The 59,394-nt window shown below is 44.0% G+C and overlaps 1 protein-coding gene across 4 annotated transcripts; it reads left to right on the top strand.

Annotated features, from left to right (window-relative positions):
• Positions 1–6,309: 6,309 nt before the first annotated feature.
• sh3gl2a (SH3 domain containing GRB2 like 2a, endophilin A1) lies at positions 6,310–38,016 on the top strand. Of its 4 annotated transcripts, none has more exons than XM_070976363.1 (10): positions 6,310–6,543; positions 29,424–29,492; positions 30,009–30,081; positions 30,832–30,975; positions 31,258–31,391; positions 31,496–31,654; positions 32,428–32,531; positions 32,633–32,748; positions 33,474–33,488; positions 33,652–35,200. In XM_070976363.1, exons 1-10 carry the CDS (start codon positions 6,499–6,501, stop codon positions 33,792–33,794), a joined length of 1,002 nt encoding a protein of 333 aa, XP_070832464.1. In that variant the 5' UTR covers positions 6,310–6,498; the 3' UTR covers positions 33,795–35,200. The 4 variants fall into 4 exon arrangements, with proteins under 4 accessions (XP_070832464.1, XP_070832473.1, XP_070832446.1 ...); XM_070976372.1 differs by having other exon boundaries at positions 6,315–6,543; positions 34,133–35,194; XM_070976345.1 differs by lacking the exon at positions 33,652–35,200 and adding an exon at positions 35,293–38,016 and having other exon boundaries at positions 6,316–6,543.
• The last annotated feature ends 21,378 nt before the right edge of the window (positions 38,017–59,394 follow it).

Below are 59,394 nucleotides of genomic sequence, written 5' to 3' on the forward strand. Positions count from 1 at the left end.
TAGCGTGTAATGCATAGTCAACATGTTTGCTCGCCGAGCCCCGGCCTCGGCTGACACCCTCGTGCTATTTCTGTGACATATTCAAATGGGGGCCCCCTCAGCTGGCGCTCCCTTGGGTTTAATTAACCTGGCCTTGCCTCTGACGCTCCCTCAGTGAAGACGTTAAAACGATCTTGAAAACACCCTTCAAACAGCGCCCCCCCCCCCCCCCACCCCCCACCCAAAACGCACTCCCATGTCTTCCACGCGGCGCTGTGTGTGATTCATCTCTTTATTTTCTGTGCAGGAATGGCGTGCCGTACCCTTCTTTTCTTCTCCTTCACTCCTCGTCTTCCTCTTCTCCTCAGCTCTCATTAAGAGACGTTTCCTGTGGGAATGACTTTGATCAGCAGTTCCAAATGCACAGTTTTCCTCCCTTCCCCTTTTATTCATTCCAACACAGTCAACTCCGTGTCATTTCTTCCCTCCGTCTTTATCTCCTTCTCTCATCCTGACTTCTTTTTAAATCCAACTTTCTTGTATTGTTTTTTCTCTCCGCAGATTCCTGCAGGAGATTGTTCCTGGAGGGGCAGAGGAGGTCAGGGTCACGGGTTGACTTTGGGGTCGATCGATGATTTGTGTGTGCGTGTTTGTCTTGCGTCTGTGTGTGTCCCAAGGCTTCTCTGTTGTACTTTTAAGTTCCCCGTGGTGTGAGTGTGTGCCACTTGGGTGGGAAGGCGGGTAGCCCACAGTACAAAGAAGAGTCAAAGCACAAACCGTGAATTTCTGCAGCCTCCAACTGATGCACAATTAGTCCTTGCAGATCTCGTCAAGCAGCTGCAGAGTGAATAGAAAACAGCCTCTGGTGGTTTCCCTCACTTCACTGACACAGTTTCACTCCCCGGCTATTGCTGCCAATATATCAGCCTGCTTTGATTTCACACACACAGACACTTGGCACTGTCTTGAATAACAAGGTGTTTGTGACATACAGCCAAATGTGCTTTTTGACAAATGTATAATGCAACATGTTTACACTTTTCATTGTGTCTTCCTTCATGTTTGAGCTGCAGGGAGAAGGTTCACAAACAAAAGGTAGATGCTGTTTACAGAGTGGATGACAGAAGTCTCACAGCGCTCCTCTTTACTCCTGACAGCGGTGTGAAATTCTGGTCAGGAGCCTAATGATAATTATTTTCTAAATCTTTAGATCACGGACGCGGCTCCTCAGTGCATCCATGTATAATTTCCTTTCACATTAGAGTGGATGCCACCTTAAAAAGGAAAAAAAGGAATCGCACTCTCCTGATGCACATATGCTATGTATACAACCTCATTGATCTTCACTTGAACAAGTCCCTTATCCTCCTCTACAGCGCTCCAGACATGAAACAGCAGCAGATTATGGGTGGATGCGGCCTGCCGTGGGAAGCTAGGGAGCAGATAAAAAGGCCAGCCACTCGGGGGACTAAAGCTATGTTTTGATGCTGTGTGATAAAGCAAAGACATAGTGCGAGAGGAAGGGGAAGGTTACAGGATCTATATATTTATTAATATCCTCTGCCTTCCCTTTTTGGATTTCTCTCACCTCTTTGTCTTGTCCATCGTAACCAAGCTGCTCCTGCACTTTTCTTGTTCTTTGACACTCACACTCCGTCCGTCCCCGTGGACCGTCCTAAGCCTTGCTCATGGCAGCCGTCTCTCTAAAGCCATGGCCTGAGCTCCTGGGCAGAAAAAAGGAGAGAGGATGGGAGAGGGGGGTTGATCTGGTCTCTAATCCACCTTCCCTCACAGCGTAGGAGGGAAGCTGCAGTCCTCAGCATCACCTCAGAGAGAAGCGACTCTTTGAATGCGACTGCCTGAACCCTCTGGTGTCCTTATGACTAATCTGGGATGTTGTCTCAAATGTTGTAGAAAATGTGGCTCCTAATATCACACGTCAGTCAAACTGTCATTCTTGGGTGCGGCGTATTGTTGGAGATCTCATGATTTCAAATGTGCCAGGCGTCTCGGTCTGAGGCTGCAGGTTCATCAGTTGGCGCACCGTCCACAGCGCCACGTTACCTGTGTTCAGAATCAACACCGACAGCTCAGACGGTCTTCATTGGTGGTTATACAAGAGGCAGCCATCCTTTGTTTTCTGCTCCGGCATATATAACAACGCCTCAGTCTGCAGTGTACAGCTCCTCAAAGCACCTCTCCACCTTGACTAACTTTTCCAAGCGCTCATTAGCGGACTGGCTGAAGTTTGGAGGGTATAAAGCGGGCTGGCAGATTACCCCCCGTAAAGTAGCACACCTCAGGTAATCACACTAATGAATTCAAGCACCCCCACTCACCCACCCCTTTTCCCTTTCTCCTTTTCCCTTTGCTTACTTTCTCCCTTTCTTCCACAGTGGCGGGTCGGTGCAAGAAGTGCCAAACAACAAAGAAGTGTTTGTTTGCATAATATTAGCACTGCACGCTCGCGCACAGTGGCGGGGGCCTGACTGCAGGACTGACTGGAGGCTTCCCATGAACACAGGTGGAGCAGGGTGAGCATCACTGGGACCAATTAGAGCAGAGCACAGGTACATTAGCATGTTTGAGTGGAGTGGGGTGGCGTGGGGATTGGTAGGCCTTACCAAACACACAAACGCATGACCACAGCCTGTTGTGCGTTAGCTGTTTGTCTCCGGTGGCACGGCTGACATATGTGTGACAAATGACTCCAGGTCTGCTGTCGCAGCCCGTCCTGCCGTCCATCTGCACCTAAACACACATTTCCCTCACAGGTATAAGTGCACCTTTCTGGAGACGCAGGTTCTTCAGGGCTTTCTTTCATGACAACACATAAACATGACCATTTGCCTAATGTTTTAAAGATTAACATAAAACAGAAAAGTCAGTTTCTTGTGAACTTTTGCCTCCGAGGTGAGCAGAAACAACATGTTTAGTTTACAGATGCAAACAATGAATGTAACGAACTGAGCGCAAGAGTGGGCACTCCTGAGCATTAACGGAGACCGTCTTAGTCAAGCTACCATGGTAAAGTAAAGAATCACAAGGTGCTCCCAAGCCATGGGTTCTGGGTCTCCTCCTGGTTGGATAAACCCAGAAAACAGAGAAGATTCCTGATCAGAACCACCTTTATTGGCTCCTCTTGGACATCTGAGCCTCACTACCTAGAGCTCATGATCATAGGTGAGGACTTCTGGTTGGCCTGGAAGAGTTTCTGGAAAACTGGGAGGTGACTCAGAGAGCGCAGGCCCTTATCCTGACTGCCAGTTTGGTGACTTCAGGACTGCATCTCAGTGTACTTCTGAGGGTTCTTCTCATCGGACTGTGACCTCAGCTGAGAGTCAAAGCCTCCACATTAGAGGCCGTGACGCTCAGGCAGAAAATCCATGGTTGTCTCCTCGGGTTGCTGCCCCCAGTGTCATGGTTTAAGTGTCTCTGGGGGCTTGTTCATTTTTGAGGTTAAACTAGAACGTGATTTTGACAGATAGCATCATGATATCCTTTAATGAGGGTCTGAAGGTGAGGAATATTTATCTGTATCTATCGATGCAGACAAAACCTACATAAGACAAAAACTGCCTGATATAGATAATAGTTTCATACATGGTCAAACTTGCCCTCCTCGCTCTGTAAAAGAATAGAAACATGTTGGAAACAGAAATTCCATCTGATCCAACTTCACAGTCAGAGCCGATGCCAGAGACGAGCGGTCAGTGTAATAAAGCGAATGGAAACAATCTCATATTTCACTTGAGCTCAGCCTCCCTCCATCTGCACCGTCCAGGTGAGATTTATCGTCTCGAGTTAAGACAAATGGGCACTCACCTCAGGCCACACGTGCACATACAGATCAGTGAGCCGTGGGACCGAGCACTTCATCAGAGCTGCCCGTCGAGGCCAGAAAGCAGGAAAACTGAGCAAAGAACTGCACTCAGGTCGCTGTCAGCCGGCTTGATGTATCACTCCCACTCTCTGTTAACCACTGAGAGCTGCTCAGACTAAACAAACGTTTGCCGTTCAGGATGTTCCTCTAGTTTGTCTGATACACACTCATACACGTGCTGCTTTCACTGCGGAGCTGGCCTCCTGTGTAGCTGAACTGATGCTGTAATTATATTTGAATGGCAGCTTTCACTCCTCTGCACGAACATGTATCATCGGTGCTGCATCATGTCTGACCAGCAGGTGGAAGCAAAACATCATGGATTGTGATTTATTGGACAGTGGACAGACATAATGCACATCTGTATTATGTATAAAAGCATTGTCATAGCTGCTCACATAAGATGTGATATAGACTTTAACACTGACATCCTCAATGATGCTTTTAACTTTTGACCTTTGAAATCCTGTAAGTTTGTGATATAGATGGACTTGGTACATGTGTAAATTATAAAAATCGTGATTTGATTTCCTGTTTAGTTGATTTTTAGGATTAGTTTCTGAAATATAATTGAACGTGCTGTTCTTTTTTGGTGTGCATGAGCAATGAACAGACCGACGGATCATTCCTCCCGCCTGTCTGAATGTGTGTTCAGAGAGTCTCCACACGATGGCGCCACTGACACAACAAATGTTCCTCTTCATTTTAAGTCGCACTGCCTTAAATAACCCTCTGCGGTGGAATTTAGTCATTACAGGAGTGCAGAAATAGACACAATTAAAAAAAAATAGAACAGCAAAACAGGATGATGCAGTACTGAAGCCACAGAGCAGACTGTGAGGAGTCTGAGGAACAAATGCGCGCTACACACATGAATAACAGCAGTTCATTACTATGCGCGCACGCTGTGTTTGACTTCGTCACCTAGAAATGATCATTAAGGAACGAGCTGTACTTTAAGGCCTTTGTCACACTCTGTCCTTCCAGGGCTGCAGCAGTGGCCATGTGGGGTGCGTCTCCGACGGTCTGCCAAAGTCGTCCTATCACAATCGCCCATCTGGCGTCGAGGGTCTGCGGCTGAGCTGACATGTGCGTGCAGGTGACTTCTTAGCTTCAATTCAGAGCCATCACTCGCTTTAGTCCCGAAGATTCGTGCACACATTTAATCGTATCAGCCACAGAATATGGTGATGATCGGATTGGGTTTGGGGCTGACATGTGTACAACAGCAGAAGTTAGGCGGGGCTCTGCTGCAGGTGGTGCCCAGAATAAAGCCCACGTTCACTGTTATCTCTAAATGAATGTCGACGCACTCATGTTTAATGTTGTTTGACAGAAACCAGGTTACTGCCAGTGTCAAAGCTGCTTTTTGTGCCATTACGCAACAGCAGGCGCTGATTGACAGCGGAAGTGTCAGATCCCTGACTTAAATAGAAGTATCAAGGCCACACTGAAAATACTCCCCTGCAAGTAAAAGGCCTGCATTCAAACACTGAAGTACAAATATGTAAGTAATATCAGCAAAATGTACTTTAAGTATCAAGAGTAAATGCAGCGGACTCAAACGGTCCCTGTCAGTGTGCGCTGTTATATATGATGCTTTTAGGTGAGTACTGCTGCATTAATGGACATGTTGCATTTTACAAATACCTCAAATTTGTATCTAAATACAGTACTTGAGTAAATGTACTTAGTTATATTCCATCACTGCCGATTGATGACACTAGTAGCAAGGTCATGATTTCACGGGTGATGTCTTCACTCACGCGTGTGATTTGGACAGTTAGAAACTTTAGTTATGGAGTTTTAAAACGTGCAAAGGTGTTTTTTGTCAAGCACAACAACAAAGCAGAGTCCGCGTTCTTTGTGTGCAGTAGAAATCTGAGTATCTGCAGTTTTATCTGCAGCTAAATGTCATCTTATCCGTGTTCGCTGCACTCGCTTAAATCTGCTTTGAGGCATGAGCTTCGTGACTGTTGTGTTCCTCTCAGATCTCTGAAAGTTTGTGCACGTCTTCAGGTCTCATGGCGTTTCCTTTATTAACAATAAAGGTGTGTGCAAATCGGCGTTTTTGCACTTTGGAGGAAAGTCCCTCAGGCTGGTCTCAGCGAAGTGAGCGCGTGCGTTAATGTGCGCTGTCCAGGGTGCTGGAGAGTCACCGCGTCTCATCAGAGGGAAAAGCACCAAAACTAATTACATCAACGAGTGTTTTTTCTTTCTTTCCAAAGGGACAGACGTGGTAGGAGAATGTCATTTCATCTTAATGTCAGATTAAAGCTTCAATGGAGACCTGTCCCCCACTTCGTCCTTGTCCTTCCACTAAACGAGCTTAGATTAGAAATACCTCAGCCTCCTTTTAGAGAGTCGAGCCCAGCCGTGATGAGGAGGCGGCCGCTTTAAAGGGAGCTGGCTCCGACGTCAGCGCCGTTTTAGACATGTGGGTTTGACATCCAATAGCCTGATCAGGGCTTTAGTCAGCCCCTTTCTCACAGGAGATCCCTCCGGTGAAGACCAGCGTAGACAGGACGTAGCGACGGCTGCAAGATCATCACCAGACACAGTTAGGACCGAGATTTCCTCCTCTCACGCCCGCAGCATCAGTTCATTCTCCCGGCTAGAACCACCGTTAGGCAACCATGTCTGTAGCGGGGCTGAAGAAGCAATTCCACAAAGCCACTCAGGTAAGAGGACCTGAACGCCGGATCCCACCACGCTGAAGGGTCACCCTGCTGGAGAGCAGTGGATGGCAGCCTCGGTGGTGGAGACTCGTGTTTAAAACCAGTGCTGCTCATGTGGAGCAGCCTGCAGAGGTTTCTCCATCGGCTCCCTCTGAGTCTCTCTGCTGTCCTGGTGCTGAAATGTGATCCACTGAAAGCCCGGCGTGCTGCAGCACTGCGCCAATCCAACACTTTATTACTCGTGTTTGCGCTGCAGCCTCCGCTGTGATTTATGACCGTTATTTGACACGTGAGGGGACGATGCTCGGTGATTATTCACTGTCATGTTTCTGTGTGGCCGTCATGGAGGCAGGTGTCACGACAACAGGATGACGGCGAAGCCAGGCACGTCAGTTCCTCTCAGTACCCTTCAGATGACTTTCCGCTCAGAACAAACAGCAGAGCTGCGGCTCATGGCTTCCGATCACACTTGCAATGCGCAAGTTGTTGCCCTAAATGAAGGATGCTCTTAATGAGTGCTTCCTTCAGCCGACCACAGAGGGAACTCCGACGCGCAGACGTTATGCAATCGTTAAGTGCGCTTTGGCGGAAATCCGCTCCAGCCAGCAGCGCACGGCATGACCCCCGCGCCCTCTAAACGCATTTATGGCCTATTGCGGGACACCAGTGATTAATTAAAAGATGTCTGTCCTGTCTTATTGTAGCACAGGGACGCTTGGACCCATGCGTGGGTATTAGCCAATCAGGTGAGAGCGCAAAGCTAATAAATAAGGGAAGAAGGTGGAGACCGCAGGCTGCCCCCCTACACACTGTGTCTGTCCATGTGTTTGAGACTATCCAGGACACTTGGGCTCTGGAAGAGCTCTGACTCCTCTTGTTGTAGAATAGATTTTCAGGCTCCGTCCTTTGCCCTGTGTGGTGTGCGGCTGGTGGTGGTCTCTGGTCGCGGGTGTGGTCAGGCTGCTGGCCGTTCACTCCCTTTTGATCGTGATATGGACGTGTGTTTAGGCTGATGTTACATGTCTCACAGCCAGATTACTCCCAGTGACTGTGGTGATGCAACGGTCTGTCCCAACTTCCTGTCTGTGCTTTTTCAGAATTTGACTAAATATTTGAATCAGTAGTCAGTTGTTGCAGATAATAATTTTTACTCCTGAGCTCAGACCATCAGTAACTTTGAAGGCTGTCAGAATGGGATCTGGACGGTCAGAGGTATGAACAGCTCTGTCGCTCCAGGCCTCTGAGTTTATTTCTGGTGTTCGCTGGGAGCTCCAGCTCATCTGGGGGGGGTATCCGTTCCTCGGGGTGAGTCGCAGTGATGCTGACAGTCAGCTTCAGGACTCCCGGATCCTGGCTGACTCACATGAACGTGCTCCTCCGTGCCTCCTCGTTCTCCAGTTCAACCAGTCTCCGAATGGCTTCAGTTACAGCCCCCAGTTTGCGTCATGCCTCAGCTTTATGAGCAGTGGTCCCAGAGATTAAAGGGAATAATGATTTAATTGTGACACTGATAGTAGTGTCTCTCCTGAAGGTCAGCGTGTGGAGATATTAAGCTCTCTTAATTGCATGCTGGAGCCGAATAATTGAGGACGAGGTGGCAGTTTGTGAGGACAGGAGTTAATTTAACAGCTGGGATCCAGGATGGTGACACACAATGGAGTCTAGTTTGTATTTTTAGTTAATCTGTGATGCCGTTGGTCATTTAGGTTATTGTTCATGTCACACTGACACTGAGAGGCTTGTGCAGGAATGCTGCACTTATGGATCCAACATGGAAGAGTTTCATCGTGTTCGCAGATTAAATAAAAAGAAAACATGGTTTTGCCGTTATTACACCTCTCAGTTTTAATCAGCGGCTCGTTGATCAGACTGGGAGCAGACAGCAGCCGCACAGGGATTAGACGGCTGCAGATTGTGTTAATTCTGTGTGATGAGTCTATTGTCACCCATTAGCTGAACCGTCGCTGCCTCCCTGCATACGTTAGCTACTCCACAGCCACAAATGCATCTCTGTGTGTGTGAGGCGAGGCTGCATAAGAGTGTCTGTATTTGTAAATATGCATACAGATGTGTGGCTCTGCGTGTGCGTGCGTAAAGAGGTGTGGGTGAGTGTGTAAACATGCAGTTGATGCGGCTGAAATTGTAGATTTTTGCACAGCTTCAGTTTTATTCCCAGTGTGTGACTCAGTCGGCTCTTGGAGTAGAGTTAGCCGTCTCTGTGGTCTCCCGCCGTCTGTTCCTCACCGTTACACCCCCCCATCCCCCAACACACACACACACACACACACACACACACACACACACAGTGTCTTCTTCTCCTGACTCACAGTGGCAAAAGGCTCCCTTTGCCCTCAGTGCTCCCATGCACAGCCCTGTAATCCAGACCCAGACTCACAGCAGTCTGGCCACAGACATGTCCACCAACCGGACCCCAGCACATGAGGAGGGGGGGTCACGGGGATTAAGGGATGGGACCTGGATTTAAAAGAGTCAGATTCAGAGTCAGGGGTTTGGCAAAATGAATATCAGCATTAATGGAATAGTTTGGGTTTTTGAGAAATGTGCTTATTCACAGAGGGTTAGATGAGAAGGTTGAGACCACCCTCATGTCTGCACAGCAAATATGGAGCCAGCAGCCAGTTATCTTAGCATAAAGACTGGAAACAGAGGCAAACAGCTAGCCTGGCTCCATTTAAAGGTAACAAAATCCATTCTGTGCCAGTGACTTCCTGGAGTGTCCTTCGGTTAAAACTGGTCCCAGCCAAGAAACAGTCCAGCACATAATCCTCCAAAAGCGGCAAAATATTGTTTTTACACTTGGATTTTTGTAAGGATTAAACAAATGAGATGTAACCTGTTAATAAAGGAGCTTTAGAAATGCTGGTAGATGGATGTTGATTACTGTTGGACAGAGCTATTAGCTATTAGCTATTAGCTATTTTCAGCTAATCCAACCAAATTAAATATACAACAAATCAAGGTTCTTAATCAAATTGATGCAAAATCATATGAAAATCCAGCACTGGCTGAAGGCAGTCCTGCTCGTTGGTTTGTAATCCCACCAGCAGCAGTATAAGCACATACTGAAGGAAGAGCTGTCCTGTCTGTAGCTATTGGACAGCAGAGGACGTCTTCTTAGGTCTGTGATGACATAAAATCTGAAGATAAAACATTTCAATAAAGAAAAGGAGCCACGATAACTGGTTTCTCTGCAGATCGGAGCAGATTGCACATCCTAAAATGCTGCATTGACCTTAGAGTGGAACCCTGTGCATCTCTAATTGCTAATTAGCTGTGCAGCTTTGTCTGAAGTTAAACGTGCAGCATCTGCTTCAGGAGAGGCAGAAAATCCTCCTGCCTGTGCTCGAGGGCTCGCAGCATTTCTCCAGCACAGACTTCATGCAGCCTACCAAGAGAAACGGCTCATAAAAGGCAGAATGCCATGAAGAGACTGGAGATTTATGATACACACACACACACACACACACACACACACACACACACACACACACACACACACACACACACACTCAGTTTCACCTTCTCACATACATCACAGAGTAATTTATGTCACAAAGCCTCAATCACACTTTTCACTCTCTCTCTCTCTCTCTCTGCCTCCCTCTCTCTCCCTCTCCCTCTCTCTCACCCAAGGACATGGAGGCTCAGAGTGGTGCATTAATAACAAGGGGCCATTTTAAAGAGAAGGGAAGCACAGGCCATGAAGGGCAGAGCCCAGCGTGCCCACCATAAATATGGACTATGTAATGAAGCGATGCGCTCCACATGCACTGCGACTCTTTGGGACAGTTTGTCTCAGAGAAGCAGCGTCAGCCTGCTGTAAAACTTACGCCACACGTTTCTCCTCTTGGTGTCTTCTCACTGCTGTGTTTTGACGATTGCTCGCCTTTTTTACGTCACGAGTCAACGCCACCTCAGAGTCAGATGAGTCATGCTCAGAGCAGCTGCTTCTTCCATGATGGCTCTGTTCCCACGGAGAGTCGTGTGTGTCAGGGGGTTGTACGGGTCTGCAGCTGATGGTGTGTGCATGCATGGGAACCTGCTAACATGATGCTTTTATTTGAGGCTGTTAGATCCACTGAACTCACGTCCAGTTGCCTCTGGAAAGCACGTTGAGGTACCGCGACATGGATGAATGAGAAGCGTCTGAACCAGTGTTTCCTCCTGGAGCCTCACTCTCCTGCTTGTTGTTAGATTTTAATCGAACCCCAGTTCGAACGCCGGTGTTTGTATTTATCTTAAGGCTGCAGATGTGTTATCTCAGTGGAGTGAGTGTGCGCTGCCAGCAGGAAGACGACATGCGTTGATGAAATAGAAACTGCAGGAGGAAGAGGGGAGAAGAAGAGGATGGCAAGCAGATTTAGAAAGTGTGCCAGAGTGAGCGAGGAGGAGGACAAGAAAACAAGGGTCTGTGAGGGGTTTGGTGTGGCTGCTTTTCCAATTAAAACGTTTGCTTTTCTTCTTGTGAATGTCAAAGAGAGACTGATAAGAGTTGCTGCTTTCACATCATGTATAAAAGAGTAAAGTTACTTGTTTTTACCTTTTGATATTTAGTGAGTTTGAATGTGAACAGGTTTGATTCTCTCGACCCTTTAGTCCACCTTTGAGCTGCAGCGTAAATACTGAAGGACTCATTGCTCTTCATCATGTCCAAATTGATCCACTTCTGCAAGACTTTACCAGATTTTAATGCTATGAGATGCTATTGTAGAGCGAGTACTGTGTGAAATATCAGCTGTATTCTCGGCTGCTTATATATATGGGACACACACAGTCCATTAATTATAATAAATACTAATACTAAATCTGATCTATCTCAAGACTTGTGTCAACACAGTGTTTAGAATCACAAATAAGACGTGGAAACTTGCTGGCAGCCTGTTCTCACTTTTAAACGGCAGCAGCAGAACACCTGCAGATTGGAGAGGCGTCACACGGTGAACTCCAGGTAGTAATGTCACCCATTGTGTTTTAGAAATGAATTCTTCGGCTGTTTCAACACGTCGCTGAGGGAAGCTGGAAAACAAAGCCAGGACGCCTTTGAGGAACAGCTGTACGAGCAGCGTGAAGTGTTGTGTGACTGAATTATCTGGCGAGATACAGCAGCTACGTTCACGAACCTGTGCTGGGATCCATGTCTGTCCGGGTGCTTTCGGTGCTGTAATCCCTTATTTTGTAGTCAGCCCGGGTTTGAGTAGAGGTTTCCCAGTGCGTGTGCTGAATACTAATATCAGCACTACACACTTCTTACCCTCGTCGTGTTGTGTGCAGCATTATGATTCATCAACTGATTTTAGCTTAAAGGCAAATGATTAAGTATCAGGGACCTTTTTGCTCGGTGCATTTAATTCTTTGTGTGTGTGTGCAGGTGCAGGCGTATCCAGCATTTCTCTCCTTAGAAAAGGGTCTGCGGTGTGCAGGCGTGCATGTGAGTGTGCAGAGACGCACATCCGTTCACGCCTGTGGACAGGAGCGCGGCCCGTGGATGTGGCTGACGCCTGCGGGGCTTTAGGGCAGCAGATTGCGAGTGGGTGACTCATCCAGCCTGGATCCTCAGTAGGCCTACTGCAGTGCAGCGTAAAACAGATCCAGCTGGGAGATAACAGATGGGCGGGAGGGACAAAGAGAGTGGAGCGAGATAAGAGAGGACGAGAAAGGAGGGGGAAGAGGAGTAGATGGAGAGCAGCCTTGAGCAGGTAGAGAGTGGCAGAGAGATAAAGGGAGAATTCAGCCAAGAGATGCTGAAGGCGAGAGCAGGAGGAGGGACTCAGGAGCGAGTGGAGAACCGTCCGTCTGCAGGGACGCACTCTCCTTCAGGTTTCAGGAGACATTTCTACCAACCTTATTAATTCTGGGTTCTGCTGCAATTCAGGGTTGTTTTCATTACCAGTTATGGTTTGAACTTTCTCAATTAATCAATCTGTCTACAACGCAAAACGTCCATCAGTATTTCCCAGAGCTCAATGTGGCATCTTCAAATTACTTTTGAACAAATCCCAAAAATATTCAGTTCGCTACAATGTTGCTGCCAACAGAAGCAGCAAATCAGCACAGCTGAGAAAACGTCTGGAACTTGGATTGAAAAATTACTGAAATGATGATTCGATGATAAAATGATTTGTTTGAACATTTTTTAATTATCGCTTTCTACAATATCCACACCTGACAGCCGCTGGTGGTGCAGAAATACTCTGTCAAAAGCAAAAGTCATGCATTTCAATTTATACTTAGATCAAAGTACCAAACTCACAATGCACAACGGCCCATTCACAATATTTTAAGTAGATGTTATTTTATTTTAGTAATTTATGCATTAATTGTACTTTAATGTTGCAGCTGGTGCAGGTGGAGGAGCAGATGGTGCTAATCTTTACTTTCTGTACTGCTGTGAAGTTTAATCTGTAACAATACAAAATAACTCATCTGTTGGTCATATTTTGTAGTAATAATCTGCAAAGAAACCAGTAACTGCAGCTTTAAAATGAATGTAGTGGAGTTAAAAGTGTGATATTTGCCTCTGGATTGAAGTAGAAGTGGACAGTTAGAAAAATGTAAAAATGTAGTGTGAAGTTAAAAAAGGCGATTACGGTTAATAAAAAGGTAAATGTTGAGGCAGGTAAAGGATGTAAACCCCTCCCCGACCTTTGCACCCCCACATTCTGCCTCACTGCACGTGTCCCACACTACCTCCGGCGTTGGCGCTGAACCTTGGCGTTGGACAGAAATCGTGACCGTCCGATGTGGACGTGGCTCCTCGGGGAGCCGGGCTGAGTATCAGGTGTGATGTGGTTCGTCCAGTCTGCTGTTTCCTCGTGAGTCAGAGGACAAAGACTCATTGTTGAAATGATCTCTGAGGAATCTGATGCAATTGTGCCGGCCAACCCAGTGCGCCCAGTTTTGGCCCAGTGCGGATCAGCAATGAGGCAGAAGCGATGCTGCACTGGATGGAGTCCAGCAGCACCTGCAGCAGCGTACCTCCGTCCTTTTACCTTCATTTTCTTCCCTCCCTCATGGCGCTCCTCCAGCTCTTCACCTTTGCTTGTCATTTTCCTTCCGGCTTAAAAGAAATCCGTTTTCACTCACCACAGTCAAGCTCTTTCTCTTGATTGCCGTCTCTCACTTGCCCTCAGACACGTTTTGCAATATATTCAGGCAGCAGCGAGTTTTTTTGACTAGCGTGAGTGGAAAATGTCACCTCCATCACCTCACCTCCCACAAACGTCCTCATTAATCTCCGTGACACTCCATAAATCCTTTGGAGAGCAGCACAACAATGACTTTTTGTCTGTGGACTCATGAGCATGTGATCAACATGACTCGCCATCTCCAGAGCTGCTGCTAAACGTTGTAATGAGGTGTGGCCCGAAACAACACGATAACAAGTCCGACGTGAACTGCATATCTCAACAAATCCCATAGATTTACTGCAGCTGTGATGCCAAGAAAGACAGGATGTTGTGTCAAACATGAAACAGAATGTGATGATCTGCTGACCCGTTTGACACAAACTGACCTGAAAACAGCACAAAGTCAATATATTTAGTGTCTGAGCTCATCGGCTTCACTGATTTCTGTAAATATCTGCTTATTGTGAATCTGATGCAGCAACACGTTTCACAGACTGGGAAAGATGTGGAACGCTCCAAAAACACCTGTTTGGATCATTCCACAGGTAAACAGGCTCAGTGGTAACAGGTGAGAGGATCATGACTGGGTATGAAAGGGGCATCCTGGAAAGGCTCAGTCGTTCACCACTTTGTGAACACATGATTAGATGAAGGAGATGAACACATGGACTCAGAGAGACTTTGCTAACACAGTTTGTTTGGAAATGACTGCATTCGGTTTTATTATGCATCCCAGCTCTTTGAGTGGGGTTGTGAGGGTGTTGAATAGGAGAGTGAACTTCAGCAGAAACCTTGAATGAACCGTCGGCGGCGTCACGTTCGACCGGAGGCTTGAGAGCTGGACTGTGGAGCTCAGTGCGCTGACGTCAGCTTTGCTCTGGAGGTTAATGACAGACGGACCAGAACTATTCTTAGCTGGTCCTGTGGTTAAAGGCTGTCGGCATATTTTGAATGAGAACGAGGTAAACTCATTCACATGTCCTCGTCCAGGGGACGGGGGACATGTGAACGAGCGGTGCTGAGTCGACTTCAGCGCCGTTCGCTTGAGCTTTTCGGTTTCTGGATAGAAAGTGAGCTGTGTTCGTCGCCCTGCGCTTCCTCTTTTCCACTGCTTTTCTTCTCATCCTCCGTCTCTCCCAGCATCAGTATTCAGGCCATGATTTGATGTTTTATTCAGGACTGCTATATTATATATTCTGGGCATCAACCACTGCAGGAGAGACAGCCGATGGCTCGAGGCTGGAAAAGGGAAATTCTCAGGACCCGTTTTAAGGCTTTTCTTACCAAACATAACAAATTTGCTAATTTTGTTGTCATTTTCATCTCCATGACTGTTTTTAAAGATATTTATCACCGATATGCTGAAAATTAGTAAATCACACAACAAAACAACACCATTAGGTTTTAGACAGAACATTCTTGCAGGGAGTGAAGCAGTTTACTTTCATGCATGTAAATGATAAGACTGAATGAATCTGCCTCCATACTCACACTCACACACCCACACACACACACACACACACACACACACACACACACACACACACACACACACACACACACACATCTACTGCAGGGACATTCAGGTCACATCCTTATCACCCTAATCCATAACCCTGAAGCCTGCAGAACACTCTCCTTGAAACCCATTCACCATGTTGTTTATTGGCCTTTGTTAGTGCCGTGGACGTATTGGAGTAATGAAGGGCCATGCAGCGGATATTTCCAGATATGGATGTTTTTAAATCCCCAGAGACCTTGTGAAGATGTCATGTGTAGTGCATCTGCTCAGGGGTTAAAGGTCAAGGTCCAAACAGAGGTCACAAAGGCTGAGATTTGAGACAGAAATGTAGGATTTTACTTTGATAAATTCGCATAATGCTAAAAAATAACACCGAACAAGAAGAGCAGAAAAACAGGTCGACAGCCGAGGTCCAAATTTAGTGTTTGGCAGCAGTTTAATGTAATAATTGGCCTGAGGGTGGAGTCAGAGCAAAGGGCTTAGGCTGCCTGTGTCAGTCTGTTCATCATGTCGTGAGCATGAACATGTTCGGACACGCATGAAGCAGCGTTACATGTTTTATCTGTGTGATGATGTGTAAGCAGAGGGATTATCATTATCATCCCTCTTATTAGATGTTGTGATGTTACACTGTGTGGTGTTTGCTGAGCAGAGATGTCAAAAATGAGCTCGAGGGGTGGAGAAAATGCATATTTATGTGGAGCCGTAACCAGCAACTGCCTCAGGACACTGTCCAACAGTTTTCAAGACATTTAACTAAAAGAGAGAGATTTCGACCTGCCGGTTCGTCCTCTTGGGACCATGAATGTGTGCACAGTATTTCACGACAGTCCGTCCAGTGGTTGTTCAGATATTTGGACCAAAGTGAGCTGATGCTGCTAGTGAGGCTAAAAACACAAACAGGCCAAACAGAGTGACAGCAAGAGATGTACTTTAGATTACAGCAGATGCATTTATTCCTTCACTGGAAATGAATTAGAAAGGACATTTGTGTGTGAGACGGAAACGGAGACAGTGAGAGAAAGGATGATGGAGAGAGGAGAGCAAGAAGAGATGAGAGGAGGAAGTAATGGAGAGGAGAGGAGGATGTGGGGAACAGAAGAGGAGAGGAAGCTTTGCTCTCAGGCAGCTGTGGCATCACGTCCTCCGTCTAAGGCCTAATTTGACTCATGAGGGGACAGTAATGAGGGGTGGGAGGGAGCTGAACGTCTTTTACTGTGTTTACATGTCTGCTGAAGCGGCTGTCCAGCAGGGTTTGGAGGACTTTACGTATCTTTGAGTGAGGATGCTTCACTCTTTAAAAGGAAAAGGCCGTGTTCGCCGACGTAGCCGCGGCCGTGCAGTAAACTCACCCACCCTGTGCTCACACGGCGTCCATCACCAGCTGCAGGCCTGAGACTGAATGGCTTGTCAGGGATTATGCTCAGATTAATCAGAGCACAGTGACTTTGCATCGTATTGCAGCTGTGTGCGGCTGCAGCTGTAATCTGGGAAACGTGCCGCATGTGCCGGACCAGACCGCCAAACGTACCATGTGACGGCTCAGACTCCCCCTTGCTTTTGTTTTTGCCAGAGTATTATTTTTGGCTTATTTCTTCAGGGGATGTTAGTGCTGATGTTTGATTCTCACATTCAGCCACAAACTGCTGCTGAAGTCCCAGCTTCCCTTTGCTTTAGATTGTTTTATCCTCATGTTAAAGGACGATCACGCAGAGGCAGAAACAGCTCAAAGGTTAAACATCACTGAAGTCTTTTTATGTATAACAATGATGTTACTAAATGTTTTTGTGCCATGCAGTCGAGAAATGACTTATTTAATCACGCTGGTGCTTTGTACAAACAAGCCTCATTTTCTACACTTGTAAAAAGTGCCAAAGGCTCACGAGTAAATAAGTTATTTTTCTGCTGTTCGTGCTGAATGTGACAAACACCGCCCACAGACCGAGCTGTGGATGGAGCATATCTGCTCATTAAGGTGGGCGTAGACAGTCTTTATGTAGGTGTGTGTATTTGCAGCCATGTAAGCAGGCGTTAAGTAGATAAACTGGTTTGAGTTAAAGAAGTGAGTTAAGGAAGTGTGACAAGAGTCCATATATACATTTAACTGATGAGATTTTTGTTTTGGGAGAGATTTACATCAGTAAAGTTAAAATGTCCCTGCAACTGTAAACTGCAAACTGTAATGTACTATTTGCTGGCAGTCCTTTAAAAATCTCCTGAAGTAGAGGCAGAAAAGTAGACTTAAGCCTCCACACAGTGAACGTAAAGCCTGACAGATAATCTATTATCTGTGCTTTAATATTGAATTCTCAGATCTGTAGTTTTTGTGTTTCTCCTTTAGCTCTTCAGGGTGTTTGAAGCTACAGCTAGCCATTATTTAAAATATCCATTTATCTCTAATTTGTTGACAAAATGCTGAAAGAGGAAATATGAAATATGATTATGTGTTGATTAGGTGACGTGTTTTTTTGTCCAGATGTTCGGTTCACTGTCAAACATGACAAAGAAAAGCTTCACATCTGGGACCGGTCAGTGTTCAGCATCAGTACTCTGGTTTGTCTGTCCCCTCCTGTCGTGACCGTCTTCATGGACTGGAAGTCTAATCAAATCAGAGCCGTGTTGAAAAGCAGATAGTCGATATCAGATATACAGGACGCTGTCCATTCGCTCCTCTTTCAGCCTCTCAGTCTTATTGTTTGTTTTGGGAGGGATCTGTGCTGCGTGATTGAAAGTCTGTTTTGAGGGTGAAGGATTTTTTTTGCTGCTTTATTGATCGTTTCTTCCTGGATCGTCGGTCTGCTGTTGCTGCAGGATGGTTGAGCTTGAAGTTGGAAATAAAAGTCATTTATCTTCATCGGCAGCGATAATGAACCGTCCTTCGTGCCAGGCAGCGTTTGTTCTACTCGGGTCAAGCTGGCGTGAAGCGGCGTGTTGAGTTGAGGGACGTTGGTGTGTTCGGTGTCTCCAGAGGTGCAGTCTGTACACCGTCTGCACACCGTCTGCACACTGCTGGTGAATTCTGACCGCATGCTGTTTCCACTAATGGTGCAGACACGGTTTATCTGAGGTTCCCTCCAGATGCTTTATTTACTTATATGTGATGTACAGACATTTTTATTACATTTATCTTATATGAACCCTTGATGTTCACAAACGAAAGAGCAAACGAAACTTTTTAAAGTTTCACTTTTTCTCTGCATTATAATTATCAATGATTTATTTTGTTATTGAATTTTGCAAATATAAACCGTATCATAAAATTGCTTTCCAAAGCCCTTTGGAGCAGTAGTTTGATTCAATCATCTCAACTCAAGGTCCACTTAATTACCTTCTTCCAGATCTTTCAGCCACATGCTACATGTTCATGCTAAGAAAAGCCATGATGTGTCCTTGAACCCGCCAACAAAAGCTCGTAAATGTTCTGTGAGTGAAGATTATTTCTTCAAATGATTCGCCGTAGTTTTGCTTCTTTGATAAAAGATTAAAAGGAGCTAATGAAGGTTGTAATTCCTTCGCTCAGTGTGGATTTCACATGTTTTGTTATTGATTAATGGTCATGTGCTCTGCGGGAGGCTCGATGTCGACAGATGGAGTGCAGGTTTGTGTTTGCTGAGTTTTCAGCAGAAGCATCGGACGGCGGCTCAAGCATTGCTGCTCTCGGTGCATCTGTGATTGTGGGTGTGAGAAGAAAAAGGTCAAACACGTCACGAGGAGGAAAAGCCTGCGAGGGTCTTTCTGCTGGGAGACGACTTTCCTGCACGGCTTCTCGTGACGCTGTTCATGTTGATTTAACTTCTGAATATTTGAATCTCAATTCTCTGTTTACAAAGTCTTCATGTCGAGCTCCTGTGTGGATTTTTAGCATCATTATATTCTATATATCAACAGCCCACCTGCTTTCAAAGAGCAATAACCCATCCCCAGAAACATTGTTGATCACAGACTGGATCTAATTCAAAAACGACGATATGAGGAGCATTCGAACATAAAACCGATAAAAATGGCTCTCTTATGACTGATATGCTGACTGAAAGCACTGAACTACAGTTTAACAGGCAGCTGGGCTGTAATTTAAAGATAAATGATGTGGTCATGAATGTGTGGAGTGCACACACACACACACACACACACACACACACACACACACACACACACAGAGTGCAGACAGCAGCAGCTTTAATAACTATCATCAGTACTGATTTTCATAGACAACAGCATCATCACGCCCACGCAGCTTTAGCTCACGACACTGGTGGGTGCACATTAAAACAGTATTACCCTGAACGTGGTGGAAAAGTAGAACATGCTTCCCTTTTCGGTCGTGTGCTGGAGACAGTCAAGTCCTCTACAGGCCTCAAAGCGCCATCATTAGCTCTTCTGAGAGACGTGCTCGCCTTTGAAATGGAAATTGCGCAGTGGCAATCAAGTACAGAGAGAGAGGAAAGCGAGAGTGTTGTTTACTGCGTGTGTGTGTGTGTGTGTGTGTGTGTGTGTGTGTGTGTGTGTGTGTGTGTGTGTGTGTGTGTGTGTGTGTGTGTGTGTGTGTGTGTGTGTTAGAAAATCATTGTTTCAGGGTCTTTTCTTCTCAGGCAGCGATGAAAGAAAATGAGACTTTTGTTTCAGCCAATAATGATGCTGAAAGACGTCTTTAAGCTAAATGTGCTAATAGCTGATATTTTGTGCAAATGCTCGTCATCTTTTAATGGTTTCACTGACGCTCTGCAGCTCAGCCCCTCCTCCAGGATCTTTAGAGTAAAAGCTGCTTTTTTAGCTCTAATTTTGTTAGCTTTGATTCACAGAGCACATACGCTCTTATTCAGCAGCATAAAAAACTGCTCCATAGCGCTGCTAGAGGCCAGAACTCCTCAGGGCGCCTTTAATCTTTCAGTATTAACTTAAACGTTTATCACCAGGATGAAATGCAGTGTTTCTGGTTGCGTGATTTGAATGATGATGCACTTCTATCAGCCTGTATTACAGCAAACCTGTAACGCTGTGTGTTGTTGAGGCGGACGGACAGGACAGGATGTCAACAGAGAAAAGACAAAGTCTGAAGAAAAAGGCAAAAGAAGAAACAGGTGAGGTTAGCAAACAAGCAAGAAGTGAGTGAGTAAGTGGTTCAGAAATGATTTGACTTGAGCTCGGTGAGTCTTTCGCACCGTCTCCAGGTCGCTGGGCAGACGTGCCGGTGGTCTGTAGGTGGTCTGGCAGAGTGATACTGAGAGTGTGACTGTCCTAAAAATACTGGTAATGAGCAGACAGCAGAGATACAGCTGATGGATGAAGGCTTGTTTAGCTGTTCCTGTTTAGCTGGACTCTGATAACAGCAGTGAATGAGCTCATGTAAAAAAATAGATATAAAACACACGTGATGAGTGCATCTTCATGTGAGTGTACAGTAAACACAGTCACTCATATTTGTCAGCTGCACACTCAGTCCAATTGTGCAGCTCAGCAAAAGCTTCATCCTTCATGTTGTGTGTCCGTCGTTACTCATCCTCCATCTTTGTCTCATCATCGAGTATCCCAGAGCTCACAAGCTCTGGCATGCCTTCCTCACACACACACACACACACACACACACACACACACACACACACACACACACACACACACACACACACACACACACACACACACACACACACAGTGCCAGCTGTTTCTCTCCCCTTCCTCACCCATTTACCGAGCGGTACATGGAAGGACGAGTGTGCGCACATCTCCCCAGCTGCAGATTCATCCCTGCTGTTACGTAAGAGCCGTGCAAAGGCTTACAAATCAGATTAGAATAGCCACAGGCCTCACACTCACAGAGGATAGAGGTCAGTGAAGCAACATGGCCAACCATGAATCTGGACAGGGGAGACGCTGGTGCCCCGTCCTGTCCGGGAGCTCGTCCAATCAGCCTGACGCCTACCTGTCCTGCAGGTTTTGAATTGTCTGAACCGGCTTTTGTCATTGGCGCTGCTTGTTTCGCAGCCAGGCCTCCCGTTGAGTTTTGTCCCTCTCACGCCGCCTCGGGCCTTGGTGTTCTGCTGGATTAGCATCATCCCAAAACAGCTGTAATTGGAGCAGGAACCGGCCACCCCCACGTCGGCACCGAGCACCAGGATTTAAAATGACAAATGGATCTTGCTCGATTCCACGAGAGCACAGGTCAACTCTCAGTACAGTTATAGGTCTGCGTCTAAATAAAGTGTTAAAGTCTGTTCTAAGTTTGGTCCTTCAGGCGCTGCAGTGCGTCATCAGCTTGGAGTCAAGATTTTACCGTGGCAGCGTTGACTCCAGCTATGGTGAATGCAGTCAGACATATTGTTGAGACACAGCCGTGAATATACTGTTTGAGCGCCGCGACTCCTCGAGGGTATTTGGAGGTGAGAAGAGGGAAAAGAGATAAAGACAGAAGTGGACGGGAAGGGAGGAGGAAACCAAGAGAGGCAGTCTGAAAACAGAACAAAAGAAGATGAGACAGAGATCTTTCAGGCGTTGTTGTGCGATTGTTTTTGATTTGGCAGTTCACGGTCATTTTCCCAAATGGCCCGAGTCTTTGTGTCTCTCTGCCTCCGTCCTCATTCATCGTCTTTTCTCCTCTTACAACACACACACACTGAAAACAGAGAGTTTGACGGAGAGAAAATGGGGGAAAATGTACCAGTTCCTCTTTGGAGAAATGTGAAAACTTCTCTGCGCCACCACATGCTGGGAGACGCTCCCGCTCAAACTTCTCCCCACAAAGGGGTAAAAAGGGCAGTTAGGGTGGAGGGAGGTGGAGGAGGTGGAGGGGGTGGATGTTTTAATGCTGTCAGGAGGAGTCAGATCCTCCTGTTATTGTCCAGCAGCAGGGGCTGTCCTCCTAATAGCCTCGCTAATCACTCCTGTCATTTTTAATCTCCCTCTTCCACCCAGGGCGTATTTAAAGCAGGGGCCTCTGTGTGCCCAGCCAGGATTAGACCGGTGAGCAGGGGAGGAGGGAGGGAGGAGGCGTGGGAGGAGGCGTGGGAGGCAGGAGGGAGGAGCAGCAGCAGCAGGCAGCACGCTCCTGGCGCGCCTCACATTGGACGCCATGTGACTGATGCTAATGCTAACAGTACAGCTGTGAATGCTTAAAATATATCACGGAAATGCTGTGGCTGATGAGGACATGCTTCAGCTGCACAGACTGCAGGAATAGCATTTAAATTACATTCTAACAGTGTTATTACAGACATGTGAGTAAGTGATCTTTGCTAATTAAATGAATCCTGCAGTGAGAGAAATCATATTTATTCTCTTTTTAGCCGCATTCAGTGTGACTCAGCGTCAGTCTGTCAGTAAATATCTCAGCAGTTACGTGGACTGACATTAACATTCATGTCTGCACCAGGATGAAATCCAGGAACTCTGGTGATCCTCTGACTTCAGAGTTTTTAAGTTGTTCAGGACCAGATGGCTCCAAATCTAATGCCATTCCCATCAGCTGCCGCTTGTGTTTAGTGCTAATTAGCACATGTTAGCATTAGCGCACACTAAACTAATAAACATTATGTCTAACATCAAATGTGTAAACATGAGCATCTTAGCATGCTGATGTTAGCATTCAGCTCTACTGCTGCCTCTTGTTCTTTTTTAGTTTTCCAACCTTTTTTTTTTTTTAACAAACATCAATAAAATGCATTTTTAAAAGCAAATCGAGTTCTCACGTTTGGGAATCCACTGTGGGGTTATTTTTCAAAAAGTTCATGAATGAACATCGTTTTAAAGTCCTTGGGTTTCCTCTTCTTCACAAATGCAACTTTTTCCACCCACATTGAGCCTGACAGCCTTTTAACCACTAAAGATGAGAAATGAGAGCTGGTGTTACACCAGTTGTTTGTTTGGCATGAAAAATACATCAAGTTAAGCAAAATGAATTCATTACTTTGTCACGAAGAGGCCAAACACTGAATAGTGAAAGTTTACTGCCTGCCTGCAAATCAGATGATCAAACTGGAGCTGTGGACTTAAAACAGGCAAATAAAACAAACAGGATTGAACTGCTAAAGCTGCTTTTCGAGTTAAGAAATAATGGATAAAGAAATGCAAAAATATTAAGCTTTCAATCAAAGAGTTTGTGTTGTTCTAATGTAAGAACGGATCCACTAATCCACAAATATTTAGAACGTACAAAACCGGCTGTAGAAACACGAGAACAAGCAGCCCGACGTCGTCCTCGGGCCTGTGTGTGCATGTGGAGATATGCTGTAGTATTGATCGCGCTGCGTTCTGCAGAGAGGCCTAATCTAAAACAAACGCTTGATGTGCTTCCGTTCGGTTTCCTCGGCAGCTCTTTAATAGTATTAGCTCAGGGTGTCTTACACAGGTGTAAAGCCCTGCTGTTTAAACTCTCCGGTCGTGTTTGCCAGGAGTGCCTCCATTAATCTGCGTGGGCAGTCGTCTTCATAGAAAAGAGAGTGCTGTCGGCCTGCAGGCGAGTCGTCTCTGCTGATTAAATAGAGCAGAGTCGGAGCTGTTGTCTGGTAATTCTTCTTATTTTGTGAAATTATATCGTACGTCAGTGTCGTATGAAACCCTGAAAGTCTGAAGCGAGCCATTCTTGAAATGATTACACCAGTGGGACAGAGCCAGGCTAGCTTTTCCCCTCCGTTCCCTCTCTTGATGCTAAGCTAAGCTAACCAGCTGCTTGCGGTAGCTTCATATTTGTCATACAGATGTTAGAGGCATTAATCCAGTGTTTGTCCATCAAACCTCAGCCCCACAGCTTCAACAGTTATCTCCCTCTTTAAAGCCCACATTTTAATTTTAAATCCCAGTTTGAGTTAATATAAACAAATCAGAGCGTCACATCTTAGTTGCTGCATCATATTCAGTTTTACAAATTCTTCTCTACAGATTATTTTAACCTCTGCCCTCATGCTAAGTAACATGAGTCATATGTGTCTGATTTTTATAAAAATGTAGATATAATGTCTGTTGAATGAGGACTTTTGAGAGCTGTGCAGGGCTCAGTATTTATTTCTTGCCCTGCTTGAGAAACTTGTCACGCGACGTGGCAAAAACTAGCATATTCTGTAAAAGAGAGTAAAAAGAAGACAATGAGGCAGCTGCTCCTTTTAGTCGGATCGGTCTGGACTCGTCTAAGATGCTCTTCCTCGGACTAAAATCCATGACTTGAGAGGTTTTGTGAGTGCAGAATCCCTCTCAGTGTAAATACACTGTAAGCTGACCTGTTACATCAGGCAGTTTTTCAGCTTTACTACACCTTGTTTGTGTCACCTGAGGCGCTGCGAATGCTGACGTGCTCTGAAAACCCGCTGTGAGAGCGTGTCAGGACGCAGGCTGCTGTCTGGCCCGGGTGCCGATGATGATGCTGATGATGCAAGAGGTTTTGGGAGGGGGAGGAAGGGAGGATGCCCTGCAGTCTTTGGCTCTCTGGGCTATTTTCCTCTCCACATTTAGCTTTTTTAATCTGGTCTGAGTTGCTTTACATGGCTGCCAGTTGGAGAGAAAAATGCAGAGTGATGAGAGAGAAAGAGCCGAAACCTCGTGTGAACCAGACCTGGAGGTTTTCTGTGTGTTAACCTGATAGCTGTTGTTTTTGGACAGTCGGCCTCCACTTTGGATCAGACTGAAATATGTGATTTGTACAGATGAGGACTCCCGGATGATGAATCCTAATGAATTTGGTGATCCAGTGACTTTTCCTCCAGCGCTGCCATGAGCTGACTGAATCCTAATAACTAGTGATCCTCTAACAGTGACAGTCACATCAGCCTCAGCTTCAGCCTTCAGTGACTGTTGGCAAATGTTAGCATGCTTACATGCTAACCTTAGATTGCACCAGCTAAACATCAGCATGTTAGCATTGTCCTTGTGAGCATGTGAGCCGATTAGCATTTAGCTAACTGCTGTGCTGAAGTGTAGCCTCACAGAGCTGCTAGCATGGCTGCAGGTTCTGGTGTGCATTGTTTTGAATTATTCTCTGTTTATAAAAAACACTTGATTGAATATGAGATTTGTGTGTGTATGAAGGATAAGCCAGCCCGAGGCCTCTGGTGAAACCTTATCCCTGCACTGTCTCTCCGTCTACAGGCACCACAAATAAGCTGCGTGTGCATTTACTCACACGTCTTCACGACCACGAGCGCATGAGCTCGCATGTGACGTCACAGGTTACATATTGCCTACGCCACTGCTCCTGTTTCCCAGCAGCCAACTGCGCATTTTACTTATCGCTGGAAGGTTCACTTCCCACTGCTGCCACTGCTGCTCAGTTCACCTTGTGGTGTCCTTCCCCTGCAGGGAGGATGAGGGAGAGGGAGAGGAGTGGGAGGGCTAAGAGAGAGTGACGGGTGGAGGAGGCTGGTTGTTGAGTGAGGGACAGATTATGGGGACACAGAGAGATCCTTAATGTGTGAAGACACGGGGACGCTGCTGCTTCCCCAGGAGGTTTCACATGGCTGGTTTCTTGGTCATTAGGTGAGATTGGTGGCTTGGGTCACATTTAGTTAGTGTGCTGGGAAAGGATCAATCTTCACTCCTGTGGTTATTTGCTGTGACATGCTGTGTAGTCCTGTAGCGTCTCTGTACGTGTACGTGCGTCCCCCTTCCATCACTTCGCTGTCTCCTCAGCTCGCAGCCATCAAGGGACGACACCGGCTCTGTCTTTGCTCTCCACTTTGCAAGTGTCTGGGGCATGAAGGTGCGTTGACAGCAGCCATGAGCAGCAGTGTGCACAGCAGCAGCACTCAGAACAGCTCATTTTCATTCATTCATTTGCTCTTTCCCTGCCAAGCTATACGCGTGTCCCCAGAGGCGCTGCTTGACAGAGCTGTTTTCCATCCATTTAGCTTAGAAATAACTGACTTCTACTGAGTCTGACTGCAGAGCCCCCCTCCATCTGTGAGCTGAAGGAATCACAGAGGTGGGACACACAAAGACGCATACACACATTTAAGATATGGCTGAATTTACAGCTCAAACAAGTCTGGAGAAGAGGAAGACATCTGTGGCCTGTTCAGTGGAAACACTGGTGGCTAAGAGCTTAAATTTCTGCTAACGCCTCCAAACGCCTCCGCACAGAGTCCAAGAACTGGGGTTAAATTATTTGATAATTTTTATCAGTTGAAACAATTATGCGATTAATTGATAAATTGTTAGATTGAAAATTCGTCTTTAACTATTTTGATATTTGATTAATCATTTTTGTTTTTTTTCAGAAAAAAACATTCACAAGTTCCAGTTCAGTAGTGAGGATTTGTTGCCTTTCTTTGTCTAATGTGATTTCAAACAATATTTCTCTTTCATAGAACAAAGGATGAATCGATTAAGTGAGAAAACTGTCAGATTAACAGATTGCACAAAAATAGTTAGCTGCACACTTAATTTGTATACATACATACATACATACATACGTGTGTGTGTGTGTGTGTGTGTGTGTGTGTGTGTGTGTGTGTGTGTGTGTGTGTGTGTGTGTGTGTGTGTGTATATATATTATTAGTAGAGTACAAATTAGTCATTTATACTTTCAAATGAATAAGTCTTGCATACAATTTGTGCCTTTGAATCCTTCGTGTGCATACTGCTGATTTAGTATTTTCACCAAGCACTCGTTTAAACCTTTCTATCGATTCAAGATAAGATAAGATAAGATAAGATAAGATACTTCACACTTCATTGATCCTCCGTAAGGGAAATTAGGGTGTAGAATCAGGCAGCAGCAGTAGTAGTAGAGGAGACATAGAAGGGAATTCAAAATAGAAAATAAAAATCTATTATATTATATGTGTTCTGTACAAAAAGGGGGTTATTAAAAATAATATTGACAATGGATTAAAAAGTGAATTTCTCTCATATATAAATCTTCGTCATCTCAGAGTTGTTTCTCCACCTGAGTCTGTTCAGTCCGCTGTGGAACATTAATCATCATCTCGGGTCAGAATATCAGACTAATGCTGCCTGCGGAGAAAGCAGACTGTCAGTATCCTCTAAAGGCACGAAGTGACTGTCATCACGGCCGTTTATATTAGTAGAACAAAAAGATTAGAGCTCCATGAAAGGTGTCTCCCTTTGAAGTCATCCTTCTCTTTGTCACTGAGGAATACATGTATCTCCGCTCAGGTCACTCCTGTGCTTCTGGTGTAATGTGCTTCTATAACTACGTTTCTTTCTACAAGGACGTCAGTTCTGTACGTTCACATTACAGGTTGTAATCACACGTAACTGTGCTCATACTGTAGCTCAGGTGTGACGCCAGACGTCGACTGTGCTGACACGTAAACACGGCCCATCAAACACACGCTTTGCTGTTTTATTTGATTAAACGCGGGATGAAAGTAGCGAGGGGAATAACAGGAAGCTGCGGACGGCGAGCCGCGGACACAGGCGCAGGCAGGTAGCTGTCTCCATGGCAAACAGCTCAACGGGGATTTTAAGACATTGTAGTGATGAGTAGGTGAAGCTAATGACAGGAAGTGTGACTCCTGCTGTGTGTGTGTATGTGTGTGTTTTGCACTGCTGTCAGAATATTGAGCTTTCAGTGTGGGATCAGAGGAGACTTTGCAACGATGACTCATAGAGCACCAATCCTCCGAAAGTCTCACACTGCATAAACTAGTCACAGGCTTAGTCTTATAACCCCCCCAATCTGTCACAGATCACCCCACTATGTTTTTCTATGTAAAATATATCTCACTCACTCATTTTATTGCGTCTCCTGCCCTATTTCAGGCTCTTCAAATTTTGTAGAAACATAATTCAGTCTCTCTCTTTTTACATGACGAAGCCAAGAAAAGAAGAAATATATAAAAGCCAACTTCCACTCATTCTGTCTTAGTGTCATTTTTCACTCTCGCACTGGAGGAAGGACTTCCTCTGACCTCAGCTTTCACAGCTTCTTTAGTCACGCATTGTGACGTTCCCTGAAATCCTTTTTCCTCCCTCTGCCCGTCCTCTGAGGGCCGCGTCTGGCCTCGTTGTGTCACATTGCTGCCCCCCCTCGAGCCATCTGGTTACATCACAGACTGGAGCTGGATGGTGGCAGAGCTGGAAACGTTATCGTAGGACAGAGACTGAGAGAGTGTGATGGGACGGGAGCCCAGAGGAGTTATTTCTGTGTTTATGTCTGTGCACCTGGATGTGCGCCATGTCTGAAGCTAGAAGGGCCTTGAGCTTGTTGCTGCCCATGCTTTATCTCTTCCTCTCCTTCCCTTATCTGCCTCTGCACTGCTGCAACTGTGTGCAGCACTGATGGAGAATCTCTGCATTGCTGAACAGTGAGCCTGATATCGTCACGTCCAACGCAGGAGCTAACAGGCTGCCTTCAGCTCCAAAATCGAGACTGAACGATGGGGGTGCATGAAAATATGTAGGAACAAATATGTTGACTTACAGTCTGTTAGCTGCAAACGTCGCCTGAGCGTGCTTTTGTTGTTTATATTCTTGCACCAGGCTGTAAGTTTAGGGACCCGAAGGTGAGAGGTCACAAGGTGATTGACAGAGTAAGATGTGAAAACATACATCTGCTGCACTAAATTAGGTTTATTCTTTCCAATTTCTGGTGTTTCTCTTTCTTGTTAAGTACTGAATCTTTTTAAGAATCCGAATGAAAAGAACTGAAACACACTTTGCTGCAACCTGCAACAAGGCATCAAAAGCCCAATTTGATAATTTTAAGGGGTCTCAAGCTAAAAACACTGGGGGCTTTTGAAAGTATTTGGCGGTTCTAAAGATGCAGGACAGCCATCAATAACACGTTCATGGCAGTTTTATTCCAGTAAAGGTCGTTAACGCTGATGTGAAGATCGCTGACGCCCTCCTGACGTCGTTATCCGTGAGCGCCGGCCTTCACGTGGCTTCCCGTCACAGCACGCTCATTAATGAATTATAATAATGGGTTTCTGTTTTGTGAAGCACAAGGTCGAGGTGATACGTGTGTGTTTGTTGTTTGACATTATCTTAATTGGGACACAGAGGTTGTGACTCTGATGCTGACTGGGACAAACACGCTCTCATAGCAACATCCACATCACTTAACATGTAAGTGATAACTAGCTCTTCATGTCACAGAGCAGCTGGTGTGTCTTTGTCCTTACCAAACCCCTGAGAGGAATTGTCTTTATTTCATGTCAAAGACCCCTTAAAGTTGTAAACTATTTTCATAGTTTTGAACCGTCATTTTGTCGAGCTGATGAAAGCTCAACCCTAACATGATTTTTTTTGTTGTGCTTGTTTTGCAGAAAGTGAGTGAGAAAGTCGGAGGTGCAGAAGGAACGAAGCTCGATGAAGACTTCACTGAAATGGAAAAGGCGAGACTGAACTCTTTCTATTGACCCTGTTATCACCGTTTGAGAATGAAAAGCTGATTATTAGTTAACCAGAAGAGGTTGTGGGATCCAAACAGACTCGTGCAGGTGTTTTATACGTCTCACAGCGTTGTTAATTCAGAGAAGGTATTTCTCTGAATGTCTCAGTGGATCTTAAACATTTCTTAACATTTTGGGACTCTGGCTTTAAGAAGAGTCAACAGAAGCACTTGCTGCTTATTTTTGTGGTTAACACGACCAAATCTTTGGTCCAAAAGAACAAAAATTGCACCAGTGCTTACATTGAAACTTAATGTAAACTGGAAAGCTGGCTTGTTACTTGAATCCTCGCTGCAGCTGTTTTCTCAGACTCATAACATTCCTGCAGTGTCACTTTTTGTCTCATCGTCTTTCAGCTGCTATCTGTTTGTTACCGTCCACGTGGTTTCTTACCTCTTGTTTCTGCACCTCCTGTTTCCACCTCCTTCCTCCTTGTTGTTTCTGCATTGTGGTTTGCAGAAGATGGACACCACCGCTCGGGCAGTGCTGGACATCATTACCAAGACCACGGAGTATCTGCAGCCCAACCCAGGTGACATAACCCAGCTGTGCACGATGATAATGTGGCTACAGTACAATGCAATAATAAATGCTAACAGTCACATTCAACCAATATGACCGCTGTATTTAAGTACATTATTGTAATATTTGATTTATGGTAAGGAGCATTTAAGTTTTACTGTGTACTAATTCTGTATTCCTGATGCTGACATGATGTTTATTGCGCACTAGTTGCTGGGTGTCCCTGTTACAATGGAGGCAGCAGTTGCACCTGAAATACAGGAAATACGTTGAGCTTCAGGGAAAATGACTCAGCTGAGGACACCGTCCTCTGATAACTAAATTAATCACAAGACAAGATGTTTGAGGATGTGTCTGATTCAGCTCAGCGGGTGGAAATGACTGATCGATCGTGTCGCGCTTTTCCTCTGCGGTAATTAAACACAGCAGCAGCAGGGAGGAAAGAAAACAGCCTTTTTACAAGGTGGGGAAACTGGAGGCAGTGGGGAAAGGCTCAGTCAGTCAGTCAGGGGAGGATGTGAGAGGGAACCCGAGTTAAAGTCAGTCTGATCATCCAGCTGTACCTGACAGAGTCAAGTTTAACAGCTGGACTGGTCGTATTTCTGTGTTTCAAGTGTTAAAGATCCACATGAAGAACAGCGTATTGTAGACGCTCGCTGGCCTTTTAAACCTTTAATGCAACTAAATATTTTTTCACTCCAGCAGCCCATTACAATGCAGTCTGTTTAGAAAGAATTTCATTCGTGCTTTGCCTTCACAGCCACCAGAGCTAAGATGAGCATGATAAACTCCATGTCACGCATGCGGGGACAGGAGAAGGGACCGGGCTACACACAGACCGAGGCCATCCTGGGAGAGTCCATGCAGAGGTTCGGCAGGGAGCTCGGAGAGGAGTCGAACTTCGGTGGGCAGCAGCACATTCTCACAACAGCAAAGAGGCATTTTACTCCCTCGAGGACGAAGCAGCAGCGTTCTGAAAAAGTCCATTTTCCAGACAAGATGCCTGAAGTTTGCTCTGTTATTTACTCCACAAGTGAAGGCATTAAAATGCTGTTTAAAGTGAACTTCACATTCTGCGTTAGACTGTAGTGTCACTGCACGCGAACCCTCTCCTACACTTTACACCGGCTGCTGTGAGCTGTTCATTCCTTTTTTTAAGTGTCTAAATGGATCTTCATCTCTCCAGGCCTTGCTCTGATTGATGCTGGGGAAGCCATGCGTGAGCTCGCGGAGGTTAAGGACGCTCTGGACATCGAGGTCAAGCAGAACTTCATCGATCCACTGCAGAATCTGCATGAAAAAGACCTGAAGGAGATCCAGGTACGGCTGCAGAACTCTGACGCACCAATAAAGACAAAAAGACTAATAATTGAAGGCATCTCTTGGTCAGGGATTCAGATTTACTGTCTGGCCTTCTTTTGCAGCATCACCTGAAGAAAATGGAGGGTCGCCGTCTGGACTTTGATTATAAGAAGAAGCGTCAGGGCAAAGTGACAGACGACGAGATCAAACAAGCGCTCGAGAAGTTTGACGACTCCAAGGAGATTGCTGAGCAGAGCATGTTCAACCTGTTGGAGAGCGACGTAAGGATGCTTTTGCTTTACTTTGGCTGATTTAACTCACCACTGACATCAATTTACTGCACTTGCAAGCTCTCCATCTTTTCTACGATGGATACAAATTTTAAAAATGTAGCTCCTCTAATATTTCTTTTCCTATAAAGACAGTTGATGACATGTAACGGGAAAACAGCAGAAACTGGACTGAATGTCGGTCTTAAGTTCAGCAGGTGGTTTGAAACATGACTCCATGGATCTTTCTACTGAATGTGGCTGCAGTTTATTTGCATAACAACTTTAAAAAGAGAGTCTTTGTTTCTCAGGTTGTAAAATCAGACAGATACTACCCTCAGGTGTATCAGTTGATTCTATACGTTGGTAAAACCGTCTCACCACACAGCCCGTGAGCAGGGTGTTACTCAGCACATGAAGTTTGTTCTGCTGCAGATGTTCAAAATGCCGTTTTTATGAGCATTTTAAAAAGAAAGAAACAAATATCTACAAGTCCATAACAACTCTGCAAAGGTCATGTGCTGAGGACGATCATGTGACTTGTGAATCATTTTGTTAATGTTTTATAACTCGTGTGCATTGTTTGTTTTAATTGTGTTTACTCATGTCTAATGCTTTATCCACATGGTTTTTGTGGCTGTAACGTCTGCGGTAGCTCACGCTCTGTGCGGCACACTGCGCTTCTACCTGCACTGAAATGTGCTTCGTAAAGAAAGTTTCATCATAGCATGTAGCAGCGTTCACAGTGTGAATATGTAACAGTGGGCCCTGCACGTCTTCAACAGATTGAACAGGTGAGCCAGCTCTCTGCACTGGTCCACGCTCAGGTGGAGTACCACAGCCGGTCTGCTGAGATCCTCACACAGCTCTCCAGTAGGATCGACGAACGGTTAGCGCTAACACTTCTTGCCTTACGTTATTGGCTGTACTTACAATAACACATGGAATATTTTTTGTGCATTGAGGGTTTCTGTGTTTTCTGTGTTGCAGGATAAGGGAGGCTTCGAATAAGCCGAGGAAAGAGTTCACTGCGAAACCACGTACGTCTCTGGACTTCTCCCTCAGTGAGAATCACAATGGAGGCATCCACAGTGCTCGCTCTCCAGGTGAGACCCAGAATACAAACCTCACTGCTCAGAAACACGTCCAGAAACGAGTCCTGGCGCTGTAAATACACTGTTTCAAGTGACGTGAAGACAAATCAAAAAGGTTTGCAGAGGTTCTTCCCTGTGAATGACAGTTTCGGGGCTCGTTTCCATTAATTCATCGCCTTCTTTCCTTTAACAACCTTGCCTACGTTTTTCATTTTTTTGCTGTAAATTCTCAAATAAAAGCCGATACTGATGCTGGAGAAGACAGAAAAAAATTGTAATAGATTTATCATAATGGATTGCAGAATACACCTAGAGTAATCTCCATACAATACAATACATTCAACCCTGATTCCAAAAGAGTTGGGATGCTGTGTAAAACGGAAATATAAACAGAATTCAATATTTCATATTTGTTTTACTGACAGCAGTTTTCTGGACACAACAATGCAGAACTTACATGAATGATATTACTCAAATTAAACAATGATTTGTTTCTGTATGAAAATTTTGTGAAAAAGGAAATTAGTAACCTGTCTCAAATAGAGGCCTGGTGCTTTCATAAAAAGGCACATATTTGAGAATTTATGGTGCGCTTGCTAATTTGATCCTTTTCCTAACTCTTTTTCCCAACATTTCAGTTATTACCTGTACTGAACAGAATATCCGTCAATCCAGAACAGATTAATACAAGCCGGCACTCTTCTCTTTCCCCTTATGATTTTGGTTTATTCCTCCAGGGGCGAGGTCTCCAGGTGAGCCAGGTCAAACTTATCTGTCAATATGGTTCTCCGTCTTTGTGCTCATCAGTTCATTTCTTCAACAGCATCCTTTCATTCACACTTAAATCTACTTGTACTGCTTTCTGCCCCCTCCCCCTGCCTTTCCTCCCTTGTGTCTCCTCTTCCCTCTTTGCAGCAAGGTCTCCAGGTGAGGCAAAAGTGAATCTCCAGAGAGATACAATATCTCTTCCATCACTTTGTCATTCTCGTTTTGGTTTTTTTTTTGTCTGCCTCTCTTTTTGTTCGTGTCTATATGAGAAAACTGTCGCACTGAAATGATCCAAACAAACAGCAGAAAAACAAGTGCCGTCCGCTCACTGCTCAAAGAACGCAGACCTGCAGTGACAATGAAAAGCTTAGCGGCGGACGAGCATTTGCCGTTTCTGTGTTGTTCACTTGTCAATCTTCTGGTCTGTCTTACCCTCCTGTTTCTTTGTCTGTCTGCTGCTCCTTTCAATTGGTTGTCTAACTTGCATTTCTCCTTGCTTTATTTATTGACCTTTTCATTGCTGCACCTTCTGTCCTTGCGCATCACCATTCACCCATCTCGAAAATGCTATTACACGTAAACACCTCTGCTCTTTTTTCACCTTTGTTTTCTCTTTTCCCCTTCGCAGCAAGATCTCCAGGTGAGCAAGGGTGACATGGAAAGAGATGCAAATCCTCTCCATCACTCTTATTTTAATCCACCTATAAATGGACCTGTGGGGAAGCGTATTTTTGTCTGTATTTCTGTTTGCAGTGCAGCTCGTCTGCAGTGCTGTTTCTGTCTAACCCCTCATTTCTCTTTTGTCTGTCTTTTTTATCAAATTGCTTGTCTTTCTTTTATTATTAAAAGACTTTGACATTTTGGGAAATGAGCTTATTTGCTCAGAAAGAAGATTTGTACTTGCTTAGCATAAAGACTGGAAAAAGCAGAGGAGACAGCCAGCTTGGCTCTGAAGGTCCAAAGGTAACAAAACCGGCCACCAGCACCTCTAAAGCTCACTAGTTAATTCATTTTATGGGCCGTTGAGTGCCAAACTGAGTCTTGGCCGGGATCAGTAACTCCCTGGAGTCTCAGCTTGTTGTCTGAAAACTGCTCAGAGCCAAGAAATTGTCCCTCAATATTTGGTGAATTGTAATTTTTCAACTTTGGTTTGAATGCAGATGAAACAAACATGATATAACGTATTGATTAGTGACCCACAGAGATGCTGATTCTGTTCAACGGAGCCAAGCAAGCTGTTTCCCCCTGGTCCTGTTCAGGTTCTCAACAGTCAGATCCACAGTTGTAGTGGCTGTTTTTCCTCCAGGGGGCGACATTGAGTCCGTTACACACTAAAAACAAACTTCAACAGGCAAAACAAAGGCAAGATTCAAACTATATCAGAAAGATTTTCAAACAATATTTTCAATTACCCCACACAGTGGATAAGAGTCGCTGTGTTCCACCTGGTTTCCAGTCTTTATGCTAAACTAAGCTAAGCTAAGCTAAGCTAGACGACTGCTAGCTTTAGCTTCACCACACAAATATGAGAATTGTATTGATCCTTTACTGAAGAAAGAATGAGTTCATTTCCCAAAATGTACAAAATTCCTCTGAACATTGAATGCCTCATTATTATTTTATTATTTTCCGGCCACTGATGCTCTTCCCTTTGCTTTGTCTCCACCTCTCTGCTTCTTCTTTTTCTCTTTCACTCTTTCAGCCAGGTCTCCAGGTGAGCCATTGACAAGCTTTTCTTCTGATCATTATATCTCTAATCTATAAGCAGCATGGCGTCTCCTCCTCCAGCCCCTCTCCTAACTCTCCTTTCCGTCACTTCTCCAGCCCCCATGGACCAGCCCTGCTGTCGTGCACTCTACGATTTTGACCCCGAGAACGAAGGTGAGCTAGGCTTCAAGGAGGGCGACATCATCACCCTGACCAATAAGATCGATGACAACTGGTACGAGGGGATGCTGCACGGTAACTCCGGCTTCTTCCCCATCAACTACGTGGACATCCTGGTGCCGCTGCCCCACTAGGACATCACCACCACCACCAGCTGTGTCTGCAACAGTGGCGAAACAAATCCAGGCCTCCAGTTCCTTCCCCCCAGTATTCCCAGTAACCTTTTTCCTAAACATTCCTACCAACCACCTGCACTCCGCTTTACAGGAGTCAAAACAGCAACAACACAATAACGAGCGAAGATACGAACAACGATTGATGATAAATTGACGCAAGTATGCACGAATTGAGCATAAAAGCTGTAAAAGAGGAAAAATTTGCGTTGATGTCGTTGCTCCCCCTTATCCCAGGAGGCACTTTCAGGCTTCCGTAGTCGTCTCATCCATCTCTGTCCCGGCTTTTGTCTCAGTTTACATTGGCTGTCAGTCCGTCATAGGTTTATCAGAGCAGCTTTACAAAACCACACTTTCTCTCATTCACTGTACTTTGTGGAAACCTCTACAGTAGATAGAAGCTTTTCTCTCACATACTAGAAAAAAAAATTGGTCCACGTGCGTCATGTTTGTTAGAGACTTTAGGTCAAGCATGGTTTCAAGTGTTTAACGTTTTATCGTAGAAAAAAAAAGTATGTTGAGCTGCTTTTGTTTTGTTTTAAATATTCCTCTTTTAATGGTAGTCGTCTCTTGGCACGCTCGGGCAGTTTCTGGAGAAACCGCGACCCTGTCATGCTCAAAAAATTCTGTCCAAAGGATGTCTTCACCTTTTAACTATTCAGCGTTTGGCAAGAGTTGTAGATGGATTCATTTAGCTGATAACTAACAACCACAGTCACTCATAGTATCTTTATTTTTTACATATCAATGTGCGCGTGATCGGTCGTATGTGATTTAGAGACCAAAGTTACCTGCAAAAACCCGAAGCAAATCCAGTTTTAGCTTCAAGAACAAGACAGCACGGTGTCAGTAAATCTGTGCGATGCAACGGGGTGAAGATGCAACCTGTAGTTCTTTGGTATTTTCATTAGGAGGTGTGAAACTGTATTCTTAAGTGTGTGACATTACATATCTGAGCCAGTGATTAGTGGAGTGATGACATGATTTGCAAAAACACGAGTTGTGAAGTTTAAACAGTTTGAAGTGACGTAAGAAAACTATGGTGCATAAGTTTCAATCCTCCAACGTGTACTTTATCAGCAGCTTGTGTGAAAAATGGTCGATGTATTGTGATATAATAACTTCTAGGACTTAACTGCACATTGGGGCAACTGTTTTCTCTGCAGCTGAAGGCGAAGCTCCGTTTGCTGCATCCCCGCTAGTCCGATTAGTACTCTGTAGTTTAGCTGTCTATAAGCCATTGATTAAGATGAAACTAGACATAGCCAGAAGTGCACAAATGGCTGAACGGAATGAGGAGTTGTTTCTTTTTGTCTCGGTGGAAATGTTTTATTGATTGAAATGATGCAACTTACATGAAAAAAAAAAACCTTTTCCTCCAGCGTAATGTGGACTAAAAGCAGCTGGTTAACCCTTCACGTGTCACGTTAGACCCCAGAAAAACTACTTGTTTTTAACACTCTACATTGTTCAATTCCCTCTAACCAGCTCTGTGCTTGGATGCAGTATTGTGTGGGATCTCTGTCCCTTCTTTATCTGATAATGTAGAAATCAAACCCAGCTCAGTCATTGCAGTACCTGTTGTAGTCAGCTGAGCAGTCATGTGCTGCTCTGCACTCGTTATCCCTACGGTTTTATTCTCTGCCGTGTCGACCATGTGTTAACCCTTCAGCAGAATAATCTGTGCAGCGGTAACTCTATTTTTCGCCCATCTTGTAGTAATGTTGTGTGTGCATTTTAGGGGAGGGGTGTGTATTTGGGTTTGCATACTGTTCATGTTATGCACAGGGGAGGGGCTGCAGAGGACCTCTGATGCCGAGGTATTTAAGATATACTGTTTCTGACAGTGTTCAACATTAAAGCAAACATGGATGTCTCTTTAATCAAAGGACCAACTCATTATATTCAGTCGAATTACAACAAACGATGCAAAATCAACTAATATCCCATATTTAGTATTTTTTTTAAAGGGAAGCACAACTTTATCAGACAGAATACTTTGTTGGCCAGGGAAGAATAATGATGCAGCTTGAAGGTCTTATATTTATTTTTTTTTAAAGGCAATACAATTCCTTCCTTCTTTTCACTTTTTTTTAACAATCGTGTGTATCTTTGCCCTCAATGAGGACTGTACAGCTTTTCTGTGTTTTGTTTTCACCTTGTGTGTATAGTCGCGCATCTACAGTAACGTATCTTATTTTTGTAACTGTGACAAAAGTATACACATACAGTATAGATGTACTGTATATATACAGTATATTATCCAGAAGCAGTGTGAAAGGAGGGATTCTGTGCTGCACATGATTGTCTTTGGATTGTTTTTCTTTTCTTTGTTTTCCGTTTTGGTTTTCTTTTATTCTTGCACTGGATTCTAAGACTGTATGCTCGATGTAAAGGAAAAAAATGTGATAAGTCAATGTAATTTATTCAAATAAATACCAAGAAATAGAAACACTGTCCTGCTGACTTTCTGTTCATAGATGCTCACACCTCAAGCAAAGATATGTCACAGGTATAAGAGTGTCAGGAAAAAACGATTTAAACCAAAGATAAGTGTGAAATAATTTCATATCTTGCCAAACGTCTGGTTTACTTACCGCTGTGTCGAGCAGTTGTTTTCAGAATATGGAGGCACAGCAAAGATGGATGCATTATTCATTTTCCTGGTGGTTTCTTTCATGTCCTCCTGCAAGAATCCAAATGCAAAGAAAATAGGTCAGGTAAGAAAATCTCTTTTGTACCTCCAAGACGCCTGAAATGTCTTAATAACCCTGTCAGTGCAACGTTATCGAGGCCACGACGACAGCTGAAAGCATCTTCAAGGATCCAGAAGATATGAAACATATGACAGCTGGGAAATACAACCCGTACTGTAGAAATAAAGAATTACAGGAGAGCTGTGGCAAACACTGTCAGATAAACAGCAGGAGTGAACGTAACACAGTGAAGGTGCTCAAACTTATACTTAAGTAGAAGTACTGCAACATTGTACTTGAGTATTTCCATATTACCATTTACTTTTCTCCGCAGTACACTGAGACATATTGTACTTTTTACTCCACTACATTTATTTGACAAAGTCACAATTTTACAAAAAAAAAAACCAACGTGGTTACCGTATAAAACATGATGCAGCGTTACAGATTAAACTACCCAATGATATTGTTAGTAGTGGAAATTAGCTCCACCTCCTCATGAATACGTCAGAAATAATAAGAATGAGAAATGTTAGTGTCACACAGGCAGGGGAGGTTTATTACATAGTATTATTTATTACTAGTATTTTTTGCGTTGTTGTATTAGTACTTACACCTACAATAACTTTTCTGGCCACTTGGGGGCAGTGGAAACGAGATGTGAAAACACTATTAACATATTAACCTTTTAAATTGATCTGTTGCAGCGTTATTGTTCACTTGGAGTCGAGTTTCTGACCACCTCCAACATTCGGCATCTTTTAGCTCTTTGGTCTCTACCAGCTCCTGAGGGAATATGTGGCTCTTTAGCAGCCAGATGTTCCGCTGCGTTCACCAGCTAGTTACTAACTGTTTCCGTTTGGTGCTGAGCGGATCGTGTACAGTGCTTTTTTTTTAGAGCTTTGTTGCTGAAAACAAGCCAAACATCTAAACAATGAAAGCTGCTGAGTCAGCTGACAATTCTCTGTGAGAAGCAACCACTTTCACATCGTTTTCATGTTATTTGATACACAAACATCAATCATAGCCGCTTTAACTAAATGATCTAAATGCTTCTTTAACGCCACCAGAAATAAAGCGATATGCTAAAAATACGCAGTGGTAACGTGATTAAAGCAGAACAGATAATAGAAAGACAAACCAAAGCCAGAGCAAATTCCTGTTGGATTATAGGAACATTTTGAAACTTTTTGTGGTTCATTTGCAGCATTTCACACTTGCTTTGTCTCAGTTTTCACAGTTTCATTAGTCACAACTCGTCCTGCAAAGACCCAAACTGGCTAAATTCTCAACTTTAAGATAATAAGTGCAAAACACAAAAACACTCACTCAGTCCTCAGAGTTCAGTAAGTCAATGCAACACATTCACAAACATTTCACATTACTCCAGTGAGCATCGCTGCAACATCCGTCCACCACAGCTGCAGTCTCTTTATGTCTTTTTGTCCACTGCCAAACCGTTGCACTGAATCTGTTAGAGTGGACTAAACTGCTGTTCACTGTATTACACTTTGCAGTATTACAGTATCACATGACCTTGCTGTATTTTGGATGCTTAAAACAATAAATGGCCGAAATATTCAACATTTGATGAATAAAAACACAAATGTTGTGGTAGATAATATGAAAGGTAAAGCAACACAAAGACAGGCATCATAATTCTTCCTTGTATTAATGTAGGATTTACTGTAGCGTAAAACCAGGCTCCTGAGTACATCACTGCCTCCTTATAACACTATATTAGTACTAGATCTTACAAAGTAATTCTGACCAGATGTAAATAGAACTTTTGTTCTTTTCAGGACAAAAACTGCTGCAAACGTACAGTTTGATAAAGACTTAATTTTACTAAATGATTCAAATGTAATGATAAAAAATACAACGCTGTGATGCTCTGCTGAACTTTCAAAATGCATTGAAAACCTGTTTTCATTTTATGTGCTACATGAGGACAGGAAAGTGTTTTACATGATGAAATACTCTGATAGTGTGACACTGCATCACATTCTGTGCACAAGATAAGAGGAAGTGAAGATCTGTGACAATCAGATAAGCCGGCGCAGGTTGCAACTGTATGACAGTTAACATCAGACGTGACATGACAGCGTTTGGTCCCCACCCATTATCTGTCACCACCAGTCAATGTGACTACACCCTCTCTTCATGCATACAGTTTAACCCCTGCTCTCTCTCTCTCTCTCTCACACACACACACACACACACACACACACACACACACACACACACACACACACACACACACACACACACACACACACACACACACACACACACACAGTGCCACGCTGCATTGACACCGGTCCAGTTTCGTGGGGTCTGCTGTGACATCCTGCTGCAGACTAAGCAGCCAGGCCTTTAGAGCAGCACCAGAGCATGTCGTCCTCACAGTCACACACCCTGTAGCCTGTCGCTCCAGTGACAACGGCAAATATAGACACAGCTTACGCCGTGTTTGACGTGCTGAAGGTGAGATAAACCTACCAACACTTAGAATAACCACAAGCTTCAGTAACTGGCACTGGCATATGTGTACAGGTGGATATTGTGGATACAGGGCGTCTCCTGCTCAGTGTTGTTTGTGAAACAGTGCCAGCTCGCTGCCCAGCCTCACTCCAAATCCTTGAGGTGAAGCATCCTCTAGTGGTGGCAAGCTCACACTGCTCAGCGTGGAGGTTTCAGTGGTGCTTGGCAGAGTTGGGGTGACTGATGATGAATCCTCTTCTCGTACTTCTGCCTGTTTTTATTCGCTTTTTCTCTTTGAAACACAGGTCTAGTCTAGAGGAGGGATGCCGGAGACAGAATGAGGGGAGAGCTGATCCTGAACACTGTAAACCTCTTTAAATGGACACATTTACACACAAGTATCCCTCAATTACTAACGTGCACAACAAGTCCATTTGTGATCTATATTCTGCAGAATCCACCTCCAGTTCAACTGGTCCCTGTCTCTGAATGAGGTCACTTAGATCACGGGGACAGATTAATCAGAGGCTGAAGGTCTATGAATCAGGTGTGATTTCACTGTGGCTCTCAGTCGTTGTGTTGGAAAACAAACGTCGATACCAGCGTCTTTAAGTAGAAGGTTAGGATGCATTTTCTGGGGCAAAGAAAATAAATTTGTTCAGAAACTTTGAACACGAAGTTTCATATTTGAGAGTAGAAGAAAAAAGTGAGACGAAGGCAGAAAAAGAGCTGGAGGTTGTGACTTTAGTCAAAGCTCAAATACAAAGAGAAACTGTCGTAATGCTCATTTAATTCTGTTTGTTTTAATCAGTCGAAATAATAATAATAATAAGAAGAAGAATAATCGATTGATCATTTATTATTGACCATCCGGGCTCTAGCTTCCTGATTTGATGGGAAATATTCCACTTTTTTTAAACAGCTAGTCAAAGATTCATCCATTAATCAGGAAAATAATGAGCAGATTATTAAATAATGGAAATATTGACAGACCTACTCTCAATATGAACCTTAAGTCAGAGTTATAGTTTGACTGTGAATAGGAAGTTTCTTCTTGACTCAAAATCTTAAAAACTCTGAACAGAAAGCATTTAATTTATTAACAACAAATCTGGTCATTATTTTCTCAGTTAATCAGTCGGAAAGGGTCAGAAAATGAAGACAAATTCCAATCATAACTTAAGAGAGCAAAGCTGAGATCTGCAAACTGCTTGTTTTTTCCAAAAATATTCAAAAAGGATGAAGAAAATGTTCACACATAGGAAGCTGGTTCATTTCTGGCTTTTCTCTTTAAAAATGATCGATTCAGCTTTGTGCTTGTTTAACACCGTCAGACTCTTAAAGGAAGGGTTTTATTTTAAGTTTTAGTATAAAATTGGCTTTTATTCCACGCGTTCTTCTCCCTTGTTAAAACATGGTGTCTACATTACCCACAATGCAACTTAAACTGCCAACAGTTCAGCTGGAGCATCGTGTGTGTTATGCTAGCAGCAGTTAATGCAGCATCAAGATGAGGAGCGTCCACAGAGGTCTGGTAAATAAAGATTTATCTTATCTTATCTTATCTTATCTTATCTTATCTTATCTTATCTTATCTTATCTTATCTTATCTTATCTTATCTTAAGCTCCTCACCTCCTAATTCTTTTAAATGGTCAAACCTGTGGTTCATCAGATGCTGCTCAGGTGACGTCAGATCTGACAGCGCTCCCTGTGGAGCCACACGAGGCTTCGTGAGCCTTCAACACCTCACGGAAGTTCAGTAAAGTTCCCCGTTAAATAATCAAAAGCTTATCAAGGACAGGAGGAGGAGAAAAGGTTGTGCAGTCTTTGCATCAATGATCTGTCAGCAGGACGGATAAAAAACCACAGCACCGGTGGTCACAGCGAAAATCCATTTCCAGTCAAACCAAAACACGCTGACTGCCCGATTACATGCTCCTCACAGGCTCAAACACACACTCCTGTTCTCCAGGTAATGTGTGTGATGGCGCTCCTGACACACACACTCACACACACACACACAGTAGGTCTGAAGAGGAGGGGGCGGCAGCAAGACAAGCAGCCCGGTAAAAAGCATTCCTCAGACCTTCTCTCCTGGTGGGTGGCCTGCTTGGACGCTGCCCCACAGACAGCAGCCTGCTTCCAAAAATCCCTCACAGCCATTGTGTCTGCCCACGCCGCCCCGTCCTTACAGTCACTGACGTAGCTGCTAAACGCCTCTAGCAACTGTTTAAAGGCCTGATGAACCCTGACCAGCCCTGAGTCAGAGCTTTAAAACGCATGTCGACTCAATGATTGCCTGTAAGTTGCTTCCATACGTTTGTTTTCAGTTATTGTGATCTAAGATTAGAAAGTTTCTCCTCTAAAATCCAGCTAAACTGGCCTGTCTGCACCGGTTGGATTGAACGATTCATTTGGTTTGCGTGTAAAGAGGAGCGAGGAGCCGCGCACTCAGTCAGCCGCTCGGCTAGCCGACCGTGGCAAGCTTAAACTGGCAGGGGAGTCAGCCACTCCATCATGTTTGACACTTGAATCAGCCGCAGCTCTTAATGCATGAATGGCAGGCTGCATCTGCTTTCTGGCCAACCCCAAACCACAGCAGACCGCAAGACACCCACACCGGTTACAGACATGTTCCACGTATTGGCTGAGGCTGAGGGAACAATGAGCATCAGGCTCAGGTAGGCCGCCTCCCCCGAGCTGCAGTCCACTGAAACTGGTTCTACTACTACTCACACATGGAAGCGATACTGTACACACTGCATGTACTGCGGGGTGAAGAAAAGCCAGAAACGACTCCAGAACAAACACAAATCTACTGAATCCAAGAACTTTTCAAGATTTATACATTATTTTAAAATCTACTCAACATCTCAAGGTTTCCAAACACACTCAGAGTCCAGTTTATGAGGTACACGCAGCTAAACCTGAAGCAGTCAGACAGCAGAGTCCCTGCGCTGATGCATGTTTCAGGTGTGTTGTGTCACACCGACACGTGATTCCAGGGTTCAGTCAAACCCTCATTTCATAGAAAAGGGGTGGATGAAAGTCTTCGCTGAGGCATAGGAGCACATTTAACAGCGTTTTTAATGTTGATGTTTATTTCTTCCATTTTTTACACGTATGAAAATGCATAATATGTCATGTTACGTCAGCAGCTTCAGGGTTAAGACGCTGAACACGAACGGCATCGTCTGAGTTTGAGTCCAGTCAACAAACTGCGCTGCATCTTTCTCATTTCCTGTCATCTCTTCCACTGTCTCAATGAAGCCATAAAAATGGCTTTTTATTTCTAAAAATATAAATAAATCATCTAATATAAGACTGCATTAGTTGTAGCTAGGTGTACCTAATAAACTGGCAACTGAGACCATTTATCAAGCTAAACTTTTGAGGAACTTTTTATTATTATTATTATTCTGATTTTACGTTTTATGTAAAGTGATTTTATTCCTTTGATTAAAGGATTCAGTCATAACAAGAAGCTTCAGATGTTTTATTTATTGTTTTATTTATTATCTTTTAACGTAAGTATAATTAAAATGGACTTAAAGTATCAAAAGTAAAAGTCATTGTGCAGCAGAATGTCTGAGTTAAATCGTTTTATATTAAATTATTGGCAGATGAATCTGATGTATGAATGACTGAATATTGGTGAGGCAGTGCTGATTGTTTTGACTTTATGTACTTCTGAGCAATTTAATTTAATAAACTTGCATCATTATTAACAAGATGATCAAATGATTTGTATGTAAAATCTAAAAAAAAAATAAGAAAAAGGAAACAGTAAAATACAAAATTGTACTTAATTTCAATGAGATATTATCCTTAGTTACATTCAATAATAATAATAATAATAATAATAATAATAATAATAATAATAATAGCAGCAGTAGTGGTATTAGTAGTAGTAGTAAGTGATATTTGTCATATATACAGTACAAACACACGATGGTGAAACATTTTTTTGCTTTAGAACTAAAAATGTTAAATTTTAAATATCAGGAAGGCGCAAAAGAAAAAGAAATAGTTGCATTAAGCTTTGTGTATTTTTAAAGAACACACACACGTGCACACACACACATACACACACATTTTATATTCTCTTCTTCTCTATTTCTACAAGTGACGGAAAGTAACTAAGTACTCCAGTATTCTACTTAAGTACAAATCAAGTTATATATTCTTGTGTAATACTTGAAGTATTTCAGCTCTGTGTCATTTCAGAGGGAAATATTTTACTTTTCGCTCGACTGCATCTTATTTGTCTGCAACAGTTAAAGATTTTACATAAAAAACATACGATGGTCTTAAAAAATTATGCATTTATGTAGATTAAAAAACCCTGCAGAGTATAAAAGAGCTCTCACATGAAAGCGTCAGTGTTAATGATTAATAATAAAAAACAGAACTCACAGTTCTGCCAGTTTGGTGATAATTACATACTTTTACTTGTAATGGAGTATTATGATATGGCCACTTGTACTTAAGTGAAGTATCTGAGTACTTCCTCCACTTCTCTTCTCTCTTCCTCTTACACAAACTTCATCACATAGCCAAAAAGATGCCACAAAAAGGTACATTCAAGTAGAAATAAAGAGAAGTGGAGACAAAACAAAGGAAATAAAAGAATGAAAGAGGTATGATCCACACACACACACACACACACACACACACACACACACACACACACACACACACACACACACACACACACTCGGAGGAGCAGCTGTCGGTGGGAGTGTGCCAGTGTGTGTCATTACATGTTTTCCTGTGGCGTTCATACATAGTTTCTCTATTCAGCAGGAAAGCCCAGCTCTCAACACCAGACAGAGGCAGCTAATACCCCTGTCTGTCAGAGCCGCTCAAAGAACGACTGATTGGAGATGACAAACGAGGCAGTAAGACAGGTCAGGCAGCTATACGACTGCAGCGGCGGCGGTGGCGGCGGCAGAGAGACGGAGGGAGCAACAGGAGACGAGGCGGGGGCTGGAAGACATGCCAGCAGGGAGGGAGGAGTGTCCTCCTGTGTGTGTGTGTTCCTGCATATTTGTTAATCATACCGTGAGGGTCTCCTGGGGTCTGACGCCTCGCCTGTCTGTCAGTCTGAAGGACAGCGAAGTTTGTTTCCGGCTCTGTCCCCCCACCAGGGTCTCTGTCACTCAGGCTTACAGGCCGGAATCTGAAAGAGAAACACAAAGAGTGTGAAAATAAAATACTCCGTTTGTAACCCCGAATAACCTGCAGAGTGTCAGGACTCACCCTCTCAGGGGGGAGAGGGACTGGACAGCAGGCCGAGGAGGCTCCACGAGGACAGACGCAGCCCTGAGGACAGCATCATGGACCATTTATGGCACTTTAATTTCAGCTCACTTCAATATTACATGAGAGTGAAAGAAGCAAAAAGTTTTAATCCTTTAATAAAGTTCATCACAAAGCTTGAAGATTCGCCTCACTCACGCTTGTCATTTCATTCAGAAATGTTCCACAGAGAGAAGCCGGAGTCTTCAGTTCTGCGAGGATCATGGTGGTGAGAGACGTTTTTGGCAGATCTCCTCAGCGGCTTGTGATCTGCTCTGCTCTGCTCTGCTTGTGGGTAGTTTGAGAAAGACGTTAACTGAATGAAGCAGCGAGGCTTCGGGAGGTCGATGTTGATATCAGCGTCTTTGAACCAACATTTCTGATATCACTTTGATTGTTTCCTTCATTTTCATGTCAAAACTATTGAAGCTGGCAAGTACTGTAATATAATGAGATATTAAATTCCTCCATTAAGGTTTGTGGTTCTTCAAAGATAAGTTTAATTTAATAACTCATTTAATTAGACAAATGAAACCAGCTCACAACACTTATTCTTTTCCTTTTCAAAGGCTTTTACCTTCTTCATTGTCCCGTAACGATTTCCAGGTGACAAAAGGAGCAATCTGTCTAATCTGACTTCTTCATTCTGTCACTGTCACTTCATGCAGGAGTACACAAAATGATTAAAACACACACAGGTGACCTTTTGAGATGGACATGAAAGACCCAAAACAGGAAAAACAAAAGTCAAAGGCTCGACTGTAAAGATGTGTAGAGTGATGTAAATAATAATGAAATATATTTTAGGGTTAACAAAAGTATATCAACAAATAAAATGTACATTTTTAATAGTAGAAACAAAACACCTGCAGACACAAAGATGCTGCCGTTCAGCCATTCGGGGAAAAAGTCAACGATGGAGAATTTGTTGTATTTCAGGCAAAACGATTGGCTCACCGTCGACCAGGCTACTGATGAAGAACGGGCCTTTTAGGCAGAGTTATTTGGCAGGACTGAGCACATTAACTTCAGCGGAGCTTATTCCTGCTCATGAATTCTCCACAGTGGTTGAGCTTGTAAAAGGTTTGTAAGTGTGAGCCAACAGTGAACCAGAGAGAAGGGCTTTCATGACAAATGGTGCCAGGTTAAGGGCCAGCCGCACGGCATGCAAAGCACCACCATGGGACAACATTTGGTGTGCAAATCCATCAGTCCATTCAAATGGAGGCCCAAACAAAAAGTTGATACACAAACAAATCAATTAACCTGGGGGGGGGGGGGGGGCGAGAAATCAGAATAAGTTTTAAAAAAAGGTGTTTCATCAGCTCACGTCGGCTCAATCGGGGCACCTTTAAAGGCAGATTTTAACATAAAAACTGGCTCTGAGTCCAAAAGCAGGCCTCAGATTCGATGACATTTAAGAGCTGCAGGACTCCCCCGCTCGGCGTTAAGGAGGAGTCCCGCCGCAGAGCGAGCCAGGCGGTGGAACCTGTCCGTTTCTGGATCTATTCTCCTGCTTTAATCCCAGAGACAGTCACACCCATCACGCTGCCATTGTGAGCTGAAGCCTCTCTATGCATGACGGAGTGTGGGCGCAGAGTTTATTAACCTTCACACACACTGTTTACATGCATAGATTCACATAAGCGTGCAAACTCAAAGGCACACACGCAATTCAAAGTGTTTAGGAATTTCTCTGTATCTCTCTCTATCTGTAACGCTGCGTACCTGCTTCCAGGTGTTCTTCAGGTCCTCTCCCTGCAGGTCAGACCCAGGTCAGGTTCTGCCTCGTCATCGGCACTTAAGACGCCCACACATCAAAATAAAGTCTGTTATTCCTGAAACAATCCAGAAGAACTTGTCGAGCAGCAAAGCTTCGTCCTTCTGACTAACACTGTTTTATTGTGCTGGGCTGCTAATAAAACGTGCTGGCCCCCTTTGTGAAATCCTTGCTGCACATCTGCTGTTTCTGCTGCCTCCTTCATCCCAAATTCAGATCCAGATTCAGCAATTTTCCACCTTTGTCTGCAGGTGTTGCCTTTAAAAGAGACTTCATGGTAACTTTTTGTAGTTTTGGCCTTCACTTCCATTGCTCATGCTATCATATTCATTGCTATACTAAATTAACTGCTGAGATCTGGCAACAGATCAACATCATGACAACATAATCTTGTGGGTCAAGGATTGCACGCATTCAGATGATCACACGGTCAGTGATTCAGACAGATTACAGAGTTTAACACCCAAAATTTGGGTGATAATCCATCACTGGGTCTAACTGGAGTCTGTTACCTGTGATCAAAGTTTACCACAGACAGTAATTTATTTGTTTCACCTTTCAACTTGCTTGTTTTTAGCAATTAGCACTGCATACGTGGCCCAGTTTGAATGCAATTTTTAATTCAAGACAGATTTTACGTGCTGCTAACATTTTAAGGGCTGCACCATCTGAAATAGCTCCAACGCAGGCATAAATTACAACTTGAATCAACACAGCGCTAAGTGGGTGTGAAGTCCTCCATAACATAGCAGTTAGCACGGCGTGCTGTTGAGAAACGTGGATGAGGAGTGAATTACACCGGCTGTTATCATCATGTGGCTGTTATAATGGAACAATTTCATCTGTTATATTATCCTGTGTTATAGTCGGCTTCATCACTCAGTGTCACTGCGGATTAAGGTTGTGTAGTTATCTAATTATGATGATTTGTGCTAGTTTACACCTAGTGATTAATGTTAGCTATTTTTAACTGTTTGCTAACACTGCATGAAGAATCGAGCCTTTCACTGTGCCACAATGCCAGTGCAGTTAAAATGAGCCTCAGGTCTCTGTGGTGCCACCAAACACCAGACACAGCTTTAGCCTGAACCTCACTAGCTTCAGCGTATTATTCAGGGTGGATTTCGCAGCCTGACTGAAGAACAAACGTCTAGCTGCTGCAGCAGACCACAGAACTCATTAACTCAGTGAGCACATTGGTTATGGTTGCACAATCTTAAGACTCAAGGTGTAATTAACTGAAATTATCCTTTAACTGTAGACCGGCTGATGCAATCTCTGTCCATACGTATGCTCGGCTGCAGCCTTTCAGGGTGGACTTTGCACGTTCTCGCTGTGCCTGCCCGACTTTCCTCCGACAGTCTAAAAACATGCAGGTTTGGTTAACCGAGGACTCTGAATGGCTCGTTGGTGTGAGTGTGAATGGTTGTCTGACTCTATGTGTCAGCCTCTGATTGGCTGGCCACCTGTCCAGGGTCTACAACACCTCTCGGTGCCAGCGGAGGCCGGTGCCAGCGTCCCCCTCCAGCCTCAAGGATAAGGCGGTATCGCTAATAGATAGATTACTGATCAGGCTATTAATCTCTTTGAACACAAAGTCCGCAGACACTGTTTTCCTTTTCAATGACCTCACTCTGTCCTATTATTCTATACGTGAATAATAGACATGGAGTGTATTATGTAAGTTAAGATAAACCGCTGACAGCATAGGCGTGAATAGACCATGACAACACCCGTGAAAGCCGAAGAAAAGGAAGTGATCTGCTTTGGGGCAGACTTCCACCTGCACCTGCACAGAGAGAAATCCAGGTGAGGAGGTTTCAGATGAGGGAGATTATCAGCATTGTTCAACAACATCACCTCTGTGGCTCACACACTGGCTCGTAATGTGTCAGTTGACTCACCTTTAACCCCTGTTTGCACCTGAGTTTGGCGATCTTTGCCAAGCGTGAGCCCTGGGCACCTCATGACAAAACCACAAAGACCACTTCTCATCCAACCCGCTAAGCACCAGCAGAATGAATCCACAACATCTCACACAGGGTTCCAGTCTAAAACAGTTGTAAGACAATACTGCTTCAGGGTGAGTGTGTTTCTAAAATGTATTAAATTTACGATTGTGAAGGGATACACTGAAATAACATTCTTTTCCAGGTCTAATTACAGCAATTATACTGGTAGCAGATCTTCAGAAGATTCTGTCCACAAAGGGAAAGATATGTTGTGTTTGAGTGCCTGATCGCTGGCACACAAGATGTGGCTTGTATTGGCTTTTTGCCTTAAGTACAGATAATCCACATGTGTCAGTGATTGAGGAGGTACAAATCCCACAGTAACAGACACACAGGTGGCACTGCAAAGAAACGGCATACCAGTCTAGATTTCCCTTACTCTCTGTCGTACTTGGCCAACAACCGTGTGAGGCTGAGTCAGACCCTCCCTCTGCACAACCCAGGTACAGGTATGCGTGAGACCTTCAACACCCAACGCGCTGCCCCTCTCTCTCTCTCTCTCTCACTCACTCACACACACACACACTCTGCACCACATCCTGTTTGAGTGGTCATGCTCAAGTGTCTCAGTCAAGTCACGCATGCAGATGCTGCACCACCATCGCCATTGCATGCACCTTCGCTCCCGAGTGTATGCAACCTGAATCTAAAAATAGCAAACCGTGGACTTATAATGACTAATATTCATTTTAACCATCAAACTCTCACCCTGCTTGGCCAATTAGAAAGCACTGATGTAAATATCACTTGCCTGTGGTTCCTAACACCCAACAAAAACAGCATTCCTGCAACGCAAAGTTTATTTTTCTAACTGAGATGCCAGAGAGCTGCATCTCTTCAGGCCTCGAAAAACAATTCCACTTCCTTTAAATGGTCTTTCTTTGCAGATCACAGCTCATGTGCAGCCTGTGATAAGGAGCCACAAACAGTCACTGCTTGGCTGCAGGTTAACATGAACCCTGACATTAACATGTACAGACATTAAAGGTGGGATGAGTCATTCTGAGATTGTTGATGTTGCCATCTCTTCTTCACCATGCGACTACACGTTAGCACGCCAGATTCATCAAGCCACTTTGTTTGTTTGCCATTTAGAGAACCAGGCCTGGGAACAAAAACAGATTCCTTCCTCTATTTTTGCATTTTATCAACAATCTTCCTCCAGAGTGACTCAGCCACCTTTTAATGGTTGGATGAATCATCGTGACTTTGGTGATCCCCTGATGTTTCGTGTGACGCCACCAAAATTTGTCCAACACTTTTATTTTTATAAGCAAAATACTCGCAAAAAAAAGAGACAATCCGACCCTTAGGTGTGCTTTGTGCTGGGTGCTAATTAGCAAATGTTAGCATGCTAACATACTAAACTAAGATGGTGAACATGGTGAACATTATACCTGCTAAATATTAGCATGTTAGCATTTTGCTCAACGCACTGCGGCCGGTGTGCTCGTAGACTCTTCTTATCATGTTTTCTTTATTTATTATTTTTTATGCATTTCATTTTCACCTCTATGTGTGTGTCCTCAGACTGTTTGTCTTACACCTGCAAAAAGTTTGGAAACTGGCAAACTATGCAGTTTTATGATTTAAGGAGGTATTAGCTACTCTTTTACAAAATCCATTCACTGTTTACGATTCATTTGTATAAAAATCAATCATCTCTTCAGATTAAAGGAAAATCAGCAGTTTCAATATCACACAATGACAAACATGCATTTTCAGAGCCAAGGCCTTTTTCCACGAGTGCTTCATCTGCCAAGCTTAAGAAGACATGTCAGGAGTTTGACAACTGGGAAAACAACAGTGTGCTCGGTGGAAGCTGGATGAGTACCTGTATCTTCCTGCTTAGGAATCAGAGGATTTAGGTGGCGGTGAAAGCTTGTCAGCAATGACACACAAAAGCCTTGTTGTGCATCACTGAACAATTACAATGTTTGCAACCAAAGCAACGATTATGATCAAATTGAGTTAGAAGATTTAAAAAATTAACTGCCCATTATTGCTGCAAAAATAAGACTCGGGTTTGGCAGGACGCCTGTCTCACACAGCTAAGACAGACAGCGCAGAGCATGCGATAAATCGAATTAAACCCTATGTGTACCTGAAGGGAACACTGTTATCTTAAGGTAGTCTCTGCATCTTTTTACTTTATCTACATGTAAGATGACCAATTTTATCTTTATGTTGTTAGCATTTAAGGATCAGTTCCACTTTTTCTTGCCAAGAGTTGATGAGAAGATTGATCTCATTGTCATGCTTGTATGGTAAACAGGAGGAAACCAGTAGCTCACCTCTGTCCAGAGACAATAAAATCCACCTTCCAGCACCTGTAAAGCTCACTGTTTCACACGTCACATCTCATTTGTTTAATTCATACAAATGTTTAAAAGCATCAGGCTGTGGTTTCACCAGGAGTTATGTTATGACTATTTCTTACTATTCTTGCAGATTAAACAAACAAGATATAACATGTGAATTAGCGGGCTTTAGAGGTGCTCGTAGGTGGAGTTTGTTATTTTTGGACAGAGCCAGATTAGCCGTTTCCCCCTGCTTTCAGTCTTTGTGCTGAGCTAAGCTAACCAGCCACTAGCAGCAGCTTTATTTCCACATACAGTTCTCAGCCAGCGCTTGGCAAGAGAGCCAATACCCATGAAGAAGGTTTAACTTCTTGTAAATGTAAGTTTAAAATGAGATCACTTTTCAGACGTGCCATTACGTGTCCACTGAGCCGCACCGCACGACTCCAGAGAAAAGATGGCAGAAACTTGACTTCATGGGAAATATTTTGTGTGGTAAGAACACATCTGTGACTCTGACCCCCTCCACCCCCCCACCGCCTCACTGTCAGACAGCACACACAGAGAAATGAATCTGTGTAAATGAGGTAGAACAAAATAAGGAGGATAGCGCTGGACTCCCTTAACCATCCTAACGTGCGATCCTATTGTGCAACTCGGGTTTCTTTTCAGGTGCAGGCATGGGTGAAAATGCTCATGTGCGGCCGCCCGGGCTCTGCAGGCTGAGACATCCACGAGGTGTTGACACACAGATCCTAACAGGGCCCAACCGACTGAGATGCACTGACATTTGCAACCAAGCGCGACTATAATTGTGAGTTCTGTTACAGAGCAGGAGAGAGATACTGTCTCTATCAGGCGAAGGGTGAGTCACTCTGTGTGAGTCATGCAGAGAGAACCTGATCCACCACTGACTCTGAACAGATACAAACGTGGATACTCTGACCACCGACTGATAAATTAACAGAACAAACGTCTAAACACAGAAATTAAGAGGAGCTGTATTCCCATTGTCTGCATCAACATTTTTTTTCTTTTCCTCAGCGTTGGATTCACACCTCTCATCCCGCAGCACCAACAAGTGTTGATTTTTCAGTGATAATTAGTTTGAGCTGACAAGTGCTGATTGGAGTGTCGTTGGCTGACTCACGAGCTGATCCGGCTTTGATGCAGCACTTCAAATTTATCTGACCAGATATAACTGACTCTGATGGGTGTGTTGCTGTGGTGTGATGGGAACGATCCAAACAGGTGTTTTTGGAGCGTTCCACATCTTTCCCAGTCTTTGAAACGTGTTGCTGCATCAGATTCACAATAACAGATATTTACAGAAATCAATGAAGCTGAAAAACATGAAATATATTGACTTTGTGCTGTTTTCAGTTGAGTTTATGTCACAGGGGATTAAGAAGCGATCACATTTTGGAATGGAGCTTGTTTGTTTCATTGTGTTTTAAGCTGTTTAAACATTTGTTTACCTGAATTTCGCAGCTGAAAACCACAGAGTTAAATTTCTAAGCACAAAGACAGAGCTTTCATTTTTCCTGTGATGCCTTTAATCCCAACAGAAATGTCTGTCTTAGTGCTCCGCTGTGATTTATTCTTTCCTTATTTTTAACAAATCCCATAAAAAGATCAAAACCAACAACGATTTGATCCGAACATCTGTTGTCTGATGTCACATAGACACCATTTTGTCAGTTCTCCATACTGGGTGACGCGATAGTTAATGTAATATAAGTTTATTTACAACCCTGTAAACATGCACAGCTGAAAATAGAACAAACATACTGTTTACTCCTCTGTAATGTTTGTAAAAACTAGTTGTCCTCCTGTTTAATTTATAAAAAATGAAACTTTATTATTATTTATGAGCCATTTTTAAAGATTTCTATCTTCTGTAAGAACGGGGGAATTTGGGGCTGAGAGCCACAGACGGGCTGTGAAGATGGAAAGCAGTCAGCTGACAAACTGATGATGTTAGGAAAACATAGAATAAGCCTCGTCCTTTAGTGTCCAGCAGAAATGACTTGCTTGCTGGACAATGCTGGATTGTTGGATCGTTGTAGCTTCACCGGTTATTCAAGAGGCTTCATCAGTCCCGTCTCTTTCAATCTCACACCCTGAAATCAAATAAGACTCTTAAAGTTTACACGAAGGTCATATGATTGATTCACAGCCATCCAGGTGTTAATTCATGGGAAACTGTTTGAAGTCAGCAAAGAACTGAGGAACTCTCAGCCTTCAGGCCGATTAACGGCAGGAAAGAGCTCGTGTGTACGAGGTGTCGCCTGAACACACCAGAAGGCCGAAGTGTTCATGGCTGATACACATGGTCACAGTGGAAGGCAGGAAGTGAAATGTCAGCCATCGCGGGGGGGGGGGGGGGGGGATCACTTTTGGGTGATCTTTGCTGGGTGGAACGAATACCTGCTTGTGTTTGTTTCTGCACACACAAAGCGACAGAAGAAGCAGCTGGGCGAGGATTCACAAAAGGGAGCTTAAAGGAAAAGTTCATGCGCTCCTTATTTTCTTACCTGCGCACATCGGCCAATCACAGCGTGACGGGCGTGAACGTCCGAATGTCGCTTCTGGAAAGTCGCAGGAATTTTCTGACGCAGCCTCACGATGCAGATGCTCCAAACGTGTCTGGGGTTCAGCCGCCGTCCAGCCACCCGTCAAGCACTTCGGCTGAGGCCCGCTGAGGCCTCGAGGCGTCCCCTTTTTCCAGAGCTGGTCCGGAGCTCCTGCAGGAGGAACACAGGCAGTGAGGTTAAAGCAGCACTGACAGCGCTCCTCTTTTCTACCTTCTCTCAAACCATCTGCCCTCTCCTCCAGGATTTTTACATTTTAAACCTCAAAACTGTTTGTTACAGTAAACGCCTGAATGCCAGTCTGACCTGCGTGTGCTTCCATGCTAGTTTTTGTTGTTGTCGTGGACACACCTGTAGGCCTCACTGCATTAATATTTCAGCCACTCAAAGTCCCATCCTGGCAATTTCCCACTATAAACCTGCAGTAACTGATTTTTTTTTTTTTCTCACTTGGCAGAACTAGCCACCAGCAGGCAGGCGTTAAGATTAAGATAAGATAAGTTAAGACTTTATTGATCCCACACTGGGGAAATTAAGTCGTTACAGTATTAAAAATGCAAAAACAACTGTGTATTTGTACATTAAATAAAGATTCTAAAAATACTAAATGCCATAAAAAGTCCTACTGCTAATATTCTTATGAGAAAACGACCAATGTCATATGTTGTGTTGCTCTTGAGAAATACTAAGTCTGTATATTTACAATATGTACGGATCAAAAAATACTGTTGCCAATAATAAATGGAGTTACTGCACAGTTGACAGAAATACAAAACTTGATGAAATGGATCATGTGAGCTTGTTTTAGCACTGATGCGAAACAAAGTGGGATTATGCTGTAGAATTGAGATAGACAGCATCAACACAGTGCTACATTACACGATGCTGCCGTTGAACAGTCTGACACCAGCATCATTCAGTTGATACGGTGAACTTGTTAGCAAACATCCTGCAGTTTCAGTTACGGATACAGAGTCGTGTTCTGGCCACATGATGAATATTTACTCTTCCAGCTCTATCAGTCTCTGCCAACTCCTGCGGCAGATTTCTGGCTCTTTAGCTGCTAAACGCTCCACGATGTTAGTTTCTGGTCGTATACATTCGATCTTTTGACCGTTTTTTTGCTTGAAACAGGAGCCTGCCGAGGTCAAAAAGGATGCTATGAGAGCAGTGCTGCACCAAAGTAAAGTTGCGAACCAGACAGTCAAACAATGAGCTGAAGCTCACTGTAAAGCTCTATTAAGCCAAACCGAGCTGCATATTTCATGATGTCAAATCGTACCAACTGGATAAATGAGTTAAATCTACTTAGCATTTATTCTCATACTCATACCACATTCAAGGATATAATGTTTATTTGTATACAGTATGATTGTTTATTTTTCTGTATTAATGTGTACGTGAGACACACACACACACACACACACACACACACACACACACACACACACACACACACACACACACACACACACACACACACACACACACACACAGTGATTTAACGGCAGGCTCCCCGGGCAGTGCAGTGCTTCAGTTATGTAAACTGGCCCGGGTTTGGAGCAAGTCAACCGTCAGGACTTTGCATCCTCACCAAGGCCCTGCAGCTGCTAATGCAAACAAGAAGCCCTCATTTGCTCCACGGTGGCCTGACTGGGTCCTTCATACACACACACACACACACACACACACACACACACACACACACACACACATTAAAAAGAAAGCAAACATTTCAGTTATTTCGAGCATATTATAAAAATAAATTATTTCCTATGAGGAATATTATGCATTTTTAGGAATATGTCTGTAATATTTTTAGACAATAAAACTTAAACTTTAAAGCAGCTATAATCTGCATTTTTATAACAATTTGTCAAATGAGAATGTCTGACCCTACAGAGACTGATTCCCCTCAGTGTTACAGGCCTCTATGGAAAGTTTCAGCTCTTTTCAGTGTAAAAGCTCTAAAAACCTGCTGCGCACGACCTCTGGAGCATCGGCTACAGCAGCTCAAAGGGTGAGGTGTTTCCTTCAGGTGTTGGTGGAGACCAAAAACTGAGCTAAAAGAGAGCTAAAAGTGACTTGAATACACAGACTTTGCTTGTACATTGCATTTCTGATATTTCCAAATAATTTTCCACCAAGGTGGACTTTGCTGATGAGCTGAATCCTTGCAGTAACTCTCGTCCTTTAAAAATTAAAGAATTAATGAGAAAATCATTTAAAGGTAGAAAAGCAAATATTGTGTCTTTTTTATACGATTTTCATTTTATTTATTATTTCATTTAACACACAGCTTATATGAAATATAAAGTGTCTCTCTTTACCGGAGCCATTGTTCGAGACCCTCCATCGTCTGCTCCGTTCGCCTGTCTTTGGACATGTGACCTGAGCCCTGTCTGTGTCTGGTTTCACTCCTAAAATCATCCGCCACCTGTAGACATGCAGCCACCAAATGGTTAAAGTCAAGTGTTCAAATTCAAATGTCTAATTTGTTTGGCTTTGTTTGGAGAGAGCCGTTTCTCTCTGGCACAGCCAGAAGTGTGTGAGGCACAAAGTGAAGAGCTCTTCATTTGCCTTGGCTGCAGCCGGGCTCTCCGGTGCAGCTGTCCCAGCCTCCAGCCGTCATTTGCGTCTCCACGCTGCGCTGTGATGGACGGGTGGAGGCCTCTCATGGCGGCATCAATGCATGGCTCCAGGGCCCTTAGCTGTGGAGGCCCTAACACATGCTCAGCGATGCTAAACCCAAGCACACTTCAGAAGGAAGACTGTTCACAGCGAGCGACACCAGATTCAAAACTCAAACAGAGTTTGGGTTCAGAAACTAAAACTGCAGACACTGCACAAGAGCCACAAAATACCAAAAAAGTACTTTGACTTTAAGGTAACTAAGTCAACCATTTTAAGCTCTGCAACAAAAGCGAGTTAGACTGACGCATCCTTCTGTTTGCTTTACGGATGATTTTTATTCTTCTGTTCTCTTTTGAGTGTCAAGTAACAAATGCTAACAGCTAGCTCCAAAATGCTAACACAAACGGAACTCTACCTCTCACACCTCTTTACAGCTTTTTATAATAATTATAAATTATAATAAATCTAATTTATTCACTTCTGAGCTATAGTAGAATTTCAGGATGTGGTGTTTTCTTATTCTGTCTGCCTCCTATAATCTACCTCCTAAGTTAAGGCACATTAATCATTAATCTGAGGGCTACGTGGGGGCAGCATGACAAGCTGCAAACATATATTTACATATCATCACCTTATTAAGTCGATATGTGGAACATGTTAGCAGACAGTTGCTTATGTACACATCTGGAAGATGCAGAACATCAGCATTAGTTTGGAGTCACGTTTTTGTCCACCTGGTGAATCCACATCCAAAAAACTCACCCTGCTGTGTTTTGGTTGGATGTTACTGTTTGGTGGCGTGCAGGTAGACGACAGTGATTTTATCAGAGCTTTTTTGTAAACTGCTGACGGTGAACCGAAACAGTGAAGCTGTGACCTGTAAACCAAAACAATGAGCTGACAGATGTTAAAAAGGGGAAGTGCAGTTTTCTGTGATAATCCCCCGTGGCTCTGTTTCTACAAGTGAAAAATAATGGTTAAAGCAGCTCTAAGGTGGAAAAAAACAAGCAATCAAAGAACATAAAAAGATTTGTGTTCTTTGTTAGTCAAAATATTGTTTTGGAAACGGGTGAAAGTTTGTTTTCTTTCAGAAGGAGAAGCATATTTTCAGGTCGCACACAATCCTCCGGCATGAAGCGAGAATCACTTGAGTCGCATCAGCACGCTGTAAAAGGTTGTTGACAGCAGAGTCACCTTTCAGCAGCACAGCTCATATTTTTTAATCCATCAGCACAAACAGTGAGATAAAAGGCCCATGAACAAATATTAACAGTAAATGTCGTTTGAGTGCCAAATCATGATGCATCAGCAAACTATGGCAGCTATGAGCCTGAGCTCCAGCAGCAACAGGCACCTGAGAAATCACTCACCTGTGATTGTTCGCAGCCATGAGGCATAAGAAGCCGTCTCAGGGAAAGGGTGAGGTCCACTCCGAGCTGCACTGCATGTCCATCACATCTGTCAGCCTGCAGTCACGTGGGTAAGAGCGCGTTGGCTCCATGTGTTTAGACTGTGGCATAAAAACGTGGCTCAAAGATTACAAGTTCAATGTTTAACACATTGCATATATGTGCACTAAATGCTGAATAAATGCTGAACTCAAATAAAGCATAAGCTGCTTCGCTGCAGTCAAACACTTTATCCTCCTTCCTATTTGTTGCAGCTTTGACTATTTGCACTCTCTGCTGACTTATTTACATATCTACAAAGAAATTAAGATGAAGACAAACAAGAAAACCAAAAACTCAACAAGGTTGAAGCCACAGGAGAGCGCAGCCAGCTGACGGCCTCCAGCTTCTGCATCTTGCAGTCAGACCAGGTGAGCTGCATCGCCCCGAAGACCCGCCTCCACCCACCAGGCACCTGGGGGGAGAGGCCTGCTCAGAGGGTCGTCACAGGTGCTGTGCTGTGACGCTACATGCTGCAAAATGTTCTTTGTTGACGATAAACCACAAAAACGGACAAAAACAAGAAAAAATCAACAGTTTCTGTCATCTACAGACGTGAACTCTTTAAATGAGGGTTCA

This window comes from Chaetodon trifascialis, chromosome 2 (assembly GCF_039877785.1).
Source record: "Chaetodon trifascialis isolate fChaTrf1 chromosome 2, fChaTrf1.hap1, whole genome shotgun sequence".
Classification (NCBI taxonomy): domain Eukaryota; kingdom Metazoa; phylum Chordata; class Actinopteri; order Chaetodontiformes; family Chaetodontidae; genus Chaetodon; species Chaetodon trifascialis.

Coding starts and splice junctions, on each gene's coding strand:
- sh3gl2a (XM_070976345.1), top strand. CDS start 6,499: ATGTCTGTAGCGGGGCTGAAGAAGCAATTCCACAAAGCCACTCAG. Junction 29,493..30,008: donor ACTTCACTGAAATGGAAAAG/GCGAGACTGAAC, acceptor TGTGGTTTGCAG/AAGATGGACACCACCGCTCG. Junction 31,655..32,427: donor TCAACCTGTTGGAGAGCGAC/GTAAGGATGCTT, acceptor CGTCTTCAACAG/ATTGAACAGGTGAGCCAGCT.